General features: G+C 34.6%; 11 protein-coding genes across 11 annotated transcripts; 4 read left to right on the top strand and 7 right to left on the bottom strand.

Moving 5' to 3' along the window:
- Positions 1–4,730: 4,730 nt before the first annotated feature.
- Positions 4,731–5,749, bottom strand: LOC105976833 (germin-like protein subfamily 1 member 13). The gene is made up of 2 exons (XM_013002093.2): positions 5,542–5,749; positions 4,731–5,431 (listed from the first exon to the last, which is right to left on the bottom strand). The coding sequence occupies exons 1-2, from the start codon at positions 5,666–5,668 to the stop codon at positions 4,866–4,868; spliced, it is 693 nt and encodes a 230-aa protein (XP_012857547.2). The 5' UTR covers positions 5,669–5,749; the 3' UTR covers positions 4,731–4,865.
- Positions 5,750–8,330: 2,581 nt separating this feature from the next.
- On the bottom strand, positions 8,331–9,359 carry LOC105976840 (germin-like protein subfamily 1 member 18). Its single transcript, XM_013002100.2, has 2 exons — positions 9,169–9,359; positions 8,331–9,042 (listed from the first exon to the last, which is right to left on the bottom strand). Exons 1-2 carry the CDS (start codon positions 9,293–9,295, stop codon positions 8,477–8,479), a joined length of 693 nt encoding a protein of 230 aa, XP_012857554.2. The 5' UTR covers positions 9,296–9,359; the 3' UTR covers positions 8,331–8,476.
- Positions 9,360–12,096: 2,737 nt separating this feature from the next.
- LOC105976832 (germin-like protein subfamily 1 member 13) lies at positions 12,097–12,970 on the bottom strand. The gene is made up of 2 exons (XM_013002090.2): positions 12,768–12,970; positions 12,097–12,658 (listed from the first exon to the last, which is right to left on the bottom strand). Exons 1-2 carry the CDS (start codon positions 12,895–12,897, stop codon positions 12,108–12,110), a joined length of 681 nt encoding a protein of 226 aa, XP_012857544.2. The 5' UTR covers positions 12,898–12,970; the 3' UTR covers positions 12,097–12,107.
- A 2,676-nt stretch (positions 12,971–15,646) lies between these two features.
- Positions 15,647–16,561, bottom strand: LOC105976842 (germin-like protein subfamily 1 member 13). Its single transcript, XM_013002103.2, has 2 exons — positions 16,401–16,561; positions 15,647–16,300 (listed from the first exon to the last, which is right to left on the bottom strand). The coding sequence occupies exons 1-2, from the start codon at positions 16,525–16,527 to the stop codon at positions 15,735–15,737; spliced, it is 693 nt and encodes a 230-aa protein (XP_012857557.2). The 5' UTR covers positions 16,528–16,561; the 3' UTR covers positions 15,647–15,734.
- A 2,028-nt stretch (positions 16,562–18,589) lies between these two features.
- Positions 18,590–19,657, bottom strand: LOC105976841 (germin-like protein subfamily 1 member 18). Its single transcript, XM_013002101.2, has 2 exons — positions 19,485–19,657; positions 18,590–19,366 (listed from the first exon to the last, which is right to left on the bottom strand). The coding sequence occupies exons 1-2, from the start codon at positions 19,609–19,611 to the stop codon at positions 18,801–18,803; spliced, it is 693 nt and encodes a 230-aa protein (XP_012857555.1). The 5' UTR covers positions 19,612–19,657; the 3' UTR covers positions 18,590–18,800.
- A 3,319-nt stretch (positions 19,658–22,976) lies between these two features.
- Positions 22,977–24,090, bottom strand: LOC105976835 (germin-like protein subfamily 1 member 13). Its single transcript, XM_088821774.1, has 2 exons — positions 23,889–24,090; positions 22,977–23,733 (listed from the first exon to the last, which is right to left on the bottom strand). Exons 1-2 carry the CDS (start codon positions 24,016–24,018, stop codon positions 23,168–23,170), a joined length of 696 nt encoding a protein of 231 aa, XP_088677900.1. The 5' UTR covers positions 24,019–24,090; the 3' UTR covers positions 22,977–23,167.
- Positions 24,091–25,693: 1,603 nt separating this feature from the next.
- Positions 25,694–26,591, bottom strand: LOC105976828 (germin-like protein subfamily 1 member 17). Its single transcript, XM_013002087.2, has 2 exons — positions 26,388–26,591; positions 25,694–26,303 (listed from the first exon to the last, which is right to left on the bottom strand). The coding sequence occupies exons 1-2, from the start codon at positions 26,527–26,529 to the stop codon at positions 25,738–25,740; spliced, it is 708 nt and encodes a 235-aa protein (XP_012857541.2). The 5' UTR covers positions 26,530–26,591; the 3' UTR covers positions 25,694–25,737.
- Positions 26,592–30,522: 3,931 nt separating this feature from the next.
- Positions 30,523–31,563, top strand: LOC105976789 (germin-like protein subfamily 1 member 13). The gene is made up of 2 exons (XM_013002050.2): positions 30,523–30,727; positions 30,861–31,563. The coding sequence occupies exons 1-2, from the start codon at positions 30,598–30,600 to the stop codon at positions 31,424–31,426; spliced, it is 696 nt and encodes a 231-aa protein (XP_012857504.2). The 5' UTR covers positions 30,523–30,597; the 3' UTR covers positions 31,427–31,563.
- Positions 31,564–36,373: 4,810 nt separating this feature from the next.
- LOC148768356 (germin-like protein subfamily 1 member 18) lies at positions 36,374–37,377 on the top strand. Its single transcript, XM_012978700.2, has 2 exons — positions 36,374–36,567; positions 36,672–37,377. Exons 1-2 carry the CDS (start codon positions 36,441–36,443, stop codon positions 37,235–37,237), a joined length of 693 nt encoding a protein of 230 aa, XP_012834154.1. The 5' UTR covers positions 36,374–36,440; the 3' UTR covers positions 37,238–37,377.
- A 7,252-nt stretch (positions 37,378–44,629) lies between these two features.
- LOC105954995 (germin-like protein subfamily 1 member 13) lies at positions 44,630–45,647 on the top strand. The gene is made up of 2 exons (XM_012978699.2): positions 44,630–44,837; positions 44,941–45,647. Exons 1-2 carry the CDS (start codon positions 44,711–44,713, stop codon positions 45,504–45,506), a joined length of 693 nt encoding a protein of 230 aa, XP_012834153.2. The 5' UTR covers positions 44,630–44,710; the 3' UTR covers positions 45,507–45,647.
- Positions 45,648–50,785: 5,138 nt separating this feature from the next.
- On the top strand, positions 50,786–51,793 carry LOC148768355 (germin-like protein subfamily 1 member 13). The gene is made up of 2 exons (XM_012978697.2): positions 50,786–51,004; positions 51,134–51,793. The coding sequence occupies exons 1-2, from the start codon at positions 50,878–50,880 to the stop codon at positions 51,697–51,699; spliced, it is 693 nt and encodes a 230-aa protein (XP_012834151.1). The 5' UTR covers positions 50,786–50,877; the 3' UTR covers positions 51,700–51,793.
- The last annotated feature ends 1,827 nt before the right edge of the window (positions 51,794–53,620 follow it).

Raw genomic sequence — 53,620 nt, 5'->3', positions numbered from 1 at the left:
GGACACTTAGTGAGATTGAATGCATGTATGCACCAATGATGCGTTTCTTTTTTCAGTTAACACAATGATGAGTTTTATGTAAATGCGTGAGTTATGCTATTGTAGGATAGAATGGAAAGACTTTTTTTCTTCTTCCCATTGGCACATGATGAAGAGTGAACTGATGAGACCAAGTTGTTGAGTTAGAAGTTGTGTTGTTTTCAATTTTATTATTTGATAAAGATGAAGTGGAAACGTCTATGTAATTAATGATTTTATTAACAATGAATGGTCGATTGTAATAGGCTGGAGATTTTTTTGTAAGACGATTTGTTGAGTATTTAGCATTAAACCACCTACACATTTTAAGTTTTTGCGGATCACCACATGATTTTTTTTTTTTTTTGCACGAGTTCACCTGTACTTAATTAATTGTGTCACTTTGCCATTTTTTACCCGTTTTCAGGTCAAAATGACCGCTTTTGAAGCCACGTGCGTTGCACATGCGGAATCCAAGAGTATTATTGTCTTTTCCATTTAAAAAATCCCAATTCCATATTTCCCTCAATTTCCGTGTTATCTCCATTATTTTCCTTCCATTATTTTATTTATCTCATTTATTTCTATAATTTGTCTTTCATTCTCCCCTTGCCTCTCTTCTTATTCGTTTCTTTGGCGGTGCTAGTTACTCATCGTCGCCTCTGCTGATGCCGCCTCACTCCACAAGAGGAACCAACAATGGATTAGCCTGCAGCGGCGCTGCAACAACAACCGTCAGCCCAACCACCGCCGGTGGTAGTTCCTCATCACCACCCACCCCTGTCGACGTTGCCTCTCTCCAAAGGAGAAACCGAAAAAAGATTAGCATGCGGCAGCTGCAACAACAACCACCAGCCCATTCACCGTCGCACTGGAGAAATTAACTGCAAGTCCATCCCCTGCATCCAACGCCGTTTCAATTTCTGTTTTTGGGTGGATAAGTGTATGGGTAGGTTTTGGTAGGGGGTGAGGTCTAAAAGTGCTTTTTTCGGATTTTATTATTTTATTAAAAATATCAAACAATAATTTATTTTCTCATTTTCTTCTAATTACCAAATCGAATTAAATAAATTGGAATTACTTTGATTTCATTTTCTTCCGAACCGAACACCCTTGTGATTTTTGTGATTTTGGAATTACTTTGATTTCATTTTTCTAGAAAACGATAAAGGGCGGATGAAATGAAATGTGTAAGAATGTGTGAATGTCAACAGGCATTAGGGCTGATGAGTATTTTAGGAATGGAAAATATATCAATAACCTTGTATTTGTCATGTGAAACGCAAGTGGGTGAGAACCGGTAATTTTGACCCGCAAACAAGTAAAAAAGGGCAAAGTGGCACAATTAATTAAGTACAGATGAACTCCTGCAAAAACATTTTGGTCAGGTGGTGATGCGCAAAAACTGAAAAAGTTCAGGTGGTTTAATATTATTTACCCTTTCAAGAAAATTGTGTTTAGGCCCTTTCTTTTAAGAGAATTTAATAAGTCAAAATTGCGAAGAACTACTTCTACATTGAATTATGAAGTATAAATTAAAGTTAGATAAATTTATACTTTCGAATAGGACTACATATCTCGAGCTTTTAATTCAAAATAAATTTTATTGAAATTATAAAAGAAAAGATTAAGAATATAATATACATAAAAGTTCCTCAAATTCATTTGCAGATATAGAGGATTTCACATGCTACCCTTTTCGTGTTTGCCTGAATTAAACCATTTCTTTATGATATTTTATTATTGTTCAATAATTATCTTTTCAGTAAAAATTAGAGTATGACAAATGTAAAACATAATAAGAAATGAAAATAATTATACGATTTTGTACGTTAGATAAAAGGTATAAAAACTGCAAATTTTAATTCTCCATTTACAATTTTCATTGTTATTTATTAAATGTGATATTTTTATGTATTATTATTAATGAATATGTTATTACTCAATTGTCCTTCTATATGCTTAATACATTATCTATTGAAGTTGCGTTTTGGTCCTCACGTAAAAGGAAATAAACCTCCCGTGACATTCCCACTTTTATAGATAGATAGCCGCGAAGGACGATTTCAATTTACTGTTCATTCACAAGAAAGCTTATGTTAGATTATGACATGAAGCTAGAGAAGTTCACATCACCTTCCATAATTTTACTACCTTAAAATCATGTGCATAATCAATTTATGAAACAAGAGATTCCAACTAAATAAATTGGTTTGATCTTCCTATCATTCGCATATTTAAAACATTTATTAAGTTTACATCACTCGCAATAGTTACCTATATTTTTACAAAAACATTTATATGAAGACATTGAGAAAGATGAAGATCAATTTGACGGTAGTAAGAAATTTTCATGGGCTTTCAGTCGCCTGTAATTGAAGGAAATGATGAAGGAAAGGTTTTTTAACACACTTACATCGTATGATGGACGTGTAATGAATCGTCGAATTGGAAAAGTCTATCAACTCTAATCACCGTTGTCCAGAAGTATGTGGCCCAAGTGGGAATTCTACACCGTGCTCCAAACTTTTACGAAGAAATGGTGTTTTTAGACTCCCAAGAGTTCAAGAGTTTTATATAACAGGTATTTCTAGTGTTGATTCTATAGGTTTTCCATGATTTTAAGGTATTTTGTAATACACGGAGTAAATAGAAAAAAAAATATAGTTTTAATTTCATTACTGAGATAGATGTCCGGAGGAATTGTTGGTGGATATATTCTATAAAACTTTGAAGACACCCAATGTGTGAATATTGTTTTGTATAAATGAATGCTTATAATGGAGAGTTAGTGCATATTTATTTCTTTGGAGTACAATTTATTTTATAGAATGATGACATAAAATTTGATAGAAACGTGTGTGTGAGTTTTTTTTTTTAAACTAATAACCACCGGTTGGAATTACATGAAATGTAATTGGTATTTTTTTTTGCCATTGGATCCATAAATATAATTAATTCTAAGTTGATTTATTTAGTCATTAATACCTAAATGATCGTGGAGTTCTTTGTATTTTGCTTACAGTTGCATTTTGTGTAATGAAATGCTATAGTTAATTGGTGCACCATTTGTGAAAGTGAGGTTTTTTTTTTTTTTTTTTTTTTTCTGAAATTTTAGTTCAATTCTTAGTTTAATTATATTAATGCAAAGGATTGATGAAAATGTATGTTACAAAACGTCCCATTCAAAAGAATGATCAAATATGTGTTTGAATAAAAATTGATCATTTACCATATCATCCTTTAAATAAGCTATTGGCCAAAGGGTAATTTTGTACACACAAAAAAGGGAAGAAACCATCACTAATTATTCACACTTTTATAGTTGGTATATATATATATATATATATATATATATATATATATATATATATATATTCAATAAAATTTAATTTTCACAAAAATACCATAACGTTGTAACACCAGGTGAGTTGCAAGTGAATAAAGATAATCATACATAAACTATACTACTATAGTTAAATGAGTTTATTGCATTAACTACCCCTGTGAAAATCGCAATTGCGCGATTCCCCCCTGTCATAAAAAAATTAGCAAATACCCCCCTAAGAAAAAATGTCAAAGCCATTTAGGTCCCTCAGAGCATATCGTGTCCCACACGCGCATCTTCTGCGATTTTTTATGAGAGTTTGGTTTATGAAATGACAAAAATAGCCTCACACAAATAAACATAAACTCAGCTGGGTTTAATTTTGAATAATCTAATTTCTTAAGGATCAATTTGTAATTTATAAAGTTCTTTTAAAAACCCTAATTTGCACCCTCAATCTTCACCCCAGCCCCAAATCAGCCGCCTACTCCTACAAATCAGCCGCCTACTCCTACAAATCATCACCATCGCCGGCGCCATTGTCATCACGGGAATAGGCTTATTCACCGACGCTTTGTCTCTGCTATCCTCTCCGCCATTTAGATCCAAAACTCAGGTTTGCAAGTTCTGAAGGTGCAAGAAACAAGAAAATGGTGTTGTGAATTGCGGCCGCGATGAGGGAAAAGACCAACAGCAGCAGCGCTCCGGCAGTCGAGAGAGGGGCGGCAGCGGGGGTGGTGGAAGGAGGGTGAGCAACTGGTAGAAGATATGAATCTATAATTATTTCTAACTCCAATTTATCTTCTGCTAGTACTAATTATAGACCTGGAAGATGGTTTCGGTCCATAATAGTACTAAAGTCGATGGCGAGGGGTGGCGGCGGCGGCGGCGGCGGTTGGGAAGAAGATGAAGATGTTTTTTTTGGGTGGAGTCGGGGGTGGTTTGACGGGGTAGAACCGTAGAAGATGATGCCTCTTCTTTATTTTTTTTTCTTTTTTTTTTTCTCTTTTTTAATTTATTTGTTCATATTTAATAAAATGGAAATGAATAAAATTTCAAAACTAATATAAAAAACTCTAGTTTACAATATATTTTTTACCAAAACAATTAAACTATAGAAATTTTACGGAAATAAAATAAATAAGAAACCAAATTGTGTTTTCAAATAAAACTATTACAATTAAAAAAAAAATTCTACATTTTTTAATTGCAGAAACACCCCTGGGGTATTTTGGTCTTTACACCGCTGGTCAATGGGCTAAAATGTAAATGGGTCGAGTGTGCATCCTAAAAATAAGCACAGGGGGGTATTTGCTAATTTTTTTATGATAGGGGGGAATCGCGCAGTTACGATTTTCACAGGGGTAGTAAATGCAATAAACTCATAGTTAAATCTCAATATCATTTATTCAACAAACGAAGTACACACAGAGTACATAATTAAACACTATTGTTTTATTTAAGACAATATAACTTATTAGCTTAATTAACAATATTTTTATAATGATCAACTCTGTATTTAATCGATATTCCACCAGAACTGTGCTTGAAGATAGTCGATCACGTTCTTTTCGACCTGGAATGCCTTTGTCAGAACAGCTGGATTAATTGTTGGATCCGAACCAAACACCGCGTTTGCAATAGTAATGACACCTGGATTTTGGCTGCTTAAAGCAGCAAAAGCGACAGCATTGGTCTTTCCCACGTTGAATTGGAAATGTATTAAACCCTCTGGAAAGACGAAAACATCCCCAGGGTACAAATACTTTGTGAAGAGCTTGTTTTTCAAGGTAGGGTCAGCTGGATTTGAAGTGACAAATCCAACATAAAGAGTGCCTTCTAACACAACTAGAATCTCGGTGGCACGTGGGTGAGTGTGGGGCGGGTTCAAACCATTTGGTGCATAGTCTATACGAACAGCAGAAATGCCCAAAGTGTTGAGCCCTGGAATTTGGTTAACGTTAGCAGGAGTGACTCGTGATCCAACTGGATTTGATGTATTTCCAGGCTTGTTTAATCCCGAAAGAAAGAAATCTTCGGCCACAACCATGTTAGGGTTCTTGCAGACCTTCCCATTCACAAAAACTATACATGCATGCAAAAAAAAAAAAAAGATGTCAAAGTTGTTATTCGATGATTGTTTAATGTAAGGTATAGTATACAAATATAATTAGTTAGATGTTGAAATTAATTACCAGCTGCATCGGCATCTTTAACGGCAACACAAAAATCTTGGAGAGGGCTGGGATCTGATGCATATGCTAATGTAGCCAAACATGAAACAATAAATATTGTTATGAGGGAGACAGCACCCATCTTCATTTTAGCTAATAATATTGGATAATATTCAATGACCTAACTATATTGCTTATATATATGTATATATTTTTGTGTAATGTTTATGAGTTTAATTTGCATAGAAATTGTGCCTATTTATAGAGAGAAATGATGTGAAATAGTCATCTCCCTTCTTTTACAATTACAATTATTTTACTAAGAGTTGAAAAGTCTCCAACCTTGCTAAGTATATGTTGAAATGGTCATTTTCTGCTTGCGTATACTGTTAATCATTTGACATATTCATTCATGGTTAAAATTATAACTCCAATTCAATGCCGGGTCTTATGTTTCTCGACGTACCTAAAACCAAAGATCGAATATAGTCAAGTTTGATATATTGTTTTAATATTTTTATACAGACTTTGGGGGAGCTAGAGATTGCCGAGATATAGGAAATATGCGACCGCTCGTTGACGTCAGTTAAAATATATACGAAAAAAGGAGATTTATTTTCGTATTGTAACTGTCAGCATCGACGAATTGGCCAACACTCCAAAGATTTTCTATTCTCTTTTAAGCTGCACGACAAAAATACACCGTTATACATATATGTCTTCAGCCATAGCCAATCTTGATCCCTGCCGTTAACATGCAATATTGCAATCTAGATATTGAAATGAGCCATAGTTGGAAAAAAATGTCTACTAATTTATCAAAATTTAATTGTTTTTTTAAAATATTATAAGTTTTTCTTGTTTATTAAATTCGCAGAAAAAAAAAATCTTTTGTTACGTACGAGTATTTGGGAGAACAAAAGAGAATAATTAAGTGTAAAATGAGATTATCAAATTGTGAGGGGTATGCCAAATGTAAATAAAAAAATAGGCCTCAAATATTTTATGTTCATATGCATTAGTAGGAAAATGGCAAGAATTCGTAGCTTAAGGTCCCAAATTCGTAGTAAGAACATTTTTACTGCAGTAAAATTACGTAGCAAATACTTTTTGCTTTGAAGACAAGTTTAGAGGATTTGAAATTTCAAAATAAGTTGTTGAACATAAGTAATTAATTAATTAAGAGCTTAGACAAATCAACAGTACTAACCAACTTCGCATTACTTTTTTTTTGTTTTTCCCGGTAAATTCAACAACAAATTAGTACTTACATTATTTTTTCTACTTTTTATGTAAGCTACGACCATAGTAGATTTTCTACTGCCTCGTTCCAACTCTTTTACAACAACCAAAGCAACGTCGAAACTAAAATCTGACTCCTCATTTCCTTCTAGGACATCACGTGAGTTTGCTCTAGTTAAATTCTCACAATAGAGCTTTTAAATTGTCTCTCGTCGGTGCAAACTTTTCAGCTTTCAGCTTTGCTTCAGTCAACTTGTCCATGGCCCACGTATATTTTTCACCACAATTTTCACATTTCATCCTCATATAATGTTTTTTTGCTATATAATCATATTTAACAAAACAATTATACAAATCTGTCGATTCTTTTGCTCTGTTTATTGCAATATCGAGAAAGGCTACTCCTACACTCTCAAGGGAAGATACTCCATCCTTATGAACCATTTTTAAATAAGTTGTGCATTTTTTTTAAGGGGCCTTTGTCTTCGAATGAATATTACTTGTCATCAACATTTGGTGGTTTTGCATTGGCTGAGATGCTGAGAACTAGGAGCAGAATTTTGTTTAAGAATGGACAACTCCATTTTGTTTTTTGGTGATGCAATAATATATTCACATCCCTTTAAATAAATTTGATGATGAAGGCTAAGGAAATTTTGGAATAGAAGTATCATTACGAGCATGTGTGAACTTTTTTTTTTTTTGATAATTAAAATGCATTAGAAGGAAAAATTACAAGCGTCAACGAGAGGAAACCCTCCGCCACAAAAACAATTAATAGGTAACTCATCGAAAGGAATAAAACCAGTCCAACTGCTAGAAATAGCCCAAGCCGCTAGGTTATGGGAAGCAAAATTAGCGTTTCTTGAGATATATTTGAAACGCCATTTAGGCCATAAGGCCCAATATCTTTTGATATCTTCAGTGACGACTCTAATGTTCCAGTCAATGTTCAAGAAGGGTTGTTAACGAACATAACGGGCCTCAATTAAATTCATGGGATTACAATTAAATTCATGGTAGGATTTACCATTCAACTTATAAATTTCTTTCGATTTTTCAGCTTTTAAATTTTCATCATTAGAATATTTCAATATATAAAACTTTTTTGATTTATTGCTAATTAGGAAAAACCCTACTCTATGTATCAAAATGACCCCTAATCCTTTTAAGCAACCCACAATTCATAATATAACCCATGCTTATAAATTATAACAAATTCATTTTCTTTTTTTCTTTTTGTTACATTACATTTTTCCATTATATTGGTTTCGCAATCTGTATAGGAAACATCTAATAGGCTATTTTTCAACAATTATTTTTGACTTAGTTTGGATTATCTATCTTTGATTTTGGATTATTTGGGGTTCTCAATCTATTTATTATTTTTGATTAGTTTGGGTTCTCACATATATTATATCATCTCTAAACTTAAAGATTAATTCAAGTCTCTAAATATTGACTTATTTTATGATTTTTTTTTTTTGTTTTGGTCTGTGTCCAAGTAAAGTAAAACTCTATCCCAGTTGCAATCGAATAAAGATAAAACGATCATAAACGAGTAAACATAATTAAATACTTATAGCCGTTATTATTCAGACATGAAGTGCACAGTACATAACCAATACTATAGCTTTATTTAAGACAATAATTCGTCATATATACATATTTATATATTATCAACAAGATTCTTACGATAATCAACTTTGTGTGTTTAATCGATGTTCCACCAGAATTGCGCTTGAAGATACTCAATCACATCCTTCTCAACTTGGAACGCCTTTGTCAGGACAACTGGGTCAATTGGAGGATCCGAACCAAACACTGCATTAGCAATAGTAATGACACCTGGATTTTGGCTGCTCAGACCAGCAAATGCTACAGCATTGGTCTTTCCAACATTAAACTGGAAATGAATCAAACCCTGTGGAAAGACGAAAACGTCCCCAGGGTGCAAATACTTTGTGAAGAGCTTGTTTTTCAAGGCAGGGTCAGCTGGATTTGAAGTGACGAATCCAACATAAAGAGTGCCTTTTAACAAAATAAGAATCTCGGTTGCACGTGGGTGAGTATGCGGTGGGTTCAAACCGTTTGGTGCATAGTCTATACGCACAGCAGAAATGCCCAAAGTGTTGAGTCCAGGTAATTGGTTGACAGTAACAGGAGTGACTCTCGATCCAAGTGGATTAGAGGTGTTTCCAGGCTTGTTTAATCCCCGAAAAAGGAAATCTTCGGCCACAACCATATTAGGGTTCTTGCAGATCTTCCCATTCACAAAAACTACGTAAATGCATGCAAAAAAAAAAAAGATGTCAAAAGTTGTAATATATATTTTGATGATTATTAATGTAATTAGGCGAGAATAATATAAACAAAGTTAAATGGATTTTAGAAGTTAATTATTACCAAAAGCCTCGGTGTCGTTAACAGCGACACAAAAATCTTGGAGAGGGCTGGGATCTGATGCATATGCAAATGTAGCGAAAGACGCAACAACAAATATTGTTGCGATTGAGACAAGAGCCATCTTCATAATTCCGATGACTGCTTTGAACACTGGTTATTATCAATATTTTGGTGTTGTGAGGTTATGAGAATATTAATTAGCATTAAAATGGTACCTATTTATAGGGAATACAATGTCAAGTAGACAAGTAGTTGTTACAATTTTAATTAATTATTATTTGTATTAAGAAGAGTTTATAAAAAGTGTGCAACCATCCATTGTAGTTTTTTAGGACACATATTTGACAGCTAACGGAACCATTTAATATGCATATCAATATTGGTTAATTAAAATTGTCAGTGAAAATTAAATGGTCGTTTTATCCTCGTTGCAGTCAATTCATTGACATGTTCCAGTTCATGTTTTGAGAATCCTTCTCGATCTCACCCATTTCCAACTACTTTTCCTGCTTCAGTTAACCTACCGTACGTTTATCCAAAAAATTCATGTATATATCTTTCTTACATTACGTAATAAACAATATAATGAGGGTAAGGTCAAGTTTGCAGACGACTCCCTTGTGTGCTTGTAATATCAGCACATAAGTCCCTTGTGGTTTATAGAGTAGCTTCCGCTAGTTTTTCAGTTAAACTTAACTGCGTGTGTCAAACATAAAAAAATCATAACAATGCTATCAGAATTATATGACTGATCATAAATCTTTTCTGCCTCAGTGATGACTAAATCAATTTATTGGTCAATTGACCTTTTCACTGAATGATCAGCAGATATTTAATCCAACTTCTTTCAATACTATTACAAAAGGACCCTAATTCAAACTATTACAAAAGGACCCCTAAAGAGGGTTAAAAGTGCAATTACTAGAATACCTAAACTGAACTCTGAACTATTAAAAGTTCGACAAAGAGACCCCAAATACTCTAGCTAATAGATGAGTTGCTTCCATTTCAATATCTCTAAGGTCGATTTGTTTATCACGAGCGATACGCAGCCCAGACCGAAGGAGGCAAAGCCGATGCTTGAAAAAACTCCTTTCTTTCGTGATGGGAATATGCCAAACGATCTTCCACCGAGTTCTTCTGACGGAAAACGTGTTTGAAAGTGAAGCTGGGCTTCAATTTTCATCCAAGTATTTGAACCATTCATTCGTTGAGTGATTGTTTTTTAACATAACCATTCACTAATGAAGAAAACCCCAATTATATTGATAAAATATAAGTAATATGGTTCAAACAAACATTGGTATTTTTTATTGTTCACATTAAATTATCAAAAACTACTATTTAAATTAGAGTTAATTGCAAATACCACCCCTGTGAAATCTCTAATTGTCAAATATCCCCTGTCAAAAAAAAATTCACACATACCCCCTGTGTAAGAAAAGTCAAGGCATCGAGGCCCCTCAGAGCAAATCGTGTCCCTCACGCGCTGCTAGTGCGAATTTTTCTCCCTTTTGCTTGTGAAATGTCAGAAACACCACCCAAATCAAAACAAATAAAAAAAAAATGCTCAGCTCTCACTTTCTTCGCGTTCCTCAGGGCAGCAGAACAGGGGAAGTTTGATTTCTTACAAATCAAACACCACCACCTCTGTTCCGCCGTCACATCACCACCACCAACAAACGCATAATGAAATTCAATCCCCAACTCACGATCTATGATTTTGATTATTTTAATTTTTTCTATCACACAAGTTGATTTCTCTACAAGAGGAATCATGGACCATTTTGTTCAGATTTGTTAGTCTAATATGAATTTTCTGGGCTACATTTGTGGGGTTTTTTTTCTTGGTTTTGGGAGCTTGGGAGACTCTCCTTTTGCTTCGCCGCCTGTGAGGGTTGAATTCCGGCGAGAGGCTTGGCCCAGAAGACGAGGGTTTCGGCTTCTTCTTCATATATTTGGCCGTTGGTGGCGGCGTCTTTGCTACTGAAGCAGCTCCTCTCAGCAGAAGAAGACGGGAGCCGCGGCGGACGGAAATTGAGGTCGTCGGCGTCGGAGATCATTTTTTTGTCGAGCTATTTTTTTATTATTATTATTATTATTATTATTATTATTATTATTATTATTATTATTATTATTATTATTATTATTATTATTATTATTATTATTATTATTATTATTATTATTATATTTCGAATTTTTTGTTTAAAATTAAAAAACTATTAAAAAAATTATAAACACTAATATGATTTACTAATTGCAATAAAGCCCCGGGGCATTCTCGTCTTTTTACGCTTGGTCAAAGATTAAATTGACAATGGGTGCAGTGTACTTCAAAACATATTACACAAGGGGGTATGAGTGAGTTTTTTTTTTTTTGACAGAGGATTATTTGACAATTAGAGATTTCACAGGGGTGGTATTTGCAATCAACTCATTTAAATTAGGACAAAATACACTTCGCCCCTACAAACTTAAAAATGAGACTCTTCAATTTTTTATTCTAATTGCACTTTGCCCCAATTAACACTTTCCGACGTATTTTCACCAGTATTGTCCTTTCTCAGTTCACTTGAAAATTTTGGACCACAATATAATATGCGCAATTATGCAAGGTTGTTCATTTTATGAGGAATTCAATTACATATTGATTTGTTCAACCGTGAATGTGGTCTCTTCTGTCAAGTTTAATTATTTATCTTCAAATTGGTTCATCAACTATGGACAATTAGGGATAAAGTGTTAACTAAACTAGATTCAAGTGAATAAAGATGAAAGGGTCACACACTTAAATCAATTAAATATCAATCATATTATTTATTCATTACAGAAGTACAAAGAATACCAACATGAGTCCTATGAATTTATTTAAGACAATATCATTTAATTGCAACACAAGATTCTTATATATCAGTTCTGCGTGTTTAGTCGATGTTCGTTTAAAACTGTGCTTGAAGATAGTCAATCACATTCTTCTCAACTTGAAATGCCTTAGTCAAGACAACTGGATTAATTGGTGGATCCGAACCAAATACTGCGTTCGCAACAGTGATGACACCTGGATTTTGGCTGCTCAAACCAGCAAATGCCACAGCATTGGTCTTTCCAACGTTAAATTGAAAATGTATCAAACCCTCTGGAAAGACGAAAACATCCCCAGGATATAAATACTTTGTGAAGAGCTTGTTTTTCAAGGCGGGGTCAGCTGGATTTGACGTGACGAAGCCGACATAAAGAGTGCCTTCCATCACAACTAGAATCTCAGTGGCACGCGGGTGAGTGTGGGGCGGGTTCAAACCTTTTGGTGCATAGTCTATACGAACAGCAGAAATGCCCAGAGTGTTGAGACCTGGAATTTGGTTTACATTAACAGGAGTGACTCTTGATCCAACAGGATTAGAAGTATTTCCAGGCTTGTTTAAGCCCGGAAAAAAGAAATCTTCGGCCACAACCATATCAGGGTTCTTGCAGACCTTCCCATTCACAAATACTATACATTAATGCAAAAAAGATGTCAAATTAAAGTTGTTATTTGATGATTATCTAATATAAGGTAAATAATGTACAAATATAATTAGTTAGATGTTGAAATTAATTACCAGCTGCATCGGCATCTTTAACGGCAACACAGAAATCTTGGAGAGGGCTGGGATCTGATGCATATGCTAATGTAGCCAAACATGAAACAATAAATATCGTTGCGACGGAGAGAATCAAGATCTTCATCATTTTCTGATCTGATATATTAATGAAAAGTGCTTATAACTTATACTTGGTATTTTTCTCAAGTGATGAGATTAGCATAACGTTGATGCTTATTTATAGAGATTAAGGTGCGAATTAGTCATCTCTGTTTCTCTTATAATTGTAATTATTTTACAAGAGTTGAAAAGTCTGTAAGACCTGGTTACCTAGCTTAGAACATGTATTTTATATATATATATATATATATATATATATATATATATATATATATATATATATATATATATATATATATATATATATATATATATATATATATATTTGATCTCCAAGAAATGGTCATTTTTTCTTGCATAGTTGTTAATTAGTGACACGGTACTTATGAAGATTAAACAATTCTCTTAATTCTCTTCATTTGTTTAATGTGACAGGGGTTCATTTTCAATATTGGTTTAGGGTTTGGATATAATATATAGTCAAAGTGAGAAAACATACTACAATCAAATGTGTGTAGGTTTGAAATATTCACATAATCTTTTTTGATTAAGTAAAGGGGAACAGTTAAGAATATCTTACTAAATACTCCCTCTGTCCCATATTATATGTCTTTTTAGAGAGTTTTTTTTTGTCCCAAATTATTTGTCATTTTACATTTTCAATGAAGCATTAATTGCATTATTTTCAATTTTACCCTTAATCACTCCTAATTTATTAGTTGAGAATCAATTAATGTTGATGATATTATAGTAATTTTATCTATTTTTTTACTATGATCTATGCACATTTATTGATTTTCTTAATATGAGCAAAACAACCCAAAACGACATTTAAATTGGGACAGAGGCAGTATTGTCTATTCTTTTTTTCTTTTTTCTTTTTAGGTGATAAGACTCGTTAAATATCTTGTATTTCTTAAAGAATTCTTCTGGCTACTTGTTCTTCATCACTCTAATAAATAACCCGTAAGGCCGTACTCTAATCGATCTAGAAACAAAATAATTTCTTTTCGGGGTGGTTTAAACATTATTACACTTTTGACCGTACCCGCAATGATCTTGAAAATCCTGAGAATATTTGTTTACAAAAAAAAGCGTTTGCCTATTTTTACTTCAAGTTTTCTTAATTCATATATTTTCTCTACATTTCGGATTGAATTAAGGTTTTCATTATTTTTATGGTTTTTAGCCAATTAATTTGAAACCAACTTGGATGCCACGATGCAATTTTGTGCCATGCTGGCTTAATTAGGGTGAAATTAACATCTACTTTTTCCAGCGGCTCATCAGCAAAATTTTGCTGACATTAAATCAATTTTGACTAATCATTAGACATAACTAGCGTCTCAACCATGTGTATGTGTGCTTAGTGGAAATTATTTCACAACATCAACAGTTAATACTTATCCTATGTATTTCACCAAATGTAGCATCTCAAAGACTGCCTAGTGGGGATACCGCATGTCTTGTAGGGCTTACATGGCGACTGAGGTGGTTTGGCCTACTTGTAAATCTAGTACCTATTTCAAAATTTTGATTTCATCATTTACCTTGCAAAGCCTATAACTTTCATCTCACATATAGAAAATTAGGGAAAATTACAGTTTATGTCCCTAAACTTTAGCACTAAAACGATTTATGTCCTCAAACTTTTTCACTCACGAAATATGTCCTCAAACTTACTACTTTTTACAAATTTATGTTCTGCCGTCAACTCCGTCAGTTAACTTGGACGTAAATATCACGTGTGGCGCACGTGATGTCAATCTGACCGTTAAATGCTGATATGGCGAACACACTGAGATGATGTGGCCGAAAAAATTACATGGAGTGACATGTGGTTCTCTCCCTTGATTTCAATTTTAAAATCCCCAATTTATCATTAAAATCCCCAATTTCTCATTCCCCCTATTTCATTGAACCGAATGCAGAAACCATACCCTCTAAATTCCTCGTACGAAGCACCGAATTGAGGTGAAATTCCACAACAATAAGATTGCCCAACCATAACTTCGCAAATTTCAAACATTTGTTGAGTTAGAACATCACAACGGAGCAACAATTTTCAATTTTGGTAAGTTTCTTCGAAGTAGATATCTTTGAACTTTGCGATGGAGATCTGGGAGGTGGTAATTTCAATTTCAATCAAATTGTATGTTGTAGTGTAGAATATGAGGGTTGGGTTTCTGCATTCGGTTCAATGAAATAGGGGGAATGTGAAATTGAGGATTTTAATGACAAATATAATTTGAAATTTTATAATTGAGATAGAGGGAGAGAACCACATGTCACTCCATGTCATTTTTTGGGCCACATCATCATAGTATGTCGGTCATATCAGCATTTAACGGCCAGATGATATCACGTGCATCACACGTTATATTTCCGTCCAAGTTAACTGACGAAGTTGATTGCGGAACAAAAATTGTAAAAAAGTGCTAAGTTTGAGGATATATTTCGTGGATGAAAAAGTTTGAGGACATAAATCGTTTTAGTGGTAAAGTTTAGGGACATAAAATGTAATTTTCCCTAGAAAGTTATGATGTTATATATACTTCTGTGATCATCTAAAATTATAATGATTAAAATTGGGATTATTTTCATATATATGTATATTCAATAAAATTTACATTTTCACAAAAATATCTTAACGTTGTAACAATAAACTAACTCCAGGTCAGTTGCTAGTGAATAAAGATAATCATACATAAACTATAGTTAAATCTCAATTTCATTTATTCAGACAAATGAAGTACATACACACAAAGATTACATAATTAAACACTACTATTGTTTTATTTAAGACAATATATATATAACTTATTAGCTTAATTAACAATATTTTTATGATGATAACCTCTTTATTTAATCGATGTTCCACCAGAACTGTGCTTGAAGATAGTCGATCACGTTCTTCTTGACTTGGAATGCCTTTGTCAGAACTGCTGGATTAATTGGTGGATCCGACCCAAATACTGTGTTGGCAATAGTAATGACACCTGGATTTTGGCTACTTAAAGCAGCAAAAGCGACAGCATTGGTTTTTCCCACGTTGAATTGGAAGTGTATCAAACCCTCTGGAAAGACGAAAACATCCCCTGGGTACAAATACTTTGTGAAGAGCTTGTTTTTCAAGGCGGGATTAGCTGGATTTGAAGTGACAAAGCCAACATAAAGAGTGCCTTCCATCACAACTAGAATCTCAGTGGCACGCGGGTGAGTGTGGGGCGGGTTCAAACCGTTTGGTGCATAGTCTATACGAACAGCAGAAATGCCCAAAGTGTTGAGACCTGGAATTTGGTTTACGTTAACAGGAGTGACTCTTGATCCAACAGGATTAGAAGTATTTCCAGACTTGTTTAAACCCGGAAAAAAGAAATTTTCGGCCACAACCATATCAGGGTTCTTGCAGACCTTCCCATTCACAAAAACTATACATGCAAAAAAGATGTCGAAGTTGTTATTTGATGATTGTTTAATATAAGGCAAATAATGTACAAATATAATTAGTTAGATGTTGAAATTAATTACCAGCTGCATCGGCATCTTTAACGGCAACACAAAAATCTTGGAGAGGGCTGGGATCTGATGCATATGCAAATGTAGCCAAACAAGCAATAAAAAATAATGTTGTGAGGGAGACAAGAGCCATCTTCATTTTTGATAATAACAGATATTGTTTATAAGTTTGTGTTATGAGGTTATAAGTTTGCATAGAAATTGTGCCTATTATTTATATAGAATTTGATGTGAAATAGTCATCTCCCTTCTTTTACAATGACTATTATTTTACTAAGAGTTGAAAAGTCTCCAACCTTGCTAAGTATATGTTGAAAGGGGGTTTAACAACTAAAGCTACTTCATGATTATTTTTTTCTATGGAAATGGTCATTTTCTTCTTGCGTGTAATTAATGTTAATCATTTGACATATTCATAGATGGTTTAATTATAACTCCAATTCAATGCCGAGTCTTATGTTTCGGTTAAAACCTACCATTGACCAAACACCTTTATATGTTCTCGACGTACGAAAAAACAAAGATCGAATATAGTCAAGTTTGATATATTGGTTTAATTTTTTATATAAACTTTGGAGGAGCTAGAGATCGTCGAGATATAGGAAATATGCAACTGCTCGTTGACGTCAGTTAAAATATATACGAAAAAAAGAAGATTTATTTTTCGTATTGTAACTGTGAGCATCGATGAATTGGCCAACATTCCAAAGATTTTATGTTCTCTTTAAGTTGCACGACAAAAAAACAATGTATGTTATATATGTTTTCGGCCGTATCTAATCTTGATGGCTCACGTTAACACGTAATATTGCAATCTAGATATTGCAATCTTAAGGTCTACTAGTTTATTAAAATTCAATTATATTTTTGATATTACAATTTCTTCTTATTTGTCAAATTCGCTAACAAAAAATGTTTTGTTATGTACAAAGAGTATACTGGTTTTATTGATTTGGCGTATATATGGGAAACAAAGAGAGGAGAGAATAAGGGTAAAATGAGATTATCAGAATTTGAGGGGTATGCCAAATGTAAATATAAACATAGGCCTCAAATATTTTATGTTCATATGCTAAATTGCTTGAAGACAAGTTTAAAGGCTTGGAATTTTCAAAATAAGTTGTTGAATATATACATTTAAGGGTAAATTCTACTTTTCCCACTTCTACACTTAATTGCATCAATTTGCTCCATGTACTTGAAAAATTGTCTCATTGTGGCCTGCACCGTTATTTTTCTGACATTTGACCTTAACACCGTTTGATCTAAGTCAAAAATTACAAAAAAGCCGCCCCTCCCTGTTTAAATAATTATTAAAAAAAATAATAATAAAAAATAAAACAATTAAAAATTCAAGAAAATGACATTGGAGATTTTAGCCTGATCAATGATGGAGCAGGCGTCCCTAATAGTGCATGCTTTCTGCAACTAGGGCATCCATGCATACGTGAAGTATGTTATTTTAACGTTGCTTTTAAAATTTCTTATTATATACTAAATTTCTTTAATTTATTTGTGAATGCTCTTTCCACTCTTATGTAAGATGAGTCTGCAGTCAATGTGATCCCTCTCAGATCAAATGCAAATTATATATTCATGGGATTACAATTAACTTCATTGTAGGATTTACCATTCAACTCATAAATTTGTTTCGATTTTTCAGCTTTTCAATTTTCATCATTAGAAAATTTGAATATATAAAACTTTTGCAACTTATTGCTAATTACGAAAAACCCTACCCTATATATCAAAATGACCCCTAATCCTTTTAAGCACCCACAATTCATACTTTTACCCATGACTTACCCAAATTGAGTTAAGTTGATTTACGAGAGTACTCTATGCTTATAAATTATAACCAAATTGATTTTCTATTTTTCGTTTTGTTATATTACATTTTTCCATTATTTTGGTTTCTCATTCTATATAGGAAACATCTAATAGGCTTTTTTCAACAATTTTTTTGACTTTGTTTGGATTATATATATTTGATTTGGGATTATTTGGGGTTCTCAATCTATTTATTATTTTGGATTAGTTTTGGTTCTCATCTATATTATTATGTCATCTCTAAATTTAAAGATTAATTCAAGTCTATAAATATTGACTTATTTTATGAATTTTTTTTTTTGGGTTTTGGTTTGTGTCCAGGTGAAGTAACACTCTAGCCCAATTGCAATCGAATAAAGATAAGACGATCATAAACGAGTAAACATAATTAAATACTTATAGCCGTTGTTTATTCAGACATGAAGTGCACAGTACACAACCAATACTATAGCTTTATTTAAGACAATAATTTGTCATATATATATATATATATATATATATATATATATATATATATATATATATATATATATATATATATATATATTATCAACAACTTCTTACAATAATCGACTTATGTGTTTAATCGATGTTCCACCAGAATTGCGCTTGTAGATACTCAATCACATCCTTCTCAACCTGGAACGCCTTTGTCAGGACAGCTGGGTCAATTGGAGGATCCGAACCAAACACTGCATTAGCAATAGTAATGACACCTGGATTTTGGCTGCTCAGACCAGCAAATGCTACAGCATTGGTCTTTCCAACATTAAACTGGAAATGAATCAAACCCTGTGGAAAGACGAAAACGTCCCCAGGGTGCAAATACGTTGCGAAGAGCTTGTTTTTCAAGGCAGGGTCAGCTGGATTTGAAGTGACGAATCCAACATAAAGAGTGCCTTTTAACAAAATAAGAATCTCGGTGGCACGTGGGTGTGTATGCGGTGGGTTCAAACCGTTGGGTGCATAGTCTATACGCACAGCAGAAATGCCCAAAGTGTTGAGTCCAGGTAATTGGTTGACAGTAACAGGAGTGACTCTCGATCCAAGTGGATTTGAGGTGTTTCCAGGCTTGTTTAATCCCCGAAAAAGGAAATCTTCGGCCACAACCATATTAGGGTTCTTGCAGATCTTCCCATTCACAAAAACTACGTAAATGCATGAAAAAAAAGATGTCAAAAGTTGTATTATTTTAATGATTATTAATGTAATTAGGCGATAATAATATAATTAAACAAAGTTAAATGGATTTTAGAAATTAATTACCAAAAGCCTCGGTGTCGTTAACAGCAACACAAAAATCTTGGAGAGGGCTGGGATCTGATGCATATCCGAATGTAGCGAAAGACGCAATAGCAAATATTGTTGCGAGGGAGACAAGAGCCATCTTCATAACTCTGACTGCTGTTAAGACTAGTTATATAAATATTTTGATGTTGTGAGGTTATGAGAATATTAGCATTGAAATGGTATCTATTTATAGGGAATACAATGTCAATTAGTAGACAAGTAGTTGTTACATTTATAATAATTAATTGTGTTTTTATTAAGAAGAGTTTATAAAAAGTGTGCAACCATGGATGGTAGTTTTTGTGGATACATATTTGACAGCTAACGAAACCAATTAATATGCATATCAATATTGGTTAAATAAACTTGTCAGTGGAAATTAAATGGTCGTTTTATCCTCACAGCAGTTAATTCATTGAGAATTCTTTTCGACCTTCACCATTTCCAACTAGTTTTCCTGCTTCGGTTAACCAAAAAAAATCATATATCTTTTTTACATTACGTAATTAAACAATATGTGAAATGTTATAATATAGGGTAAAATAGCACTTAACCCCTTGGTTACAAGCTTTTGATCAGATGACCATTTGTACTTGTAATATCAGCACATAACTCCCTTGTGGTTTATAAGGTAGTTTATGTAAGTTTTTTGGGAAAATTACAGTTTATGTCCCTAAACTTTACCACTAAAACGATTTATGTCCTCAAACATTTCAATCCACGAAATATGTCCTCAAACTTGCCACTTTTGATCACTTTATGTTCTGCCGTTAACGTTGGCAGCTAACTTTGACGGAAATAGCACGCGTGGCTCACGTGACGTCTATGTGGCCGTTAAATGTGACGTGGAATAATATATTGAATATTAAATGTTGACGTGGCACAAAAATATACTAATTTCCTCTAACTCACTCTCCCAAATCTCAAATCCCAAATTATGTTTCATTCACATAAACCTTAATTTTCCACACTTCACAATTTCAATCACCTCAACCCATTCCCAAATTTGCAATCAAATCTGCATTCTTGCTCGAACCCATACTAAAATCGAAGTCATAAACCCATAAAAAATCCAAACATTCTCACATTTGAAGAGTTTTTCCCTTCTCAAAGAACAACAGATTCACGTGCAAACACATGCCTGCAATCGAGAGGAAGAAGGTAAACGTGTGATTCTTCGTCTGTTGATGCTTGTGCCCCTTGTGGTCTCGATGAAGCGAGCACAAGGATGGTCAAGATGGCACAAATTCTACCCAACTCAACAGTTTCAGAATCTGCCCAGAAGGTGTTCGAAAAAATGACTGAAACAATTCCGGAAAAAAAAAACACGCACCTGTCAAAGCTGCATATAATTCTTTTTTGGCCAAGAATAGAGTGCCCAAGAACGGATTTCAATTCCCCGACTTCCCCAACGAAGTGGAAGAAGACATGAAATTTCAGTCCCAAGATGAAAGTGAAATCGAGGAAACATTCGGCATTTGTTTATTGGGTTATTTTGCTGGTAAAACACCAGGAAAACTGGCCATGGATTCACAGACGATTTCGCTTTTTTCGAATTTCACCTCAATTGAAAGATTCGAAATGGGGTTTTAAGGATTGGATTTACGGGTTCATTGGGGATATGGAGAATTAGGGATTTTAGAATAGAAATAGGGGAGGAGCATGACGTGTCGCTCCACATCACATTTAGTCGGCCAAGTAGGCACTGGGTGTTGTACAACTCGACATTTAACGGCCACATACACGTCACGTGAGCCACGCGTGCTATTTCCGTCGAAGTTAGCTGCCGACGTTAACGGCAGAACATAAAGTGATCAAAAGTGGCAAGTTTAAGGACATATTTCGTGGATTAAAATGTTTGAGGACATAAATCGTGTTAGTGGTAAAGTTTAGGGACATAAACTGTAATTTTTCCTAAGTTTTTTCGTCAAACTTAACCGTGTGTGTCAATTGTTATAACAATGCTATTAGAATTGATCGTCTTATTATATCTATCACAATTGTATGACTCATAAATCTTTTCTGCCTCAGTGATGACTAAATCAATTTATTTGCCAATTGACCTTTTCACTGAATTATCAGCAGAAATTTAATCCAACTTCTTTCAATACTATTACAAAAAGATCCCTAAAGAGGGTTAAAAGTGAAATTAATAAAATACCTAAACTGAACTCTGAACTATTAAAAAATTCGACAAAGAGACCCCAAATACTCTAGCTAATAGATGAGTTACTTCCATTTCAATTTCTAAGGTTGATTTTTTTATCACGAGCGGTACACAACCCAGACCGAAGGAGGCAAAGCCAATACTTCAAAAAACTCCTTTTTTCGTGATGCAAATATGCCTGATCAGCCAAACGATCTGCCACCGAGTTCTTCTGACCGAAAACGTGTTTGACGAAAGTGAAGCTATTCATTCGTCGAGTTATTGATTTTTAACATAACAATTCACTAATGCAGAAAAACCCAATTAATATTGGTAAAATAATATAAGTAATATGTTCAAAGAAACATTGGTATTTTTTGGTGTTCAAATTAAATTATTAAAAACTACTATTTAAATCAGAACAAAATGCACTTTGTCCCCTAGGAAATTTTTAATTTTCGTACTTTCCCCCTTATAAATTTAAAAAAATACTCTCCCCCTTCCACATTTTATTGTAGTTGCACTTTGCCCCAATTGACACTTTCCGACGTATTTTAACCAGTATTGTCATTTCTCCATTCAGCTGAAAGGCAATTTTGTCCTCTTAGGTTATATACTTAATTATACACGGAAATCCCAAATATTTTGATTCTTTGTAAGACGCGATTATACAATTTAGGATTTCCAAAATTTTGGGTTGCATTTTTCTCTCCAAAATTAGGGTTATTCTTTTGTCCTAGTAAGGCAAAAGCTTTTGAACAAATGTAGGATTTATGTTTAATATTTCAATTGTTTGAGCTACGATTTATGGTTTTTTTTTAATTCCATTTTTTTGTGTTTCATACATGACCTCTATTCTTTATGTTCTTTCCATCTTTCCGTTTCGATCGAACTCATACTTTTTAAACCTATGGGATGGAATCACCGTAATAGATGGTAACTGAAGAAGAGATTGACGATTCTTAAAATTTGGGACCACAATATAATCTGTGCAATTTTTTTAGAGAAAAACCCTACTTTTTGTTCTGAAATACGTCTGTGTTTTTCGTCCAACTATATTATATTAGGATCTTGGGGGGAATGGTGAAAGGACTTAGATGCTCATTAAGTGAACAAAGAAATGACAATACCGGTGAGAAATATGCCGAAAAGTGTCAGTTATGGCAAAATGCAACTAAAATAAATTTAGAAGGGGAGAGTCTCATTTTATAATTAGCAGGCTGAAAAGTGTGAAAATGAAAAATTTCTAGGGGACAAAGTACATTTTATCCTTTAAATTATTAGGTTTCACATTAGCACCCTTTTTTTTTTGTTTACCGGAAAAACAATTTTATTAAAACAACCACAAGATAGATGTGATTTGTACAGTTTACAAACCTTACAAGATACTACTCATATTATTTATTCATACTTATTCAGACAAATGAAATACACAGGGAACCAACACAATAGCTTTATCCAAGACAATATGTCATTTAATAGTAAGAAGATTCTTATGATGAGGTTGTCATATTTAATCGATGTTCCACCAGAACTGCGCTTGAAGATAGTCAATAATGTTCTTCTCAACTTGGAACGCCTTTGTCAGAACAGCTGGATTAATTGATGGATCCGAACCAAACACTGCATTAGCAATAGTAATGACACCTGGATTTTGGCTGCTTAGACCAGCAAAGGCGACCGCATTGGTCTTTCCCACGTTGAATTGGAAATGAATCAAACCCTCTGGAAAGACGAAAACATCCCCGGGGTACAAATACTTTGTGAATAGCTTGTTTTTCAAGGCAGGGTCAGCTGGATTTGAAGTGACAAAACCAACATAAAGAGTGCCTTCTATCACAACTAGAATCTCAGTGGCACGTGGGTGTGTGTGGGGTGGGTTTAGACCATTTGGTGCATAGTCTATACGAACTGCTGAAATGCCCAAAGTGTTGAGCCCTGGAAGTTGATTCACATTAACAGGAGTGACCCTCGATCCAAGTGGGTTTGATGTATTTCCGGGCTTGTTTAGCCCCCGGAAAAGGAAATCTTCGGCCACAACCATGTTAGGGTTCTTGCAGACCTTCCCATTCACAAAAACTACATGCAGAAAAATAGATACGAGTTCAACATGTTTATTAGACGATATATGGTAATTAATTAGGAAACAACAAATTTTACATAGGAAGGAAAACAAACTGACAATTATATACATGTATATATATTCGTCATTATTTATATATATATTAAATTACCAGCAGACTTGGCATCATTAACAGCAACACAGAAATCTTGTAGGGGACTAGGATCCGACGCAAACCCTAATGTAGCGAACGATGCAACAACAAGTATAGTTGTGAGGGAAACGAGAGCGATGATCTTCATTTTAGCTGATTATAATATATATATATTGAATATTTGATGAGTGAATCTATATATGATTGCTTATATCTTGGTTTGAGGTTATAAGAATGCTTCATAACTGTGTCTATTTATAGAGATTACAATGTGAATCAGTCGTCTCCGTTTCTCATACAAAAATTATTATTCAACAAAGAGTTGAAAAAGTCTACAACTTGCCTAGTAATATTTTGAGGAGTTTTAGTAAGTAACGTTAACTCATGACTAATTTTATATATATGCATATTATTAATATGGTTTTCCCATGGAAATGGTCTTTCTTTTCTCTTCGCACGTGGTAGTTTACCATGGAAATGTTCGTGGTTAAAACAAGCTAATTAAATATTTTGGTTAACCTACTGTTTCTGCAAAAACTTCAAACGTTTTTAATGATGTAATTCTGAGGAGGATTAGGTCAAATTGGCGTATTGATCTAGTCACCGCCTGAGCCACAAAGGACTATATAAATTTATTTACTACCTCTGTGAAATTCATAACTACGCGATTCCCTACTGTCATAAAAAAATTAGCAAATACCCCTCTTTATTTATTATTAGATAGCACACTCGACTCATTTACCTTTTTCTCATTGACCAGTTGCAAAACGACAAAAATACCATTAGGAGGTTTTTGCAAAAAGAAAAGCCTCATCCCTTAAATATGTAATTTTTAAACTCAAGGGACCAAATTAAATTTTTGAAAAGTTGCAGAAACTTAAAGAGGTCAAATTGTAATTTTCCAAAACATAATTTAAAGAAAGTCGCCATCGTCATCTAAATTTATTATTCATTTATTTTCAAAATTTATGTGTTGTTAATTAATGTTTCAATACTCGAATTAGGGAAAAGCTAAGAATCATATATGGATCTTAGAATCAATGCTTATAATATTACTGCATGAGACAATAATATTACGGTCGGAGACAACAATATTACATTGGAAGACAGCAAAATTGCAGGCCAAGACGATAAAATTAATTAATACAGTAAAATTACTGTCTCAGACATATATTGTTGTCTCCAATAGTAATACTAATGAAAATAATTTTTTTAAGAAAAAAAGGGTTTAAAAAAAATGTCAACGCCGGAGACCGGCGGTCGATGGCGGTGGCGGTCAAAATTGTAATAAGGGTAAAAATTGGTTAATTGGTGAAATTGAGTTAAGTTGGGTGTAAATCATGAACTTGTAGTTGAATTAGGGTTTCAAGGTTTTGGGGTAATTTTGGTATATACAAAATAATTTTCCTTATTTGCTGATAAGTTTGAATAAGGTGGATTTATTCGCAAGATAAAAAGGTTGAATATCTTTTTTTTTAAATTTAATGCTCTTGTCGGGGTCTATTTACCATTTAATCTTAATTTTAAAATAATAGATAATATGAAAAAAAAAATACTTTCAAAGTGACAGTTAATTAAAATAGAGCCAAACAAACAACTATGATTTCATATTAAACGATACAAACTTTGAAGGGATCATACAGTACTAGTAATGATTGTAAAAAAACAAACTGGAGAGTACACACATATTTTGAAAGCAATTTAATATTGAAGGCCATTATATATACAGCCAATTATTTGTATGCATATATATAGATTTTATATATATATATATATATATATATATATATATATATATATATATATATATATATATATATATATATATATATATATATATATATATCTCATGAATATGTAAGATTCATTAGCCGTTCCCAATCCAGGTCAGCGATTGGAGCTGGCGAACAACTTCGATGTCGAGCTGGAATCCCTTAACGAGAGCTTCAGGGTTCACTGGAGGATCCGATCCAAACACGGCCTTAGATAAAGTGACGACACCTGGATTTTGGCTATTAAGACTAGCTATTGCAACCGCAGTGTCGTTTCCGAGGTTGTACTGGAAATGAATGAGACCCTTTGGGAACACAAATACATCTCCTGGATTCAATATCTTTGCAAACAGTCTGTTTTTGTCGCCTGGATTCGAAGGGTTCGACGAAATGAATCCAGCATAAAGAGTGCCTTCAGTACATAGAAGAATTTCGGATGCGTGTGGATGCGAGTGCGGTGGGTTAACTCCCCCAACTGCAAAGTCGATACGGACTATAGAAATTCCGAGTGTGTTGAGACCTGCTAGCTGATCAATGAAAACGAGACTCACTTTTGACCCGTATTGACTTACTATTTCTCCGGGTTTATTCAGACCCGAATGGTAGAAGTCGTCTGACGTCACTGTTTTCGGGTCCTTGCATATCTTCCCATTCACCAACACTGCCATGCATGCATCGGAATCATGAATATATTGGATTTAATTCGAAGTAAAAAAAATGAGGAAATTGTGAATTGATTAATTACCAGCCGCATCGGAATCGGTGACAGCTACGCAGAAATCCTGCAACGGGTCGGGATCGTAGGCATTTGCTAATAAAGAAATAAAAAAAGCAAGAATTACGAGGAATAATATCGACTGATTATTATTAATTCCGGACATTTTCATGTTAACAAATTACGTACTATAAGTATATATATCTTCTTTGAATTTGTTTTTAGAGGTAATTGTGATATGCAGCAAAGGAAAACGGGGTACGTATTTATAGCCGAAAATCGGGGATGCGCAATCACAACTCAATTATGTTTGTTCAGCAGACTATTATAGACCATGTGATATATAGATATATTGGCCGTCACTCAATTATTCTGAAAATGATATAAACGTTGAATTTTTTGTCATTTAAAAATGATCTGTAAGTTTACTTTAATTTAATTATTGAAAAATAAAACTATGAAACGCAGGCGATGACGAATTTATATATATCCATTTTGAGTTTGGCTTCTGATTTTCATACATGAATTAGTTTTTTGTGTTTTCGGTCGTGTAGTTTGAGAAAATAAGTTTTTTTTATTTGGATTTGTCTATTAAAAAATTATTGAAAATTAATAATGCTTTAATTTAGTGGCTCCACAGTCATATTAGTGGGGCTCTTTGAGATACTCAGTATCCATTTTTTTATTAGAAATAAACCAAACAAAATTTGGCCGCACATAAACTTCAAATTTTTAATATATTCGCATTTGAGAACACATGCTGGACATTTTTTCAGCTATTTTGTAATTTCTAAAAAGTTGGAAATTTAAAATATGTTTGAACAGAAAATTTAAAATATTTTTGTTGTTTCATTACTTATTACATGATTTAGTAATGGTTTGCAACAGGGGCGGAACTAGGATCAAAATATAGGTGCACAAAACATTGCAAAAAATAAGTTTATATAACTAACTTTTAATTAAAATATCATATATATATATATATATATATATATATATATATATATATATATATATATATATATATATATATATATATATATATATATATATCATCACAAAAAATTCTAAATTAATTCAAATTATTCTAATAATATACTGCACTTAATATTTCGGAGATTCATGGCACAATCTCATCTTTTTTCCTAAGGCGTTAGATAAAAAAATTCAAAAATAAGTAATATTCATAAATTTTATTTAAAATAATACAAGTTTTAACCATCTTATTTTATATTTTATATTAAATATGATATATTTATCTATAATTTATATAAGATTTTGGAGAAAAAACAAAAAAATTAATGGGTCAAGATAAATATTTACAAAAACTTTGGGGGAGCCAAAAGTAATATTCAAAAAAAATTGTACCAAATATCTAAAAAAAAAATTCTTGGGGGTCAACGGCCACCCATGCCCCTATGAAGTTCCGCCATTGGTTTGCAAATTGATAGTTGACAATAATATTTATTTTCTATATATTTGTATCGGAATATATAAAATTAATTTAAATAAAAATAAAAACTTATATATGTTTATATAACATATTTATAAATATACCCCTATACTTTTAATAATTATACGTTTCCCAAATCCCAATTTTTGGGACATGTCGTTTCTCTGTATCAAAGGTATCTGTTTTCCCATATTGGCGGTGTCCATGTGCATAGGTCCTAATACATTCTTAACCTATGTGTTGGGTCCTAAATATAACCACACCGAAAAATTGGAGAATATATTTTGCCCTGACTTTGAAATTACTCCAAATGTGGAAATAACGATGCTACACTCGGTGAATATAACCAGACACCCTAATTGATAAGATTCCCATTACGGGTTCAGTTATGGTCCATGGGTTTTAGAAATATACTTATGAAATAAATTAAAAAGGACACATGTCAAGAAGAGAGTTACCCGATGAAAATCATCGGGTGTAGCATCGTATTCCCCCTCCAAATATACTTTCGCGATAAAAATGTGCTTGGTATAAACTTTTCAAATTTGACACAATTGTTTTTTTTCAAAATTCCTATCTCCACAAGATTTAATCGGCATACTATCACCAGGTGTAGGTTCTATAAAACTAATATCTTCTTGAAAACTTTACAAATATATTTCTTCAAATACCTTATTTTGACTTCTACATTTCCTAAAATACAAAAAAAAGATAATTATTTGTTTTTTGCAAAATACATTAGATATAGGGCAAATGGCAAAAAGGCCCATCACATGGGACTTAAATGCATTTTAGTCCACAAAAAAAAACAGTCCCTCAATTAAGCCCATCCCCATGTCTTTAGTCTAAAATACCCTCAATAATATAATTCTTAACAATTCCACCCATTATGCTCTAACTTCCTTAATATTACACATTGACCCCGGATTTAAACAAATATATCACATTAACCCCCAAAACTTTTTTTTTAACAGAAAATAATTTTTTTTCTGAAATGTTTTTTTTCCGGCCGGATTCCGGCGTTGACTTTTTTTTTTTTTTTTTTTTTTTTTTTTTTGAATTGTTTTTTCTTAGAAAAAAAATATTTTAATTAATATTACTGTCTTGACTACTAAATTACTGTCTCAGACAGTAATATTACTGTTTGGGATTGTAATATTATGAATATTATTTTTCCGAACAGTAATATTATTAATATTATTGTCTAAGAGAGTTAAATTACTGTTGGAGACAGTAATTTAACATCCAAGACAGTAATATTAATTAAAACAAATTTTTTTGTAAGGAAAAAAATTAAAAAAAAAAAAAAAAAAGTCAATTAACAGTTAAATTACTGTCTCCGACAGTTAAATAACTGCTGGAGATAGTAATTTAGCAACGAATACAGTAATATTAATTAAAAATATTTTTTTAAGAATAAAAAAGTCAATTAACAGTTAAATTACTGTCTCCGACAGTTAAATAACTGCTGGAGACAGTAATTTAACAACGAATACAGTAATATTAATTAAAAATATTTTTGAAGAAAAAAAAAACAGTCAATTAACAGTTAAATTACTGTCTCCGACAGTTAAATAACTGCTGGAGACAGTAATTTAGCAACGAATACAGTAATATTAATTAAAAATATTTTTTAAGAAAAAACAAAATTATTAAAAAAAAAAAAAAAAGTCAACGCCGGAGACCCGGCGGTCAACGGCCGTTGACCGGCCGGATAAAAAATTTCGGGAAAACGAAAATTCAAAAAAACAAAAAAAAAAAAAAAAAAGTCAACGCCGGAGACCGGCGGTCTCCGGCGGTCAACGCCGGAATCTGGCCGGAAAAAAATATTTCAGAAAAAAAATTTATTTTCTGAAAAAAAAAAAGTTTTGGGGGTTTATGTGATATATTTGTTTAAATCCGGGGTCAATGTATAATATTTAAGAAGTTAGAGCATAATGGGTGAAATTGATAAGAATTAGGGTTAAAATTGGGGTCAAAATTAAAATTAGGGTTAAAATTGGTTATTAGCTTTTCACTAATACGAGTTTTGAAACATTAATTAAGGACACTTATATTTTTGAAAATAAATGAATAATAATGCTTATGAACTAGCTTTGTTTATTAACTACTAACAAATTAGTTAAATGCATTCAAAATAAATTGTTACGGTTTCCGAAATATTGGAAGCTGGAAGAGATTGCCATATGAAAAGTTTGGGTAATCTTTCATCAAAAAATGGTGGTGTCTATAATTTCACCATCTAACGAGGGTACCCGGAAAATTACTTGATAATTTCAACTCGATCATAATAATTAACCCATATTTTATTAAAGAAATATAGAAAACTTAGAACCATTAATATGTTTTATATTGACAAACTTTGACTTAATCCTCCTTAGAATCAAGTTTGAAGTTGTGGTATGAACAGTTGATCAACCAAAATATTTAAATTAGCTTGCTTAACCAGGAACATGTCCATGGTAAACTACGAGTCTACGAACGCCAGAAAAAAGAAAAAAAAAAAAAAAAGAAAGACCATTTCCATATTGATAATATGCATATAAAATTAGTCACGAGTTAACGTTACTTGCTAAAACTCCTCAAATATTACTAAGCAAGGTTGTAGACTTTTTCAAATATTTGTAGAATAATATTTTTTGTACGAGAAACGGAGACGACTGATTCATATTGTAATTTCTATAAATAGACACAATTATGAAGCATTCGTATAATCTCAAACCAAGATATAAGCAATCATATATAAATTCACTCATCAAATATCCAATATAATATATATCAACTAAAATGAAGATCGTTGCTCTTGTCTCTCTCACGACTATACTTGTTGTTGCATCGTTCGCTACATTGGGGTTTGCGTCAGATCCTAGTCCCCTACAAGATTTCTGTGTTGCTGTTAATGATGCCCAGTCTGCTGGTAATTTAATATAAATAATGACGAATATATATACATATAATTGTTTGTTGTTTCGTTCCTATGTAAAATTTGTTGTTGCCTAATTACTACCACATATCGTCTAATAAACTTGTGTCTATTTTTTTCCATGTAGTTTTTGTGAATGGGAAGGTCTGCAAGAACCCTAACATGGTTGTGGCCGAAGATTTCCTTTTCCGGGGGCTAAACAAGCCCGGAAATACATCAAACCCACTCGGATCGAGGGTCACTCCTGTTAATGTGAATCAACTTCCAGGGCTCAACACTTTGGGCATTTCAGCAGTTCGTATAGACTATGCACCAAATGGTCTAAACCCACCCCACACACACCCACGCGCCACTGAGATTCTAGTTGTGATAGAAGGCACTCTTTATGTTGGCTTTGTCACTTCGAATCCAGCTAACCCCGCCTTGAAAAACAAGCTATTCACCAAGTATTTGTACCCTGGTGATGTTTTCGTCTTTCCAGAGGGTTTGATACATTTTCAATTTAACGTCGGAAAGACCAATGCGGTCGCCTTTGCTGGTCTGAGCAGCCAAAATCCAGGTGTCATTACTATCGCTAATGCAGTGTTTGGTTCCGATCCGCCAATTAACCCAGCGGTTCTGACAAAGGCGTTCCAGGTTGAGAAGAACGTGATTGACTATCTTCAAAAGCAGTTCTGGTGGAACATCGATTAAATGACAAAACCTCATCATAAGAAATCTTGTAGCTCATAAATGACATATTGTCTTAAATAAAGTGTATACCACTGGTCCATGTATATGTGTACTTCATTTGCCTGAATAAATAATATGATTAGCATGTTTTTTAAGCATTTACGATCATTTTTTTAGACTTGAATAAACATATCTTACACATTCTTAGAGATTATTCATTATATATATATATAATATAGGTGAGACCCAAAATATATAATTCAATATAATAGATATCGATTTAGAATCCAACATAATTCAAAATAGGTCAAAGTAATTGTTAATTAGAATAAACGCATTGGAGATTTGATAGACCAAGAAAACAAGATAAATGAGATTGGAAGAATACCAATGTTTCTTTTAACATATTATTTAGGAAAAAATAGAAACCCCTCGAAATAAAGTCTAATTACCAAAATCCCCTCATATTTGCTTAGTTACAAAAAGAGCTAATTGCAAATACCTCCCCTGTGTAATCTCTAATTGGCAAATACCCCCCTGTAAAAAAAAACTCACCAACGCCCCCTCGTGTAATCAATTTCAAAACTCACAGCCCCCTCTGTGTTTTTAGGCATTGACTAAAAGTAAAATGACACAAATACCCTACGGATTTTTCAGCAATTAGTAAAATATATATTGTACATATTTATTTGTTAAAATTTTCTTAACTCTGTATTAATTTAATTAAACCAAATTTTATTAGACAATTATTTTTAATTTTTGTGTAGTTATTTTTAATTTTATAAACATTATTTATTAATAATTTTGAAATTGTAAAATATTAACAGAAATTAAACATGTATTGTTGTATTAAAAGATTTTCTATTTTTCATATTTTTTATATTTTCTATCTCTGGTTGGGTTCTTACCATCGACGCGGAAAACACGGGTTTGAATACCCAAGCTCTTTCAGTCTTGAAAAACGTAATCGAAGTTGCGAATTATAATCTCATCGAGGGTTTAGATACAGACTTTTTTGAAAAAATGGTGGAGTTTCTGAGGATTAATATCTCGCCGGCGGCGACGAGAGCGGCGATCCAGATCCTTACAGAAACCTGTAAGTTGGGAAGAAGCAAGACGAAGATAGTGGAGGCGGGGGCGGTTTTCGAGCTGGTGGAGATGGAGTTGAGAAACCCGCCGGAGAAGAGGACGACGGAGCTTGTGTTCTGTCTACTGGCGCATCTGTGTTCGTTCGCCGACGGGCGGCAGCAGCTGCTGAGGCACGCGGCAGGGGTGGCGGTGGTGCGAGACAGGCCAGAGAGCGACGGTGGTTCTCGACGGTCCAGAAGGCGGCGGTGGTGCTAGACGGGTGAGAAGGCGGCGGTGATGCCGAAGTTTTTCCGGGCAGGGAGGTGGGCGGCGGAGTGAAACAAAGAAGATCCGAAAAAATCTTCAATTTTTGTCCCTTATTGCAATTTTGGAAATTTTAAAATTTACAATTTGGTCCTATAAATTATAGTTATTTATAATTTGACCACTCGGATTTTTTATTTATTTATACAGGGGTATTTATGACATTTCACCCTAGAAATAACATAAAAATTCGCAGAGCCCGCGAGTGAGAGACACGATTTGCCTTCAGGGGTCTAGATGCATTGACTTTGGTTACACAGGGGGGCGTTGGTGACTTTTTTTTTGACAAGGGGGTATTTGGCAATTAGAGATTACACAGGGGAGGTATTTGCAATTAGCTCGTTACAAAAACTCCATGTTTATATTCACAGACACTGTGTTTTGTCCGTTTACACTTATGTTATTTGAAGAAAATAGAGGGTAACCCATGATACATGATATGATATAGTTGCACAAATATTAACTAGTAAAGTTTTGCATCATAGAAATTAAATGGCATGGCTTAATTTGACAGAATTCATTAATCAAGTATGGATAGTGAAATCATATCCGAATAAGTTTCTGCTGACCAATAGAAAGGATTTAGTCAGCACTGATAATAACAAGCTAAGATCAACTAATTTCGTACTCATATATGACTTCATTATGTTTTATTGACAAATTACTTGACCTTATCCTCCTATTATAACTTGACCTTATCCTCCTATTATAAGTTTATAACCCGTCACTAGGGTGTAAACAAGTCGAGCCCGAGCTGATTTTGACTATTTTGGGGAGCTCGAGTTCGCATCCATTTTGACGAGCTCGAGCTCTTCGAGTATTGTTTTTCTGAGCTCGAGCGAACCGAGCTTGTCGAGCTCGACTCGAGCCAGAGCCATTTTGTGTATTTTTTTTAAATTAATATTATTAAAAATTTATTACTATAAATTATAATAAAAAAAAGTCGAATAAAAAAATGACATGTAATTTACTTTTTTTATAATTATTTATATGAATTTATTATTTATTTTATATTAGTTATATTTAATATATAAATAAATTAAAATGAAAAAAAAAACTCGTGAATCAACTAGCGAACTAAAGAACAACTAATGCTTGGGCTCGACTCATCAGAATGCTCAAGCTCGAAAAATTCGATTTCGAGTTCGAGCTTTTGTCGAGCCGACTTGGCTCGTTTGTACCCCTACTTATCACATATTGTTTTATGGTTATATATAGCACTTAACTCCCCGCGGTTTGGACGTTGTGCATATGACCCTCTTGTATTTTCAATATAAGCACATGACACTTCTATAATTTGTATTTTGTGCACATACCTCCTTGTACTTTTAGTAAAAGCACATAACCCCTATGATATTCCACTTGTTATATAATCTTGTTCATCATTCAAAAGAAATTTTCTTTTAAAGTAAAAGGAGGTTTTTATGTTTATATTAAAATATAAGGGGGTCATTTGCTATATTAAAAGTACAATGGGCGTTATATACCTATTGTTTTATGCATTGTTAAATATAGGGTAAATTCCACTTTCCCCCCCTTGTACTTGACTCAATATCAGTTTACCCTCTACTACTCTCGATTGCATCGATTTGCCCTCATGTACTTGAAAAATTGTCTCAATGTGGCCCTCGTCGTTAGTGTTCAGACCTTTGACCTTTGACCTTAACACCGTTTGATCTAAGTCTCAAACTTACAAAAAAAAAACACATCTCCTAGTTTAAATAATTATTAAAAAAATTAAAAAAATATAAATTTATTGTGGTTGGCGTCGTGGACTATGTTTTCTCGTTGTCTTGAATTTTATTTAATTATCTATTTATTTATTTTATTGTTTTTTTAATAATTATTTAAACTAGGAGAGGTGGCGTTTTTGTAATTTCAGAGCTTAGATTAAACGGTGTTATGGTCAAATGTCTGACAACTAGCAGCGAGGGCCACATTGAGATAATTTTTCAAGTACATAGGGGCAAATCGATCGATGCAATCGAGAATAGAAGGGAGTAAAATCATATCGAACCAAAGTACAAAGGGGAAAAGTGAAATTTACCCTAAAATATATATATGAATATTGGGAAAAATTACCAAAACCCCCCTGAGGTAAGTCTGAATAACGGAAATTCCCCCCACGTTCTGGTAATTACGAAAACCCCCCTGAGGTATGCAGACGTCTTACAAATTGCTCTAACGGTGTTAAACTCGATAGAATCTTTTTGATTCTCCTGAATATTCCTCCGATAATACCAATTTTGCCCTTGTACACGAAATTACCCTTAGGGGGGTAATTGTAAGCAATTTATTTAATGAGGGGTCATAAATATATACTCTTCATGAAATATATAAGTGTCTGCAAAATACTTATTTTTCTTAAATTAAACCCAAATATAATCAATCATTATGAATGTACAATGTATTTTTATTGGATTAAAAAATTCAATGGATGAGATTTCAAAATTTAATTATTTTTTATATATAAAATTAAATATTTTACAATTCGAGAAATACAACCATGCATCATTCAAGCTAAAAGCATAAATCCGTATGAATACTCCTCTGGATAAATAAAATCAATTAAAATATATAAATAAAAAAAATAAAAAAATTATAATATCAAATTATCAATACAAATTACAAAGTAATAAATAATACTTTCGTAATTAATAGAAGGATATAAAGCTCGTATGGTACTGCTAACCATAATAGTGCACGAACACGAACATCAGCAATTTCACACCAAAATCATAACATGAAAGAATACATAAAGCTCGTATTTTTCCCAAATAATTAGAAAAAAAAGCACCACATCCGTTGAAGATATTCACTAATGCAGATTAGCCACATATTAACTATGCAATGAAGCACGTAACTCATTGCACCTCTAGGAAAAAAACACTAGACGAAACACCCGTAAGAGAGAGAAAGAAAGAAAAAAGCTTCTGATTTCACTAATTCAAACAACTCCGAAGAATACACAATATCACTACATCATAAGAAGAAGAAGACCCGAAAGAACGAGAACGTGGGGGGGGGGGATTTTTGTTATTTAGACTTACCTCAGGGGGGTTTTGGTAATTTGCCCTTTTTCTTTTATTTTTTAACATATTTAACAGAAGGATACAATAGACATTTCACGTTTTCGGTTAAACAAATTCGGTCAACCGTTAGTCAAGGGGGGTTTTCGTAATTACGAGAACGTGGGGGGGATATTTGTTATTTAGGCTTACCTCAGGGGGGTTTTGGTAATTTGCCCTATGAATATTTTGGATAAACTAGAAAACAATAAAACTAGGTATTGGAAATGGAGAAGAGAAGGAGTCTCAAGACAGGAAAATGTCAATGAATTAACTGCTACGAGGGTAAAATGACCATTTCCACTGCCAAATTAATTTAACCAATATTGATATGCATATTAATTGATTTCGTTAGCTGTCAAATATGTGTCCTAAAAAACTACCATGGATGGTTGCACACTTTTTATAAACTCTTCTTAATACGAAATATAATTAATTAAAATTGTAACAACTACTTGTCTACTTGACATTGTATTCCCTATAAATAGGTACACCATTTTAATCCCAATTAATATTCTCATAACCTCACAACACCAAAATATATATAACCAGTATTCAAAGTAGTCATCAGAATTATGAAGATGACTCTTGTCTCCCTCGCAACAATATTCGTTGTTGCGTCTTTCGCTACGTTCGCATATGCATCAGATCCCAGCCCTCTCCAAGATTTTTGCGTTGCTGTTAACGACACCGAGGCTTTTGGTAATTAACTTCTAAAATCCATTTAACTTCTCCCCTAATTACATTAATAATCATCAAAATATTACAACTTTTGACATCTTTGTTTTCTGCATGCATGTACGTAGTTTTCGTGAATGGGAAGATCTGTAAGAACCCTAATATGGTTGTGGCCGAAGATTTCCTTTTCCGGGGCTTAAATAAGCCTGGAAACACCTCAAATCCACTTGGATCGAGAGTCACTCCTGTCACTGTCAACCAGTTACCCGGGCTCAACACTTTGGGCATTTCTGCTGTGCGTATAGACTATGCACCAAACGGTTTGAACCCACCGCATACTCACCCACGTGCAACCGAGATTCTTATTTTGTTAAAAGGCACTCTTTATGTTGGATTCGTCACTTCAAATCCAGCTGACCCTGCCTTGAAAAACAAGCTCTTCACAAAGTATTTGCACCCTGGGGACGTTTTCGTCTTTCCACAGGGTTTGATTCATTTCCAGTTTAATGTTGGAAAGACCAATGCCGTAGCATTTGCTGGTCTGAGCAGCCAAAATCCGGGTGTCATTACTATTGCTAATGCAGTGTTTGGTTCGGATCCTCCAATTGACCCAGCTGTCCTGACAAAGGCGTTCCAGGTTGAGAAGGATGTGATTGACTATCTTCAAGCGCAATTCTGGTGGAACATCGATTAAATACATATCTGATGATCACAAGAAAGTTGTTGCTAATATATAAATTAAATGACATATCATCTCAAATAAAGCAATAGTACTGGTTATTTCCTGTGTACTTCATTTGTCTGAATAAATAATTTGATTCGTATTTTTAGTTATATATATGTTTATGATTGTTTCATCTTTATTCGACCACTTGCTCCGAGCCACTTGCAAGTGCTCGAATAAAGATGAAACAATCATAAACATATATCACTTGCTCATAATGATACTTCTCATCCAAAATTTCTATAGCCTCATCATCAAATCTATTTAAAGGGATGCTAATATTTTGAGCATCACAAAAATCAAAATGGAGTTGCCCATTCTAAAAATTCTCTCGCTCTTAGTTCTCAGCATCACAACCATTACAAAACCGACAAATGTTGATGATAAGCTATTTTCAAATATTTGTTCCAAGACAACAGTCCCTTATAAATGTACATGTTAATTGAAAATGATTCATAAAGATGGAGCATCTTTCCTTGAGGGTGTAGGAGTAGCCTTTCTCGGCATTGCAATAAACAGAGAAAATGAATCGATGGATTTGAATAATCGCTTTGTTATTTGCAATATGAAGGAGAAATATGAAAAATGTGGCGAAAAAAATACAGTGGGCCATGGAAAGCTAAGTGAAGCAAAAGCAAAAGTTGAAAAGTTTGCACCGGCGAGAGACAATTTAGAAGAAGTTTCGAAAGTTCCTATATATGTGAGAATTTAACTAGAGCAAATTCACTTAATGTTGTTGAGCAAATGAAGAGTACTTAGATTTTATTTTCGACGTTGTTTTGGCTGTTGTGATATAATTGGAACAAGGCAGTAGAAAACCTACTATGGTTTTGCTTACATAAAAAGTAGAAAAGAATAATGTAAGTGGTCTCAAATAAATAAATCGAATAAGATGTAAGCACTAATTTGTTGTTGAATTTACCGGGAATACAAAAGTTAATGCGAAGTTGGTTAGTGTTGATTTGTCCAAGCTCTTAATTAATTAATTGCTTATGATCAAGAACTTCTTTTGAAAATTCCAAGCCTCTAAACTTGCCTTCAAAGCAAAAAGTATTTGCTACGTAATTTTACGGGAAAATTACAGTTTATATCCCTAAACTTTACCATTAAAATAATTGATGTCCTCAATATTTCAATCCACGAAATATATCCTTTAACTTGCCATTTTGATCACTTTATGATCTGCCATTAACGTCGGCAGCTAACTTCGACGGAAATAGCACGTGTGACTGACGTGACGTCTATATGGCCGTTGAAATATTTGGGACCTTAAGCTACGAATGCTTGCCATTTTCCTACTTGTGCATATGAACATAAAATATTTGAGGCCTATTTTTATATTTACATTTGGCTTACCCCTCACAATTTGATAAATTCATTTTACACTTATTCTCTTTTGTTCTCCCAAATACTCATACATAACAAAAGATTTTGTTTCTGCGAATTTGACCAACACGAAAAGCTTATAATATTTTAAGGGATTTGCTTTTTACCGTTTGAAAATTGCTATTTACCGTTCAAAAAAACTCTCTCTCTCTCTCTCTAAAAAAAATTGCTCTCAAGACGATTTCTTCACAAATCATTCTTATTGGTGTGATATACGAACATAAATGAGTTCATCGGATGAAGATCGGGATAGCGAACACAGCGAGGTAAAAATTCCGTCTTTTCGATCGAAAAAAATGGGCTAAACATTCAAAAGCCCAACTTGGGCGCCCGACAGTGCAGTGCACGCCCATGTTGGGCGTGCAGTTGGCTGTTACACGCCCATTATGGGCGTTTGTAGGCCAACTGCACGCCCAACATGGGCGTGCACTGCACTGCCGGGCGCCCGACTTGGGCTTTTGGGTTTTAAACCCTTTTTTTTTTTTTTTTTTTAAATCAATTTTTTTACGTTTTTTTCAGGACGATACATCTACATTTGAAGTTGATCATACCGATTATTTTACCACTACTCAGTTGTTTGACTCGAAGGATGAGGTAGTGGTTTGGGTGAGGTTCGTTGCAAGAGGTCTTTTTGTGAAAATAGTAAAAAGAAGCAGTCCTAAAAAAAAGATTTTTTTGACTTGTGACCTATTCGGGAAAAAACGAGAATGTCCATCAACTAATCCAGACGCGCGCCCGAGAAGGACCGGTAGCAAAAAGATAGGCTGTGGTTTTTATATTGTCGGAGAGCTACGATGGGATGATAGATGGGAGGTCAGAGTAATATACGGGAAGCATAATCATGTTCCGATATATAAGTCCGGGCATGGGATGAGTGCATTGTCTCAGGAGGAGGCGAAGATCATTAGTGATCTGTCACAAAGTCATGTGCCGCCCAAGAAGATTTTGGCTAACTTGAGACAAAATGGTTTGGGTCTCGATGCTTATTCGAAACAAATATACAATCAGAAGGCGAAATTGAAAAGACTATCGAGGGGTGACCGTCAGTTCGGTCGGGCATATAAGGCTCGACCGTATCCATCCATCGAATAGTCCCGTGATGAACCGTCTTTGCAACTTCAGATGACACTTTCAATCCAAATGGCGTCCAATTCACCTATATTCATTTAATTATACACATATATTAATAAGCATAATTAATATAAAATGATACTTACATATATAATACACATAGATACTTACATCTGACGGACGCATCGAATCGAGACGTCTACGATAATCTACAAGTATATCCTCGTCCTTAGGAATATGATGTATCACCTGCCACCGTTTACACCATGGCTCTCCCGTAACATGTGCGTTAACCATCGGAGGCCGGAAACACGGAAAATACTCATATATCCAACACTACAGTACGGGAAATAATAATACGGCATAATTAATAACAACAACAACAACAACAACAACAACAACAACAACAACAACAACAACAACAACAACAACAACAACAACAACAACAACAACAACAACAACAACAACAACAACAACAACAACAACAACAGCAACAACAATAGCAACAACAACAACAACAACAACAGCAACAACAAGAACCACAACAACAACAACAACAACAGCAACACCAACAACAACAACAACAACACCAACAGTAACAACAACAACAACAGCAGCAACAACAACAACACCAACAGCAACAACAACAACACCAGCAACAACAACAGCAACAGCAACAACAGCAACAGCAACAACAACAACAACAACAACAACAACAACAACAACAACAACAACAACAACAACAACAACAACAACAACAACAACAACAACAACAACAACAACAACAACAACAATAATAATAGTAATAATAATAATAATACCTCTAATAGTGTCAGACATCCAGCAATCTGCGCCGCCTCAGCTCGCGTAGCCATGCCCAACTGTCGGTACAGATAGGCCAATGTAGCCGAACCCCAAGAATACTCGCAAATTAGATTGATTTCCTCTAACAGTGGGAAAAAATCTGCTCTAACCTTCGATCCACTCTTATCCACGAACAACAACTTTCCAAGCAAGTATGCAATATATGCTCGTACCCGATACGCGGAAGGAAATGTAGAATTGTCGCCATACTTCACCTCCAAATCATCTAACCGGGGTCCGCCACCATACCACCACTGCTCCATAAGTGCGGGTGCGACCCCGAAAGCTCTCGCACCAAGCTGGATCGCGTCGGCCTTATCCATCCAAACGTTAGGGCGAGTTCCACTAACTCGCAAACCCATGATGTAATGCACGTCGTGCAGGGTAATTGTCATCTCACCGAATGGCATGTGAAAACTGTTGGTGTCCGGCTGCCACCTCTCAATAAAAGCCTCTATGAGTGGGTTATTGTGCTGAGGCAGCGAACAATAACGCAAGTGATACAAGCCGGTACTCTCCAGTAGTGAGACACAATCATCGTCGTCGGGGCCCGGCCAAGTACACTTCGCGTGCGACCGTAATTTAACCATATGTCGACCCTGTTCAAGATATATTCATATATAAGTATACCACAAGCAAGTGTAAATATTATAAACAAAATTTATTAATATTAATAAGTATTACCTTTCCCTCCCAAATGTCGAAGGCAATGTGTGCTCCAAAACTTGGAATCAAGTGAGCGTATTTAGGTCCACCGGGTGTCTCACCGGTCAACATCCAAGGTCGAGAAGGAAGTTTTTTTCTCGGAGCGGTGCGGGACCTCGAGACAGGATTAGAACCATCGAAAGTACCACCCATCGGGACAGGAGGCGGAGTCGGAGTCGGAACATCCTCGTAATCGTCATCGGATGGAAAATCCGGCACCGGAAACTGATACTTCTGCTGAAAGCGTAGTTGTGGATCGTACTCGTACTCTTGCGGCTGCATATATGCATCCATGGGTGCATCCATCTCCTGCTCGGCCTCTGTCTCTGTCTCCTCCTCAATCATCGTACGTGGGGGTACAAAAGCACCAGTGCGTTCCCCACGACGTTTAGAACCGGTAACATTTCTATTATGTGTCCTTCCCTCCCGTTCCGCAGTAGTCTCCTCCACCGGATCTGCAGGAGGACGAATCAGGAGTCCTTTCCCTTTCCCCAGTCGGAATTTTTTCGCCCAATTAGACATCCTGTAAACATAAAATTATTATAATTGTCTTTGAATTAACTAAATTATATTAAATTTACTAACTTATTTTAATTCAGAATAAAAAATATTTATTTTAAATCAGAAAAAAAAAAAAAAAAAAAAAAATTAAACCGAACGCCCGGTTTGGGCGTTTCCCGGCCGAACCGACGCCTGGACCGGGCGCCGGTTCGCCCGAGAAACGCCCAAACCGGGCGTTCAAACTGTGATTCCACGCCCAAGTTGGGCGCCGGCAGCATGAACAGACGCCCACTTTGGGCGTCCGTTCATGCAGCCGGCGCCCAACTTGGGCGTTTGGCTATAAGTTCCGAAAAATTCAAAAGCCCTACAAATCGATTTGTAGGGCTTTTAAACATGAAATTGGTTGCAAAATCGAGTTACCCATTGCATATAACACATGTAGGTGTTGAAATTACCTGAAAAAATCGAAGCCCAAGCTCGAAATTTGGTTGATTTCGAAATTTTTCGAAAAAAAAAAAATTTCTGAAAATTTTGGAATGGGGGGTAATTGGAGAGAATTTAGAATTTTAGGGGTTTTAGAGAGATAAACTGTTTTTTACTTTGAACGGTAAATAGCAGTTATTAAACCGTAAAGAGCATTTTCTTATTTTAAAGGGTAAATAGCATTAAACCACCTAAACTTTTTCAGTTTTTGTGGATCACCACCTGAACAATTTTTTTTGCATGAGTTCACCTGTACTTAATAAATTGTGTCACTTTGCCATTTTTTTGCCCGTTTTCAGGTCAAAATGACCGGTTCTCAACACATGTGCGTTGCACATGACAAATCTAAGGCTATTGACGTCTTTTCCATTTCTAAAATGGAATAAATGTTTTTTTTAGGATAAATGGAATAAATGTTAAATAAAATAAATAAATAAATAAAAAGGCCTTCATCTTCTTCCCAATCCCAGGAACTACCCATCTCACGCACACCACCCCACTCTACTCACCCAATTCACAATTTTCAGCCGTCCGCCGCTCACCACCAGGAACCAGCTCCGCCTTTTTGCACAACCACCAAGCTCACCACCATCACCGCATCTTCTTCACATCCGCCGCCCACAACCCAGCTCCGCCCTCTTGCACAACCACCATACTTACCACCACCACCACATCTTCAGATCCGCCGCCCACAACCCCAAACGAGATTTGTCGACAATGAACACAATACATTATAAAGTTGTATTTTGAACACATTTAATCCCAACCCATTTTAATTGAATGAAATTGGTCCTAAAATTACGTCAAAAATGCCCATTTAATTTTCCCTTTCCCCAATTCAGGTTATATGAACACTATTTTCTCTCGATTTCTTCCTCCGAATCAACTAGATCATCTTCCAACGAATGGAGGATTAGATGATCTTCTCACAATTGAGGCCGCGGCGGAAGTGTGCGGCGCTTGGCGGTGAGATCGGTTGTGAAATCCTCTGCTTTTGCAACAAACACACTACCACTCCGAATAATAAAACCACCACCAGTTGCACAAAAATTCGTCCTCCCATTTTCACCAAGATCATCCCACTTCAATTCAAATGCAAAATAAAATTAATTTTTTTATTAAAATCAACAGATCTGAAGCGGGATTCAATCAAAGAATCAAATATTCGATGAAAAAAAGTGAAATACAAACATATCAAGTTAATTAATACCGATTAAATTAGTGAAAAACGGGAAAGACTGTGTTCTGTGTGTGTATGTGTGTGTATGTGTGTGTGAGAGAATCTTTCTTCAAAACCTGTGTTCTGCAACTGCAAGTGGGTTTTATCCCCTTGCATATGTATGTATAATGTATGTATATATAAAATTAATTAATTAAATAAAATAAAACTGACATGTTCTTTTTTCTTTTAATTATTCTATTTTATATTTATTCCATTTTCAAAAAAAAATAAAAATTATTCCATTTTAAAAATGGAAAAGACATCAATACCCTTGAATTTGTCATGTGCAACGCACATGGGTTGAGAACCGGTCATTTTTTTACCTGAAAACGGGCAAAAAATGGCAAAGTGGCACAATTTATTAAGTACAGGTGAACTCGTGCAAAAAAAAAATGTTCAGGTGGTGATCCGCAAAAACTGAAAAAAGTTTAGGTGGTTTAATGCTATTTACCCTATTTAAAAACAATTCAATATTGATAAATTAGTATACATTTTTTCCAACAATGGCTCATTTCAATATCTAGATTGCAATGTTGCATGTTAACGTCAGGGATCAAGATTGGCTATGGCTGAAGACATATATGTATAACAGAAAAGAGAACAGAAAATCTTTGTAATGTTGACCAATTCATCGATACTGACAGTTACAATACAAAAATAAATCTTCTTTTGTCATATATATTTTAACCGACTTCAACGAGCGGTCGCATATTTCCTATATGTCGAAAAATTCTAGCTACCCCATAGTTCGTTTAAAAATATTAAAACAATATATCAAACTTGACTATATTCGATCTTTGGTTTTACGTACGTCGAGAACATATAAAGGTATTTGGTAAATGGTAGGTTTTAACCAAAAAATAAGACCCGGCATTGAATTGGAGTTACAATTGACATGTAATTGAATATGTCAAATGATTAACATTAATTACACGCAAGAAGAAAATGACCTTTTCCATGGAAAAAAATATTCATAAAGTAGCTTTAGTTGTTAAACCCCCTTTAAGCATATACTTGGCAAGGTTGGAGACTTTTCAACTCTTAGTAAAATAATAGTAATTGCAAAAGAAGGGAGATGACTATTTCACATCAAATCTCTCTATAAATAGGCACAATTTCTATCCAAACTCATAGACATAACACAAAAATATATACATATATATAAGCAATATACTTAGATCATTGAATATCATCCAATATTATTAGCTAAAATGAAGATGGGTCTTGTCTCCCTCACAACATTATTTGTTATTGCTTGTTTGGCTTCATTTGCATATGCATCAGATCCTAGCCCTCTTCAAGATTTTTGTGTTGCCGTTAAAGAAGCCGATGCAGCTGGTAAATAATTTCGACATCTAACTAATTATATTTGTAATTATTTACCTTATATTAAATAATCATCAAATGATAACTTTGGCATCTTTTTTGCATGCATATATAGTTTTCGTGAATGGGAAGATCTGCAAGGACCCTAACATGGTTGTGGCCGAAGATTTCTTTTTGTCGGGTTTAAACAAGCCTGGAAATACATCAAATCCAGTTGGATCACGAGTCACTCCTGCTAATGTTAACCAAATTCCAGGGCTCAACACGTTGGGCATTTCTGCTGTTCGTATAGACTACGCACCAAACGGTTTGAACCCACCCCACACCCACCCACGTGCCACCGAGATTCTAGTTGTGTCAGAAGGTACTCTTTATGTTGGCTTTGTCACTTCAAATCCAGCTAACCCCGCCATTAAGAACAAGCTCTTCACAAAGTATTTGTACCCTGGGGACGTTTTCGTCTTTCCAGAGGGTTTGATACATTTCCAATTCAACGTGGGAAAGACCAACGCTGTCGCTTTTGCTGCTTTAAGCAGCCAAAATCCAGGCGTCATTACTATTGCAAACGCAGTGTTTGGTTCGGATCCACCAATTAATCCAGCAGTTCTAACAAAGGGATTCCAAGTTGAGAAGAATGTGATTGACTATCTTCAGGCGCAGTTCTGGTGGAACATCGATTAAGTATGACACCCTCGTCATAAGAATCTTGTTACTAATGAATGACATATTGTCCATAATAAAGCTATTGTACTGTTCTTTGTGTATTTCATTCGTCTGAATAAATAATATGACTAGTATGGTTTGTAAACTATACAAAGCACATCTATCTTGTCGTTGTTTTAATGAAATTATTTTTCCGGTAAAAAAAAAAAAAGGAGCTAATGTGGAACCAATAATTCAAAGGATAAAATGCACTTTGTCCCCTAAAAATTTCTCATTTTCACACTTTTCCCCTTACTAATTAAATTATAAAATGAGACTCTCCCCATTCCAAATTTTATTCTAGTTGCATTTTCCCATAATTGACACTTTTCGGCATATTTTTTACTGGTATTGTCATTTCTCTGTTCACTTAAAGTGCATCAGTTAAAGAGCATTTTCGTCCTTTCACCATTCCCACCCAAATCCTAATGTAATATAGTTGGACCAAAAACACAGACTTATTTCAAAAAAAAAAGGAGTTTTTCTAAAAAAATTGCGCATATTATATTGTGATTCCAAATTGTAAGAATCCTCAATCTCTTCTTCCGTTACCATCTATTACGGTGATTCTATCCCATAGGTTCAAAAAGTATGAGTTCGAAACAGAAAGAAGGAAAGAACATAAAAAAAATATAGGTAATGTATGAAACACAAAAAAATGAAATTAAAAATTCGATAAATCGTAGCTCAAACAATTGAAATAATAAACACAAAGAATGAAATGCACAGAAATCATACATGTGTTCAAAAGCTTTTGCCTTAGCGAGGACAAAAGAAGAACCCTAATTTTGGAGAGAAAAATGCAACCCTAATTTCGGAAATCCTCAATTGTGCATTCACGGGAAAATTACAGTTTATGTCCCTAAACTTTACCACTCTATCGATTTATGTCCTCAAACATTTTCAGCCACGAAATATGTCCTCAGACTTACCACTTTTTAACAATTTATGTTCTGCCGTCAACTGCGTCAGTTAACTTGGACGGAAATATCACGTGTGGCGCACGTGATGTCGATCTGGCCGTTAAATGCTGATATGGCTGACACACTGAGATGATATGGCCGAAAAATTGACATGGAGTGACTTGTGGTTCTCTCTTCCTTGATTTCAATTTTAAAATTCCCAATTTATCATTAAAACCCCCAATTTCGCATTCCCCCGATTTCATTGAACCGAATGTAGAAACCCTAACCCTCAAATTCTAGTCATATTCTGCACTACAACACACAATTTGATCGACATCGAAACTTCTACCTCCCAAATCCCCATAATGAAGTTCAAAGATATCAACTTCGAAGAAACTTACCAAAATTGAAAATTCTTGTTCCATTGTGAAGTTCTAGCGCCACAAATGTTTGAAATTTGCGAAATTATAGTTGGGCAATCTTGTTATTGCGGAATTTCACCTCAATCCAGTGCTTCGTACGAGGAATTTAGAGGGTAGGGTTTTTGCATCCGGTTCAATGAAATAGGGGATGAGAAATTGGGGGTTTTAATGATAAATTGAGAATTTTAAAATTGAAATCAAGGGAGAGAATCACGTGTCACTTCATGTCATCTTTTCGGCCACATCATCCCAGTGTGTCAGCCATATCAGCATTTAACGGCCAAATCGACATCACGTGCGCCACACGTGATATTTCCGTCCAAGTTAACTGTTGAAGTTGACGGCAGAACATAAATTGTTAACAAGTGGTAAGTTTGAGGATATATTTCGTGGATGAAAAAGTTTGAGGACATAAATCGTTTTAGTGGTAAAGTTTAGGGACATAAACTGTAATTTTCCCTGTATTCGCGGTTTACCCAGAATCAAAAGATTTGGGATTTGCGCGCATAATTACGTATATAAACCTAAAATGACAAAAGTACCCTTCAAGTGAACGGAGAAATGACAATCCTGATGAAATACGTCGGAAAGTGTCAGTTAGGGAAAAGTGCAATTAGAATAAAATATGGAAGCGGGAAAGTACAAAAATTGAAAATTTCTAGGGGTCGAAGTGCATTTTGTCCTAATTTAAGAACCTAAAATATAGGTAATATATATATATATATATTTTTTTTGCAATAAAGAACCTAAAATTTATTAAAATATACCATTATATTTTTTATGAAGGAATAAACATAAATAATGTTTAATTAATATTTTTTAGTTTTTATTTGGTAAAAATAGTAATTAAATTCATATTTATTTAAATACTTCATTCTTACAAATCTATACTTAGTGATGACAATGAAATCGAACCAACAATCAAATTCAACAAAAATATAAGAAAAAAACTTTATATTAAAACTTGTTGTAAAGTTAAATGATATGCACATTAGTAATTAGTATAAAAAACCAAAAACACATTTACGAATTAACAAAAAAAATGAGAAAATATATTCAAAGTTCTATTAAATTAAAGGGTTAATAGCATTTCGCCACCTGGACTTTGCCCGTTTTTGCACTTTGCCAGCTTAACTAAAAAAAGTTGCAAGTGCCCACCCAAACTCAGTTTTTTGACGCACATAACCACCTAAGGGGAATATTCCAGCGAATATTCTCATTTTTCAACGCACGCGCGATGCACATGCGAAAGTACAAGCGTTTTTTTCGTCTTTTCACCTCAAAATATCATAAGAGGGTGAAATTGAAAGTACCAGGGACTCAATTGAACTTAATTTGAAACTTTCACAAAACATCTGGAAAAAATAAAATATATATTCAATTTATTTATGAAGAAATTGATTAAACAAATAATAAATTTAAAAGGAAAAAATCTGTTGACCGTTTTTTAGTTAAATTACGCACAAATACAATCACTCGAACAAACCTCTTTGCTTCCTACAGATCGAATCCGCCTCCGTTTGTCTTTTTTTTTTTTGTCTCCCTATTTTTCGACGTAATTTCAAACAAGATTCGAACTTTCTTGATTCTGAAGATTGCCCAGAAAAGCAATTCTAATTGGAGCCTGGATTTTTTAATATATATATATATATATATATATATATATATATATATATATATATATATATATATATATATATATATATATATATATATCAATTGTAAAGATCGAGGGAAGGGGGAAAAGATAAATAAATGGTGATGAGGTTGATGCAAGATTCAATGCCGGGAGCAACTGAGGCGGCGGCGGCGGCGGCCCTTGTTGCCTTTGCTATTGCCCAGGCGACTAAGTTCATTTCTTCCTGCTCTCTCTCTCTCTGTGTGTTTTCTTTCCGTGATTTGTGAAAGTTTCAAATTAAGTTCAATTGAGTCCCTGGAACTTTCAATTTCACCCTCTTATGATATTTTGAGGTGAAAAAACGAAAAAACCCTTATACTTTCGCATGTGCATCGCGCGTGGGTTGAAAAATGAGAATATTCGCCGGAATATTCCCCTTAGGTGGTTATGTGCGTCAAAAAACTGAGTTTGGGTGGGCACTTGCAACTTTTTTTAGTTAAGGTGGCAAAGTGCAAAAACGGGCAAAGTCCAAGTGGCGAAATGCTATTAACCCTAAATTAAATGTACTAAAAAAGCATTCTAGAGCCTCCAAACATAAAACACGTTATCAAACTAACAAATACGCATAACGAGTAATAAAATATAGTTAATTACTATTTTTATCATTGAAAACTATGAAATATTCATTAAAAAAATAGTTACTACAAAAATGTTTATTTCATGGTATATTTTATTTCCTTCCAAATCGTCCAACTCATCAGCCACATCATCTAGTTTATTTTTTAATCTATTTATTTTTATAAATTAAATGTCAACTCACTCAACTAACCATTGCCTAACCTATTATAGCAGGTCATAGGACTAAAATTCTCAACTTTTGAAACTTACAGGACTAAAATTCTGATTTTGAAATATGATGGACTAAAACTCACAACTAGCAAACTTACAAGACTAAAAAACTCATTTTACATTTTTGATAATTTAATTTGAACACCAGAAAATACCAATGTTTCTTTGAACATATTACTTATATTATTTTATCAATATAAATTGGGGTTTTCTTCATTAGTGAATGGTTATGTTAAAAAACAATTACTCGACGAATGAACAGTTCAAATACTTGCATGAAAATTGAAGCCCTGCTTCACTTTCATCAAACACGTTTACCGTCAAAAGAACTCGGTGGCAGATCGTTGGGCTGATCAGGCATATTCGCATCACGAAAGAAAGGAGTTTTTTCAAGCATCGACCTTAGAGATTGAAATGGAAGCAGCTCATCTATTAGCTAAGAGTATTTGGGGTCTTTTTGTCGAATTTTTTAATAGTTCAGAGTTCAATTTAGGTATTTTAGTAATTGCACTTTGAACCCACTTTAGGGGTTTTTTTGTAATAGTTTGAAATAGGGTCTTTTTGTAATAGTATTGAAAGAAGTTGGATTAAATTTCTGCTGATCATTCAGTGAAGAGGTCAATTGACCAATAAATTGATTTAGTCATCGCTGAGGCAGAAAAGATCAACTAATTAGTCATGATATTATACAATAACAAAGTTATGACTTCTTTATATTTTATTATTGACAAACTTGACCTTATCCTACTTATATTATAGCGTAAATAACACATAACCCCCATATAGTTACAAGCTTTTACAGATGATTCTCTTTTGTTTGTAATATCAGCACATTTCTTGTGGTTGATAGGACTAGTTTCCGTTAGTTTTTCCGTCAAACTAAACTGCATGTGTCAAATGTCAAAGTATTCCTTTTACTATTGACCCTCTTGTGCTAATTCGTTTTTCCTTTTATTTTTTTAGATAACCCCCTTGAAGTTTGACACACGCAGTTAAGTTTGAAAGAAAAACTTACATAAACTACCCTATAGACCACAAGGGGGTTATGTGCTGATATTACGAGTACAAAGGGTCATTTGATCTGCAAAAGCTTGTAGCTACAGCGGGTAACTGTTGTTTACCCTATATTATAACATTTCACATATTGTTTAATCACGCAATGTAAAAAAGATATATGAATTTTTCGGATAAACGTACGGTAGGTTAACCGAAGCAGGAAAACTAGTTGGAAATGGTGAAGATTGAGAAGGATTCTCAATGAATTAACTGCTACGAGGGTAAAACGAACGACCATTTCCACTGACAAGTTTTATTAACCAATATTGATATGCATATTAAATGGTGCAGTTAGCTGTCAAATATGTATCCTCAAAAACTATAATGGATGGTTGCACACTTTTTATAAACTCTTCCTAATACAAAATATAATTAATTAACAACTACTTGTCTACTTGACATTGTATTCCCTATAAATAGATACCATTTCAATGCTAATATTCTCATAACCTCACAACATCAAAATATTTATATAACTAGTCTTAACAGCAGTCAGAGTTATGAAGATGGCTCTTGTCTCCCTCGCAACAATATTTGTTGTTGCGTCTTTCGCTACATTTGCATATGCATCAGATCCCAGCCCTCTCCAAGATTTTTGCGTTGCAGTTAACGACACCAAGGCTTTTGGTAATTGACTTCTAAAATCCATTTAACTTTGTTTAACTATATTATTATCGCCTAACTACATTAACAATCATCAAAATATTACAACTTTTGACATTTTTTAATTTTTTTTTTCTGCATGCATGTACGTAGTTTTTGTGAATGGGAAGATCTGCAAGAACCCTAATATGGTTGTGGCCGAAGATTTCCTTTTTCGAGGACTAAACAAGCCTGGAAACACCTCAAATCCACTTGGATCAAGAGTCACTCCTGTCACTGTCAACCAATTACCTGGGCTCAATACTTTGGGCATTTCTGCTGTTCGTATAGACTACGCACCAAAAGGTCTAAATCCACCCCACACACACCCACGTGCGACTGAGATTCTTATTTTGTTAAAAGGCACTCTTTATGTTGGATTCGTCACTTCAAATCCAGCTGACCCTGCCTTGAAAAACAAGCTCTTCGCAACGTATTTGCACCCTGGGGACGTTTTCGTTTTTCCACAGGGTTTGATTCATTTCCAGTTTAATGTTGGAAAGACCAATGCGGTCGCCTTTGCTGGTCTGAGCAGCCAAAATCCAGGTGTCATTACTATTGCTAATGCAGTGTTTGGTTCGGATCCTCCAATTGACCCAGTTGTCCTGACAAAGGCGTTCCAAGTTGAGAAGGATGTGATTGAGTATCTTCAAGCGCAATTCTGGTGGAACATCGATTAAACACACAAAGTTGATTATCGTAATAATCTTGTTGATAATATATAAATATATATATGACAAATTATTGTCTTAAATAAAGCTATAGTATTGGTTATGTACTGTGCACTTCATGTCTGAATAAATAACGTGATTTGGTCCGTAGGTCTTTGTCTTCCTCAAGCCAGCTCCGTCCGTACTCCGGGTGAATAAACCTGCAACGCCGGGAGGGGTTCCCGGCGGGAAAGCTCCGACGATCAAGTCAGTGATCGGAATAGAAGAGAAAATGTATATGCAATGTAATAGTGATTAGTGTAAAAATCCCGTCCCCCTGTGTGTGTGTTGATTCTCTTATTTATAGATGAGGAAAGCTTGGCCTCCAAGGCTTTCCTTTTTTAGGTTTTCTCTTTTCCCCCAAGTCATGTATCTTGGGCCTGTATTGTCCTGGGCTCGCCTTACCTTGTTTTGGTATTGGGCTAGCGAGTTAAAGTACTCCCACGTAGATCCGAGGTTCGCGTGATACGACGACTTCGCTCATGGTACCGAGCTAAAACATCATGGGTTCTTCATTATGGGCCTATCATATTGGGCTTACCCTAATGGGCTTATGTTTATTTGTTATTTGTCAAACTAGCCCATATCAACTACTCCCCCCTACTCCTTATTTATAAAACAAGTCGGTTTTTTCTTTACCTCGTTTTATAAGTACGGAGTATGAGGCATTAGTTCGCACTTCGATTTAGATTTACGTCGGCGTACACAGCCCCTCGTCCTTTCCCTTTCATTAATTGTTCTGACACCCCGCGTGGTTGGTTCAGGTTCCCTAGGTCATCATGAGAAAATTTCCATCAACGTTTTTCGCGCTAGGTTCGAGATAATCTGCATTAAATCTTGTCCGTTCGGGTGGGCGGTTATGATTGATTTTTTCTCTTTCCTAGGTCATTACTAGGGGAGTCCAATCGACACCTCTTGCGCCGAATTCGAGGCGACCTACTTTGAATCTCGCCCGTCCGAATAAACGGTTGTGATCAGAGTTTCCACTTTTCCCCCTCCTATAAGTATCTGACTTCCACGAATTTTCAGAATTTTTTCCTCTTCTTCACCTCTACGCTCTCCCTATCCTTGTTTTCCTCCGGCGACTTTGCTTCTCGAGAACCAAGTTCTTTCCTATCCGTGCTTGTTTTCTTCTTCGGCAAAGGTACTTCCCTTTTCACCCTACTCTTTACTATTCTTAGCCTATGTCTTCCAATTCTCCCGACCCTTTTGGTCAAAAAATGCCCTCCAGAGAGGGAGATGAACACCCTACCCTTACTCTTTCTTCTTCATCGGAAGAAGGGCCCTATTTTTCCCCTTCGGGTAAATTACTGAAAAAACCGAAGAGAAAAAGAAGAGATGACGTTTTGTCTTCCGCAAGGAGCGGCTCTCCTTCGCTGTCTGAGGGACGCGATTTAGACGACCAGTGGGGGCCCAGCACTTTAAGCGAGGTAGATTTAGACAATTTAGTTCGCGATATAGGCCTTCCTAGCGACATAGAACTATTGTTGCCTTCGCGAGATCAGCGTCCCCTAAACCCACCCCCGGGTTTCAGCACCTGGTTCTCAGAACAGTTTTATTTCGGTCTTACTTTCCCCATCTCACCTTGGTTTTCCGAGATTGCTCAGTTATGCAATGTATCCCTCAACCAATTTCATCCGCACGCCATAGTCGTCATGACCGGGTTTCGCATGCTTTGCGTCTGGTCCGGTGTGGTCCCTACTCCAGCTCGATTCCGGAGTGTGATGGTTCTGAAAAATTCCAGTCCTTTTCATATTTCTATCTCGGCTCGCCCGGGTTTCAAAATATTAATGCCACCCAACAAAACTGATGGGTGGCAGGGTCATTATTTCTTCGCGAAAAATCCCGCTAATACTCCTTACCTGTGTCCTTGGTTCGCCACTTTACCCGA

This window comes from Erythranthe guttata, chromosome 8 (genome assembly GCF_056151865.1).
Source record: "Erythranthe guttata isolate IM_541 chromosome 8, IM_541, whole genome shotgun sequence".
Taxonomy (NCBI): Eukaryota; Viridiplantae; Streptophyta; class Magnoliopsida; order Lamiales; family Phrymaceae; genus Erythranthe; species Erythranthe guttata.
The sequence above is the reverse complement of the archived record's forward strand: the minus strand, read 5'-3'. Positions and strand labels throughout refer to the sequence as shown.

Excerpts from the sequence above, each read along its gene's own strand:
- LOC105976842 (XM_013002103.2), bottom strand. The coding sequence starts at position 16,527 with ATGAAGATGGCTCTTGTCTCCCTCACAACATTATTTTTTATTGCTTGT. Across the intron at positions 16,301-16,400 it reads TAAAGATGCCGATGCAGCTG|TTTTTGTGAATGGGAAGGTC; the intron begins GTAATTAATTTC and ends TTGCATGTATAG.
- LOC105976835 (XM_088821774.1), bottom strand. The coding sequence starts at position 24,018 with ATGAAGATCATCGCTCTCGTTTCCCTCACAACTATACTTGTTGTTGCA. Across the intron at positions 23,734-23,888 it reads TAATGATGCCAAGTCTGCTG|TTTTTGTGAATGGGAAGGTC; the intron begins GTAATTTAATAT and ends TTCTGCATGTAG.
- LOC105976832 (XM_013002090.2), bottom strand. The coding sequence starts at position 12,897 with ATGATGAAGATCTTGATTCTCTCCGTCGCAACGATATTTATTGTTTCA. Across the intron at positions 12,659-12,767 it reads TAAAGATGCCGATGCAGCTG|TATTTGTGAATGGGAAGGTC; the intron begins GTAATTAATTTC and ends ATTAATGTATAG.
- LOC105976840 (XM_013002100.2), bottom strand. The coding sequence starts at position 9,295 with ATGAAGATGGCTCTTGTCTCAATCGCAACAATATTTGTTGTTGCGTCT. Across the intron at positions 9,043-9,168 it reads TAACGACACCGAGGCTTTTG|TTTTTGTGAATGGGAAGATC; the intron begins GTAATAATTAAC and ends GCATTTACGTAG.
- LOC148768356 (XM_012978700.2), top strand. The coding sequence starts at position 36,441 with ATGAAGATGACTCTTGTCTCCCTCGCAACAATATTCGTTGTTGCGTCT. Across the intron at positions 36,568-36,671 it reads TAACGACACCGAGGCTTTTG|TTTTCGTGAATGGGAAGATC; the intron begins GTAATTAACTTC and ends GCATGTACGTAG.
- LOC105976789 (XM_013002050.2), top strand. The coding sequence starts at position 30,598 with ATGAAGATCGTTGCTCTTGTCTCTCTCACGACTATACTTGTTGTTGCA. Across the intron at positions 30,728-30,860 it reads TAATGATGCCCAGTCTGCTG|TTTTTGTGAATGGGAAGGTC; the intron begins GTAATTTAATAT and ends TTTTCCATGTAG.
- LOC105976828 (XM_013002087.2), bottom strand. The coding sequence starts at position 26,529 with ATGAAAATGTCCGGAATTAATAATAATCAGTCGATATTATTCCTCGTA. Across the intron at positions 26,304-26,387 it reads CACCGATTCCGATGCGGCTG|TGTTGGTGAATGGGAAGATA; the intron begins GTAATTAATCAA and ends CATGCATGGCAG.
- LOC105954995 (XM_012978699.2), top strand. The coding sequence starts at position 44,711 with ATGAAGATGGGTCTTGTCTCCCTCACAACATTATTTGTTATTGCTTGT. Across the intron at positions 44,838-44,940 it reads TAAAGAAGCCGATGCAGCTG|TTTTCGTGAATGGGAAGATC; the intron begins GTAAATAATTTC and ends ATGCATATATAG.
- LOC105976833 (XM_013002093.2), bottom strand. The coding sequence starts at position 5,668 with ATGAAGATGGGTGCTGTCTCCCTCATAACAATATTTATTGTTTCATGT. Across the intron at positions 5,432-5,541 it reads TAAAGATGCCGATGCAGCTG|TTTTTGTGAATGGGAAGGTC; the intron begins GTAATTAATTTC and ends ATGCATGTATAG.
- LOC148768355 (XM_012978697.2), top strand. The coding sequence starts at position 50,878 with ATGAAGATGGCTCTTGTCTCCCTCGCAACAATATTTGTTGTTGCGTCT. Across the intron at positions 51,005-51,133 it reads TAACGACACCAAGGCTTTTG|TTTTTGTGAATGGGAAGATC; the intron begins GTAATTGACTTC and ends GCATGTACGTAG.
- LOC105976841 (XM_013002101.2), bottom strand. The coding sequence starts at position 19,611 with ATGAAGATGGCTCTTGTCTCCCTCGCAACAATATTTGCTATTGCGTCT. Across the intron at positions 19,367-19,484 it reads TAACGACACCGAGGCTTTTG|TTTTTGTGAATGGGAAGATC; the intron begins GTAATTAATTTC and ends GCATTTACGTAG.